At 37.0% G+C, this 72089-nt stretch overlaps 2 protein-coding genes and 1 long non-coding RNA gene across 4 annotated transcripts; 1 reads left to right on the top strand and 2 right to left on the bottom strand.

The window, feature by feature from the left end:
- The first annotated feature begins 31850 nt into the window (after positions 1-31850).
- Positions 31851-33177, top strand: LOC110917853. Its single transcript, XR_002580897.2, has 2 exons — positions 31851-32023; positions 32144-33177. It is a non-coding gene; the product is annotated as an uncharacterized LOC110917853 (long non-coding RNA).
- Positions 33178-41800: 8623 nt separating this feature from the next.
- On the bottom strand, positions 41801-44293 carry LOC110917854 (pyridoxal phosphate homeostasis protein). The gene is made up of 7 exons (XM_022162292.2): positions 43970-44293; positions 43811-43877; positions 42913-42959; positions 42744-42831; positions 42386-42519; positions 42208-42306; positions 41801-42021 (listed from the first exon to the last, which is right to left on the bottom strand). Exons 1-7 carry the CDS (start codon positions 44189-44191, stop codon positions 41938-41940), a joined length of 741 nt encoding a protein of 246 aa, XP_022017984.1. The 5' UTR covers positions 44192-44293; the 3' UTR covers positions 41801-41937.
- Positions 44294-50586: 6293 nt separating this feature from the next.
- LOC110917855 (jasmonoyl--L-amino acid synthetase JAR6) lies at positions 50587-54391 on the bottom strand. 2 transcript variants are annotated; one of them, XM_035984918.1, is made up of 4 exons: positions 54313-54391; positions 52789-53082; positions 52602-52703; positions 50587-52297 (listed from the first exon to the last, which is right to left on the bottom strand). In XM_035984918.1, exons 2-4 carry the CDS (start codon positions 53070-53072, stop codon positions 50962-50964), a joined length of 1722 nt encoding a protein of 573 aa, XP_035840811.1. In that variant the 5' UTR covers positions 53073-53082; positions 54313-54391; the 3' UTR covers positions 50587-50961. The 2 variants fall into 2 exon arrangements, with proteins under 2 accessions (XP_035840811.1, XP_022017985.1); XM_022162293.2 differs by lacking the exon at positions 54313-54391 and adding an exon at positions 54167-54272.
- Positions 54392-72089: the final 17698 nt, after the last annotated feature.

Here is a 72089-nt window from a genome sequence, read left to right on the forward strand (position 1 = left end):
TCTTTAACATTACATAAACAGTTTCATGATCTAACATACCAAACATACATAAACAGTTTCATGAACATAATGTACCAAAACATAAGTACCAAACAACCATTAACACTAAAAGTTAAGCAGTTTGACATGATCTAATGTACCAAAACAGTTTGTTGCAAACTGTAAACATCACAGTTTGAAACAAACTGCAAAAATGTCAACTGTAGTCCATCTAAGCTTGTGGCCCCCCTGACCTTGTGCCCCTTCCTGACCTTGTGCCCCTGGCTGTGCTTGTGCCCCTTTCGTTTTACAAGTTCTTTTGTTATGCCCGACACCCTTGCAGACTTTACATGTCACTGAGCCTCCCTTCCTTGGCAACTTACCAGTTGCAGGGATGATGTTGCTGACATTGACCACAGATTCTGCAACTTTAGCCTTCTTTTTTTCCTTTGAAGCTGCAACTTTAGCCTCTGCAATCTCCTGTGCAGACTTCTTTCATTTCTTTTTTGGTCTCCCAATTTGGACATGATACTTTGGAGGGATCAAAGTGGTTGGGCATGCAGATTTAGGCCACAAATCACTGCCATTAACTGGTTCTACATTATGCTTGTAAACCTCAACCCAAGACTCAACCCAATACACTGGATGTACCCATTTTTCAGGAACTCCATCACCTTTACTATGCAATCCCATGTTCCAGATACATGCCACTGCATGTCTACATGGGATGCCTGTTAGATCCCATCTCCTACAAGAGCATGTTCTTTCATCTAATACCACAACTCTCTAGTCTTGGTGGTCATTGAAGTGTGTGCTAACCTGAAACTTTGTTCCTCCAGTCCAGATTATAGTGTATTCTGCAGCCTCAGTCTTTGCAGTTTGAAGCACAGCAGTAGCAGCTTGTGTTAATGGGCCTTTGCACTTGCCAATCTTGTTATTCACCACAACAATCTTCTTCATAAAGTACTCTCTGATATACTCAAGGCAGGTTATTATAGGCTTGTCCCTACCTTGTATCAATTGCCTATTGAATACCTCACAGATGTTATTCAGCAAAATATCACACCTAGCCCTGCCTGTAATATTTTCAATTCAATTAATTAACATGATCAAAACAAGTCAACTGAAAACAATTCAAGTGGTAAATTACATACCTGTGAAGTAGGCTCTGGCCCAATGTTTGCTTGGAATTTCTTTTAGCCAATCATGTAGTCCTTTGTCCTTATCAAGAACTGCCTTCATAGCCTTTTCAAACTAAGGAACTGTTAATGCAGATGCACAATTCCACAACAGGTTTTTGTATTCATCACCACCCCATTTTGATTTCATATTTTCATGTATATGTCTCAGGCAATATCTGTGCTCTGAGCTTGGATCCTTAACACGTTTGCTAAGGGTGGTCTCTACACCTTTTGCTTTTTCACCCTCACCTGCACTACCTTCACAGGATCCTTCATAACTACCATCATCACTCTGCCATTCACTATCTTCATCCTGATCATTATCCTCACTGTCTTCATCCTGCCGATCACTACCTTCATAACTTCCCTCATCACTAAGGTCTACGTATTCAGGTTCCTTTTCAACATCCTTTTTTGAAAACCTGCTAACATGTTGAATATACACCTCTAGCACCTTGTTTTTTTCAACATAACTAATCAACCTCAATACATCCCTATCAGTGCCTAGAGGCCTTAAACCTAACATTAAATCTTCCCCTGGAACCCTAAAATGGTAAACCACAACATCCTCTTCTGAATAACCAAATGCTAACAACATATCATTCATCACTATGATTGAAAACATATCAGAATTCACATTATCAACGTAGTCTACCTTACCCCCGACGTATTGAAAATCATCCTCATCAGTGAAATCACCACCATGGTTCACTTTCAGGGTGAATAAATCAGGATGATTTGCTGTAGAATAAGAAAATAACTTTCAATCAGAAACAGGGGTTTTTAAATCCAGCTTATCAACTACAATACGTACCGTATTTTACTTCTGGATCAAAATGGACGCCTTCTTTTCGAACACAGCAGCTAAAATCATCCCCATCGTTGTCCATCAGAATCGCCTTGGCAAGAATGAAGATCGTCGGTTGAAGATGATGATGAATCGTCTTGGGAGAGGGGAAGATGATCTGAGATGAGAATAGGGTTTGAAGATGATGATGTAATGGGTGTGCGATTAATAAGGGGTATTTATATTATGTGGTTTTTTAATAAATAAATTGATTTAATGAACATTAAATGACCAAACTACCCTTGCAGATAAAGATAAAAAAGGGAGTTCAAACAGTCAAAAAATGAGGGATTTTGAGTTTTGGACTAAAATGGCAACAAAATGCAAACCACAGGGACCCAGATGTAATAAGTTTGAGATTTGGACTAAAATGGCAAAACTGGCCAAACCACAGGGACCAAAATGGCAGTTTACTCTTTTTTTAATTATTTAAAATCTGGTTTTGTTATTTGTTTAAATATATTAAATAAAGGCTCGTGAAAAGACTATAATACCCTCACATGCAAAGCATGTGAGGTCACTTAACTGTGTTTTTAGACGACATTAGTTGTAAAGGTTATAATCTGTAGCAAAACGTGAACATAAAGGTTGGGTTTAACCAATTTCATAGTGAAAGGAATGAAGTGCAGTTTAGGTCTAACATAAATGTTGATTTGTGTAATTTGATCAGACTTCCTGAAAACATTCTAATTCTTTAACTTTATATTTGTTGTCCTCATTTTATATACTGTAGATAATTTTGCTCTCACAATATGTGTCAAAACATATGCACATTATCAAATTAATCCAATCATGGTTCTAAGGCAATATCGCTAGTTGCAAATGCATTAAAGAGCCACCACAACTATCAAGTTTATCCATTATACACAATCAAGAAGCAATAGTTTAATTAACAGTTAGCTATGCTATAATGGTTATAACCTGGCTAAATAAATAAATAATAACTAGTATTCAATTCTAGATAACCATATAAATAAATAAACTTGGTGTTCAACTAGACAAAGCTATACCTAGCTAGCAAAATATACCTTCGTCACATATTAGCCTTATTGGTACATTAAGTATGCATTAAGTCTAAACAACGAATACTTCATAAAAGCTAGTTTTGACTCATACTATGTGTAGTAACCACTATGTACGTCTCATGTTAGTTTAGATCAATGATTAAAACATAATTTATACTACGGAATTTCACATTATAAGACCACTATATCTCTAACACCGATGTCTCTTTCTGTCACTAACGTCAAAATTAACTTTGGTTTTGCAAATTGCAACCATTCAAGACTAAAACTTCTAGAACAAATATATGATTCTTAGTCCATTGACTCATAATTAATAAAACAATAAACTTAGGCTTAATGTATTTTAACCTCATTATTTGACTTTCATGACTTTTACAATCTAAATTAATTACAAACTAGATTAAAATCACGTGTTGATAGATATAAAGTTATATAATTAGTTAATAACCATGTATATTGTACTAATAGAATAAAATATAATTTAATATGTTAACCTATGCAGTCGTTAAGATATGTATTTAAAAAATTGAACGTTGACATGACAATTATAAACTTCGTTAAGTTAGTTTTTAAAACATTAATTCTTTCAATTGGATATTAACTTTGATTTTTAATACCATGTATTTTTATTACTATTTAACATATATATTGTATTTTAATTTTTTACTATTCTTACCATCCAACTACATTAAATATTTAAAAAAATTAGAAATCACCCGTAAAAACAATCATCATCATTATTCTTTTTTTTTTAAATACTTTAACCAACATAATTTTAAACTTGGTAAAACTTTTAAGTAAAATATATAACTTTATTTAAAAAGTTAATAATGATTTTCATATTAAATTCATTTTCTTAATAATATAATAATTATATTTAATTAAAATAATAAATATCCATAATTAAATAGAAGAGAAACAAGAAAAAAATTGATAACTTCAATAAATTACACGATTTATTGACATGAAGAGAAACGAGAAAAAAATAGATAACTTCAATAAATTACATGTGTCCCTTATAGTTTTTTCTTTTATTATATAGTATATATTCAATAAATTATACGTGTCCCATATAGTTTTTTCTTTTATTATACAGTATATACTAGGTTAGAACCCTGTGTATTACACGGGTTGAATAAATGTAATTTTATATATTAAATAATAAAAAAGTTATATCTTTATGAACCTCGTATATTATACGGGTTAAATAAATGTAATTTTATATATCAAATAATAAAAAATAGTTATATCTTTAAAAAGAATGTGTATTACACAGATTAAATAAATGTAATTTTGTATACTAAATGCCAAAAACGTCTTATCTTTAAAAAACTCGTGTATAATCGGGTTGAATAAATCTACCAAATAACAAAAACATTAAATCCTTAAAAACCTCGTATGTTACACGTGTTGAAGAGATATAAAAAAGAGTTATATCTTTAAAAACCATGTGTATTACACATATTAAATAAATGTAATTTTGTATATTAAATACTAAAAACGTCGTATCTTTAAAAAACCCGTGTATAGTCGGGTTGAAAAATCTACCAAATAATAAAAAAAAATTGTATCCTTAAAAACCCTGTGTATTACACGTGTTGAATAAATCTAATTTTACATAGCAAATGATAAAAAGTTACATCTTTAAAAACTTCGTGTATTACACATGTTATATAAATGTAACTTTATATAGTAAATAATAAAAAAAGTTACATTTTTAAAAACCCCGTGTTTTACACGAGTTGAATAAATATAATTTTGTATACCAATTAATAAAAAAGTTAAATTTTTAATAAATTAGGATAACATTTAATATTAATTCAGTATTTATATATTTAATATAAGATAAGTAGTAAAGAGAGGTATTTGTTTTAAAAATATATTAAATTAACAATTTATATTTGAGTATAATATTTTATTAAAGCATGATAAGATTTAATATTAATTTATTATTTATGTATTTAGTTAATATAAAATAAGTATAATTTTGAGGATACCTTCTATGAATGACACTGGTTCAAAACTTGGTTTCTATATTACGGAAGATTAGGACATGTGGCAACACTTAAAATAAAGAAAAAGGGTATTTTAGTCAATCCAACTCTCTCTTCTTCCTTTTCAAAACCCAGTAACTTCAAAACCCACCATTTTCAAAACCCACCATATTCAACCATTTCTTCACTTTCTATCTCAATAATCACTACATTATAGTGCGATTTTCGTCACCAATCAATGATTCAAACACCCGATCAACGTGTTCTTCAGCTTTTTTTTTTTTGAAGAAAATCCAGTTTAATTTCATACAAAATCTCGTTTTTTTCCGGTGACTTTGAAGATAATCACTCGATCCGTTCGATTTGAGCGCTGATAAGTGTTTCAATCATTCAAAATTCGTCAATTGTTGAAGAAATCACTTCGATCCATGTAAGAAATTCTTTAATTTCATTTTTACGTTTGGGTTTTTGATTTGGTCATTGCGTTTTACAATCTTGGCGGGGGTCCGGGGGCAGCGCCCTTGGTAGCGGGGTCCCAGGGGCGGCAGCCCCTGGCGGGGTCCAAGGAGCAGAGCCCCTGGCTGGGGTTGTGCTCGGAATTTTTTTTTGATTAAATTGCTGTAATAAAAATGCATCAGAAAAATTAATTTTCTGTAAATCGCCTCTGGAAACTGCATTCGTAAACTGCATTGGTTCAGACAGTTCACAGCACAGACAATTCATAGCAGAGTTCTGCATTAGCCATTGCGTTTTAGAAAAACACATTCTTGAAGTGTTTTCGGCAATTCGGTGCATTGCGTTTTAGGTAAAACATTTTTTTAGGTGTTTTCAGTCCATTGCGTTTTACAGAGAACACTTTCTTTTGTTTTTTAGGCAATTGCGTTTTAGAATGAGTCATTTTTAAGTGTTTTCTGGCCATTGCGTTTTACAAATAAGACATTTCTTTGTGTTTTTTTTGCATTGCGTTTTAGGTAAAACACTTTTTTATGTGTTTTCAGTCCATTGCGTTTTACAGAGAACACTTTCTTTTGTTTTTTTGGCAATTGCGTTTTAGAATGAGTCATTTTTAAGTGTTTTCTGGCCATTGCGTTTTACAAATAAGACATTTCTTTGTGTTTTTTGTGCATTGCGTTTTAGGTAAAACACTTTTTTTATGTGTTTTCAGTCCATTGTGTTTTAGGAAACAAACATTTTAAGTGTTTTCTGGCAATTGCGTTTTAGAAATAAGACATTTCTTTGTGTTTTTGGTGCATTGCGTTTTAGGTAAAACACATTTTTATGTGTTTTTAGTCCATTGCGTTTTAGAAAGTACATTTTCTTTTGAGTTTTTAGGCTATTGCGTTTTAGAAATAAGACATTTCTTTGTGTTTTATGGCCATTGCGTTTTACAAATAAGACATTTCTTTGTGTTTTTGGTGCATTGCGTTTTAAAAAAATGTCATTTTTTAGGTTTTTTTTTTCATTGCGTTTTACGTAACTGGGGATTTTTCTATTGCGTTTTACGGAACTGAGTTTTTAAATTTTTTTTCGAAAATATAGCAATAGTATATACTCGTTTTAAAGATAAAAAACGCTTGTTTTTTTGGTGCAATTTTTATAAAAAATAATGTCGTATGAAAGAGTTATTAACGTTTAAAAAATGAGGGGGAATTGGAGGAGAGAGAAACTATTGCCTTGGATTGACTAGAATGCCCCTAAACAAACTCACACGCCTCTTTTCTTCCCTTCAATTTCCATCATTTAATCTTAGCCCTTGATTAACTAAATGGATGGTCAAGATCACTTCCTAGACTTCTTAGCCAAATAAACTTCTTATTATATCGCCACCCTTCTTTATTGTAGTAGATAGATACTGATGACGGGGGTAGCCCAAGACTAAATAAAGTGACTAGATATGCAAATGCTTAAAAGGTTGAAAGGTTCACCGGTTGAAAAGCTGTAAAGTGAGAAAAGCAAGGAACAGTAATCAATCACATCTGAGAACTCGTTTCACCAACTCACGCCCACAAAAGCAGAGCAGGTCTGCACGATACATGCTATTACCCAGGGGTCCAAAGCCTTCAACCCCAAAAGGGGAAACCCTCCATTGCAAACAGGTTCCACTAGTCTTGTACATACAATTTGAGGAGATGTCTTCCCCTATAAGAAGACAGCTCATTCACTCCAAAAAGACATTCCGAAACAGAGAGAGATTCCTTCATCTCTGGTCATTCATAGAGTACTTGCCCACTTCCAAGTTACTCCTCGTCACATCCACCACACACACATTCTATTTGCTCTCATTTCTGGATTCGAGCTCATCTCGGAGAAAGAACTTTAAAGCAAATAACAATTACATACTAGTGAACCTCCTTCCACGTTTTGCAAACGTGGGGGGACCCCGCGACCTGCGTTAGGCAAGGCTGAACCCTTCAGCCTTCTTGCCTAACCAACTCAGCTACCATCCTTGGTCTCGTGTTTGTTGCATCAACAAGTTGGCGCCTACCGTGGGGCTACGCCGCTATTTCTTCTCAAAAAAGACCTAGTAGTGTAGCTCTCTTCACTCAAAATCACCATGTCAGAAAGTGGATCTCCGGGAGAAGTGAACCAGATCCCTAACACTTCTGCCCCGGGTGGTGGCCAAGCTCATACGACTATAACAACACCGTTTTCGACTCCGGGGAGTACACCCGAGTTCCTTACCTTCAACACACCAACCCCATCCAGATCCGGGGCCCCATCTCCAAATGTCGGTGTATCTGACACCCCGGCGCGTGTTGAACTTACCCCTGAGGGGGTCGCTAATAATTTCCTCGAGTTAAGGTCACTCCTTAACCAACATGTGAGTAAAGAAAGGGAAAAGGGTATAAGGATTCGTTTAGACTATGACGAACCTGAGCCAACGCTGTCTCCCGGACCACCCCTACCACCTTTTGCCACAAGAGGTGAGGCTGGTCCCAGCAACCCTTCAAACCCTCATCCTTATCTATCCACTATGACAAACCCAACAGTACATCCTATCCTCTCTTCCCAACCGATTACTAGTGGGGCTCCTTTAGGACATGAGCTAATGCTTGACCAGCTCCTACAGTCCCCAGTAACAAGCTATCCAGCTTCTTTGACAACCACATGGGAGCAGGCACTGTCCGTACTCCCTTTACCATGAAGTGCTGTTACTAGCACCCCTCTTGCAATAAACTGCTCGGTTGGTCCGGGAAGCCTTCAAGGCTTCCAACTCATGCCCAATATGATGGCCCAGATGATGGCCAACTTCCCATGGCAACACTTCATTAATCAAGTGTTAGCCACTCAGGGGAATCATGGCAATAGTAACAATGTGGATACAAGGCCTGAAGAAGACTTGGCTAAACCCTACAAGCCAAGCAACCTTTCATGCTTCTCGAGGCAGATAGCCGATTATGATTTTCAATCAAAAATCAAGATGCCAACCCACATCAGAACGTATGATGGGACGGAAGATCCCGAGGACCACCTCCAGATCTTCACTGGTGCCGCTAGAATAGAAAAATGGTCGAATGCTGAATGTTGCCTAATGTTCATGCAGACTCTTGTTGGATCCGCCAGAATCTGGTTCAACGACCTACCTGCTCAAAGCATTCGAAGCTTCGACGATCTCAGCAGGGGTTTTCTGGCAAACTTCTCCCAACAAAGGCGATATGTCAAGGACGCAACAGTAATCTTCCAGATAAAACAACGTGATGATGAAAGTCTTCGAGCATTCATTGAACGGTACAAGAAAGAAGGATTGACCGATGTAGGGGCTGACGAGAAAATGAGAGTGGCCGGCTTTATGAATGCCATAACCTCTAAATACCTCACACGTGATTTCAACAAATCTCTGCCCAAAACCTTGGAAGAAGCCCTTGAAAGGGCCGAAGCTCACATTCGGGGAGAGGAAGCTGTAGATATCAAGGAACAAAGGAAAAGAGGGTCTGGCTGGCGAAGCAACAGCCCAGCCAGAAAGAGAGGGAACTTCAACTCCTACGACAGGCGCCCAAAGGGTTCAGACCCTCGAAGGGTTGAAGGTCGAAACCCTTCAGGCAGAGACAAAGGCATGAGTTTCACTCCCCTCACCAAAACCCCTCAAGAAATCCTGGTAACAGAAGAAGTCAAACAAAACTTTAGACCTCCCAGGCCTCTCCCCAAAAGCAGAAAAAATGAGAACTCCACGCAATTCTGTGAGTTCCATGAAGAAAAGGGACATCACACCAACGATTGCTTCCAACTAAAAAAGAGAATTGAAGAGGCTGTTAAGTCAGGAGAGCTCGCCCATTTGGTAAAAGGAGTTCGAGACAAGATGGCTGAAGGCAAGGGAAAGGAAGTAAACATGGTGTATTCTGATGAAAAGGTTCCTCACAAGAAGCAGCGGTTGGAAGCCTAGGAGCTTCAGTGTGTCTGCTTCCCCCCAACGAGGAAGGACCTACTTCCCAGTCCCCTTGTGGTAGAAGCCACCGTGGGAACACTACAAACATGTAAAGCATATATAGACACGGGAGCAGCCACTGAAATCATGTTCGAAAAATTCTTCAACCGCTTAAGCAATGAAGAACGTTCAAGGCTTCAGCCTTCCGGAACCTCCATAAAAGGTATCGCCGATATAACCCTGAAGCCTCTGGGGCAGCTAACCCTTGATGTTCGTTTCAGCGAGGGATCGAAAGAAAGAACCCGATCATTAACCTTTGTGGTTATCAACATCCCTTCAAGTTATGACGTAATCATAGGGAGGCCCGGACAATGTGCATTTTACATGGCAATGTTTGTCGGCCATGGCATGGTCAAATTCCCTACTGAGAGAGGGATAGCAACCCTTCAACCCTCTCAGGAAGCTTACATGATTGAGGGTGAAAGTTCAAACAGTGAAAAAGACAAGCAAGGGTTGGTCATAAACTCTAAATACCCTGAGCAACGAATAAGGGTCAACCCCAACCTTTCCCAGGAGACTCTTTCATACCTTGAAAAGCTGCTGAAACATCACAGTGATGTGTTCGCTTGGTGTCCTGAAGATATGACTGGGATCCCCCGAAACATTGCTGAGCACGAGTTAAGAATACCACCGGATGTCAAACCGGTGGTCCAAAAGAAAAGAAGCCTGGCACCTGAGAGAAGCCTGGCAGCTTGCCAAGAGGTTGAAAAGCTTGTGTCGGCCGGCATTCTCCGAGAAGTCAAGTACCAATCATGGGTTGCAAACCCTGTTATGGTCAAAAAACCCGACAACTCTTGGAGAATGTGCATAGATTTTAAAGATCTTAACAAGGCTTGTCCCAAAGATTGTTACCCACTGCCGAAAATTGATCTCAAGGTCGATTCCCTCACAGGATATTCGTTTAAATGCTTTCTTGATGCATACAAAGGTTATCACCAAATCCTCATGAAGAAGGAGGATGAAGAAAAGACAGCTTTTCACACGGACAAAGGTATTTTTTGTTATCAAAAGATGCCTTTTGGCCTCAAAAATGCAGGTGCCACCTATCAGCGACTCGTCGATAAGGCCTTCGAAAACCAAATTGGCAAAAACATGGAGGCATACGTTGATGACTTGGTGATTAAGAGCAAGACGGAACACCAAATGCTTGATGATATCCAAGAAACTTTCAAGAACCTCAGAAAGGTCAACATGAAGCTCAATCCGGAGAAATGCTCGTTCGGATTCGAGGAAGGAAAATTCTTGGGTCACATCGTCGGAAAGAAAAGTATCAAGGCCAACCCTAACAAAGTAAAAGCTGTCCTCGAAGCTAAACCACCAAGAACCAAGAAGGAGGTTGAAAGCTTAAACGGGAAGCTTGCAGCCTTGAAGCGTTTTACCTCAAAATTAGCCGAAAGGTCTCTACCCTTCTACAAAACGCTCAAGAAGTGCTCAGATAAAAAGGATTTCAAATGGACCGATGAAGCTGAAGAAGCTTTCAATCAAATGAAGCAGCACTTAGCTTCCCTACCAGATATTGCAGCACCAAAAACTGGGGAGGTAATATCGGTGTACCTTTCAATTGCCGACGAAGCCATCAGTGCAGTTCTCACCATTGAAAGAGACAAGGCTCAGGTACCCGTTTATTTTTTCAGCAAAACTCTAAAACTAGCTGAAACCAAATACCCTCCCCTCGAAAAACTTGCCCTAGCCCTGGTTCAAACAGCCAGAAGGCTTAGGAGATATTTCCAAGCACACCCTATACAGGTGGTCACTGATCAACCTGTCAAGAATGTGCTTGAAAAACCTGAGAACTCGGGGAGGCTAGCAAAATGGGCAGTGGAACTAGGTGAACATAACATCACCTATGTCCCACGAAAAGCCATTAAAGCTCAGGTCCTGGCTGACTTCCTGGTTGAAGTCCCAAACCAAACTATTGACGAAGTAAACACCACAACCACTGAACCTTTCAACCCTGAAGCCTAAAAATTATTCACTGATGGGGCTTCAAGCGTTGAAGGGTCAGGAGCTGGTTTAGTTCTAATCAACCCTGAAGGGCTAGAATTCACATATGCTCTCCGTTTTAATTTTCAGACCACCAATAACGAGGCTGAATACGAGGCATTGATCGCTGGTCTAAGACTGGCCAAAGAAATGAAAGTCTAGAAGCTTGAAGTGTTCACAGACTCATTACTAGTATCAAGCCAAGTTAACGACAGCTATGTCGCCAAAGAGCCCAACATGAGAAGATACAAAGAAAAGTCCAAGGAGTTAATGAACACCTTCCAAACATGCAGCATTAAACAAATTCCAAGGTCCCAAAACAAAAAGGCCGATGCCTTGAGCAAATTGGCATCCCTCACGTTCGCCCACCTCACGAAAAAGGTGTTGGTTGAAGTGTTGAAGGCCCCATCGATTGATGAACTGTAAGTGCAAGATGTGGTCACCGAGGAAGACCCAAATTGGATGACTCCCACCAAAAAATTCCTCCAAAACAATGAACTACCCAATGATCAAATAGAAGCCGAAAGGGTTAAAATCAAAGCAAGACAATATGTGTTGCAAGGAGAAACCCTCTACAAAAAAGGTTACCTTGCACCCTTGCTAAGATGTGTGGGTCCTGAACAAAGCAAGTATTTGATTAAGGAAGTGCATGAAGGAATATGTGGAGCTCATTTTGGAGCTAGGTCGGTGGTTGCAAAGCTCATGAACCTTGGATACTTCTGGCCGTCGATGCATCATGACACCGTTGAACAATTGAAGAAATGTGATGCCTGTCAAATTCATGCCCCAATCCCAAGAAGTCCCAAACATGACCTGGTTCCAATAACCTCGGCATGGCCATTCCATAAATGGGGAATGGACATTGTTGGGCCATTCCCTCCAAGCAAAGGGGGAGTAAAATTCCTATTGGTAGCAATCGACTACTTCAGCAAGTGGCCGGAGGTTAAACCCCTTGCCAAGATCACAGGAAAACAAGTCATAGACTTCGTTTGGGAAAATATCATCTGCCGCTATGGGTTGCCGGGGGTAATTGTTACCGATAATGGAAAGCAATTTGCCGAGAAACCTTTCAGCCTTTGGTGCAAGGAATACAGGATCAACCAGAACTTTAGCTCAGTGGCTTACCCGCAGTCAAACGGCCAGGTCGAAAGGACCAACAGAAGCATTGTGGAAGGCATCAAAACAAGATTGGGGAGATATGAAAGCAATTGGCTCGAAGAATTGCCTAGCGTTTTATGGGCAATTAGAACAACCGAAAAAGCAAGTCACAAGAAAACACCTTACAGCTTGGTATTTGGATCCGAGGCCGTAATCCCTGCTGAAATAGGAGATGTAACCCAATGAATTGTCAACATGGATCCCGAAGTAAATCAACAAGAGACCATGTTGAATTTACAACTCCTAGAGGAAGCCCGAGATCAAGCGGCAATACAAGAAGCCAAATATAAACAAAAGATGGAAGCCTACTACAACAAGAAGGTTAAGAACGAACGATTCAAGCCAGGGGATCTAGTCCTCAGAAACAACGAAGCTAGCAAAAAAGAAAATCAAGGGAAGCTGGGCCCAAAATGGGAAGGTCCATATACCATCCTCGAAGCACACAAGGGCGGATCCTATAAGCTAGCAGACTTAGAAGGCAAAAGGCTTCTAAGACATTGGAATGGAAAAACCCTGAGAAAGTTCTATGTTTAGACAAAAAAGCTTGGTTTGTATCAAAATGAAAACCTTTTGTAAAAATCAGATACTGCTTGAATGAATGAAGTTGATTTATCAAACTTGTCTTTCTATCCTAATATCAGGTTGAGAACCTAGCAAAAAACTCCATGGCAAGGGCCATGTAAGGGGATGAGCTCCCAGGCCATATCGCTCAATAGGTTCAAGGGTTGAATGAACCTATATAAGGGGTGAGTTCCTAAATCAATACAACTCCATGAGATTTATTAAGCAAAAACAATAATGTCTCATAGACAGGTTTGAACAGCCTACACCAATCGTTCCTTAAGTCTTAGAAATATAATCAACAAATAGGCTTACGAAATCAAGTAAATTACAAAGAAATAATGAAAAGGATAGATACTACGTCTTATTGTTAATAAACACTAAGGTAAAGTGTCTGCAACACTGAACCCTTTAAAGTGTAAAAAACATAAAGACAAAGTAAACTCAACAAAGACAAGGCCAAAGAAAAATGACAATTGACAAATAAGCAGACCCATCAATAAAACACGCAAACCAAACCAGAAGGTACCAAGGCTTCAAGCCACCAAGATAATATGCTCGAAACGTTGAAGGCTGCAACCCAAAAAACAGTTAACCAAAAGGCTTGAAGGGTTGATGGCCCACCAAACAAACCAAGCAAAACAAGTAAACAAATATATCACAAGTAACATAATAACCATCATATCATAACTAGGAAGGCCACGAAAGACCTTCAGATAAGAGTTAAAGCAAGTTCTAGTAACTTGCAAGAGAAACTATTGTTCAAGTGGCCATATAGGCCAAACAAACCACCAACAGGAACCTTAAGGGTTCCTGGAAACCTAATATTGTTTAAAATATTACAGACATAAAGTGTTTGCTAAGAAAGCTACGAATAAACATCAGGTGGCAGAAGGCTTGGAACCTTCAGTTTTGGACTTCTTGGCTTTCTTAGACTTCTTGGCCTTAGCACCATCATCACCACCAACCGCGGAGGCCTCCAAACCAACATCTTTTGAAGCATCAGGCAGACTCGAGAGGGTATCATCACTATCCCCGGAGTAAGATCTCTTCTTTGAAAGGGAGCCCAAAACCTCAGCACACACCTTTTCATTCAGTCCCTCAGGTTTCAAATCCTGTAAAACAGATAAAGGCTTACCAAAGCAAGAAGAAACCTCCTGAACATAGGGATAGGTTAGCCTCTCCATCTGCTCAACGGAGCCTTTGAAAATATCAGAAGCCTCGGGACGAAACAAAGGTGATTTCTCCAAGGGATGTCCAGATTCATGAAGCTTGTAACCAGCAATAAGGCCTTGGTGTTTCCCCAGGTTCAGAAGCTTAGTATAAACATCACCAAGGGCAGAATTGAACTCCTTGGAATGTAAAAGGTAAGTGACAACCTGCTGGAAACCATGCTCAATTAACCACTGATTGTCAGCAGTAACACGGCCAATCGAAGCTTTCAGCCCTTCTTTTTCCTCACGAAAGGCCTGTTGCTGAACAGCCAAGGCCTCCCGGTCAGCTTTTAACTTCAGCAAGTTAGCTTCAAAACTCTTCTTCAAATCACCCATCTCAATATCATGCATCTTCTTCAAATCACTAACCTCCTTTCGCCACGCTGCTTCCTTCTCGGCAAAACTAGCTATCTCCTTTTTCATCGATGATAGGGAGGATTTCATCTTATCCTTCTTCTCGGAGAAGTCCTCATACTCTTGCATCCTTTGACGAAAACGAGTGATACCTTGAGGAAGCATGGCAGCAAGGTTGCAAGTGCTCAAAACCATCCGAGACAACATTAAGTCATCATCCATCTCAGCAATGGTCTTGTGCACAGAAGGAGGAGCGAGATGACTAAGAGCATCCTCACTAGGGATGAGATTTTTTACCGAAATACCGGTACCGTACCGGTACTGTACCGAATAATCATAAACGGTACCGGTATCGGTGTTAGAATTTTCAAAATTCGGTATCGGTAAATAACGGTATAGGTACCGGTAATTTTTCGGTAAAATGCGGTATTAATACCGAATTTTACTAAGGGTATTTTTAGCAAATATAAATTAATTTATCATAATCTTGTACTAATATAAAACATAGCTAAACCTAAAATATCTTATTATCAATTCCAAACTAATCTACGTACTGTGATTAGTCAAACATTCAAAGCCATCTTCTTCAAAGTATTCAAACTTCAAACTTCAAGGTAATTATCATTGTTCTTTATATTTGCTATTAAAAAATCATTGTTCTCCTTTATATTTGTATTCGTAAACTAAACATATAATTATTTGAATGCTTGAAATTGAATAGTTTATGAAACAAGTTATGCATAGTGTTTGATTAGAGATCTCAATTGAATAGTATCGCTATCAGTATTTTAGAATCAAAGGAAAGAAACTAATAAAAAAAACATTAAATAATCTTTAAGAGTGTATTCATTATGCATTTGTATAGTTTTCAATAACTGTTACAGCATCTGCAATTTCGTTCAATGACCAAAATTTGATTGACAGTTTTATTCATGGACGTTGTTCAAGAAAATTTAATAATGGGTAGTTCTATCATTGCGTTTATTAGCTGAATGTTATGAAACATATATTTTGTTTGAACTGAAGTCTTTATAGTATAGTCGTAGTCACCGCTTTGTATACAATGAACCCATCGTTCGATATCATTAACACCTTATTTTGTTTATTTACTAAGAAAAGAAAATTAATAATGTAAGCCATAATCCAAAATAAGGATGACAGGTCACATAATCCAAAGCAAATACAAAAATCAACTAAGGATTAAAAAAATTAAAACATAGCTGAATTTGGAGCTTAACACGAGATGACAGACCGAAAGAGTGGAAGACTAGATTTGTAGGGAAAACTTACACCTCAATAAACAAACATATATACAGATAATTGAAGATTTTGTTGAAAAAAAAACGGTGTCATTTCGTAATTATTAGTAATTATCAAAATTATTCTTTCATTATTAATTTTTCTTTATTTTATACTTTTGCATTTAGATTTGAATTCCACTAAAGTAATTCTTCTAAGTTGTTTATGGCATCTTCATCATCAGTAAAAAGCATGGAATCCATTCAAGTAAGTTTATTTTTAAAAGCTTTGATTATAAATTATAAATTTATCTTTTCTTATTTTTAGATTCATAATGTCTTTGTGTTTGTTTCTGTAGGGAGACGATACTATTATTGAAGAAACCCCTTATGTCCAACTTGATACTGACTTGGATTTGGGTAATGTGGAACCAAATTCCAAGAGAAAGAAAGCATCAAATGGGAAAGGAATCCAAAGGAAAGCTCAAAAAGTTGGTAGAGAGAGGGCACCCTATTGGAAATACTTTGACGTGGTTTACCTAGAAGAAGAAGACGGGGTTCAACGAAAGTATGGAAGGTGTAAGTCTTGCAAATCTCATATAAAAGCCGATCCAAATAGAAACGGTACGTCTGGCGTTCGCCAACACTCTACTACGTGTGAAAAGATTCCCGATGTAATTTCTAAGAAAAAACAAAATAATTTAGTGTTTAAAAAGGAAGCTAATGGGGAAGGTAGCGTTAGTGTTTGGAAACATGACGAGGTTAGAATAAAAAAAGCTACGCTAGACTTGTTTATTGTTGGGGAACTACCATTTAAGCTTGTAGAAAATCCAGTTTTTGTTGAGTACACTAACGCGTTAAATGGAAAGTACAAATTGCCCTCACGACATAAATTATCTAAGGATATTGGGAAATATTATGTAGATGAAAGAAATAAGTTGATGGCTTATTTAAGTAAGCCAACTAACACTATTCACTTGACCACCGATACTTGGACATCATCATGTCAAAGGGTTAACTATATGGTTGTAACAGGTCATTTCATAGATGATGATTGGGTAATGCATAAACGCATTATTAACTTTAGACCCATTCATAGTCATAAGGGGGATGACATGGCTCGTGAATTGTTAGATTGTATTCACAGTTGGGGAATAAAGAATGTTATGACTATGACCGTTGATAATGCCTCTAGTAATGATAAGATGATTGATCTTTTGGTGAAAAAGTTGCATAATTTGTATGATGGTGGAAAACATTTTCATGTTAGGTGTATGGCACATATTTTAAACCTTATTGTGAAGGATGGATTATTGGAACTTAACCATCATGTTGAATGTTTGCGAAAGGCCATTAGGTATGTTAGACATTCCACACAAAGAATAACTAATTTCAAAAAGTGCATGGAAGATTTGAATGTTGATCCAAATAAGTTTTTATGTGCTGATATGCCTACGCGGTGGAATTCCACTTATGAGATGTTGAAAGTTGCCGTAGATCTTAAAGAGGTGTTTTTTGCTTATGAATTTAAAGACAACAGCTATCATCATGATTTAGACAAAATACCTGAAGATTCCGACTTTAAGGTGTGCAAAGCATTGGTTGAGTTTCTAGAAAAATTCAAGATCAAAACGGAAATTGTGTCGGCATCTTCAAAGCCCTTAGCTCACATTTTTTTTAGAGAAATCTTAGATGTAAACAAACATCTACGTGAGTGGGCGGTCCACTTGGAGTTGGATTTTTATGTAATGGCGGGCACAATGCGCGAGAAATATAATAAGTATTGGGGAAAATATGATAGGCTTAATGACTTTATGTATTTTGCTATTATCTTAGATCCTACTATGAAGTTATTTTTCCTTGAACATTGTTTTACAAAGTTGATTAGGTATGACATAACAAAAGAAAATCCTATGTCTAAAGAAGCAATTGAAAAAAAAGGTGTCAGGTATGGTGCAAGAGATTGAGAACAGACTACATGGTTTATTTAAAACATACAAAGAACGGTTCGATAAGGTTGTTAATAACTCGGCGTCTCAAGAAACGCGTAATGAAGATGTTGTGGAATGTGATGGTGAGAATGATTTTTTTGCGGAGTTTCTAAATGTGGATGGAAGTAACTCGGTTGCAATAGAAACCGAGTTAAAGAGGTACTTACAAGAACCGAGAGTTGATTTTAGTAAACGGTTTGACATACTTACATGGTGGAAACATAATGCTATTCGATTCCTAGTCGTGTCTCGGATGGCTAGAGGTAAAATGTTTTTATCTTTTTCAAGCCTCTTTACATTTTTTTGTTACATTAATTATGCTTATTAACAATGTCTATTAAATTATTAGATATTTTGGCAATTCAAATTTCCACCGTTGCATCCAAGTCGGCGTTTAGTACGAGCGGTCGTGTCCTAGACGCATATAGAACAAGATTGTCAAGTAATATTGTGGAAGCTTTGGTTTGCACTCAAGATTGGGTGAGAAAATCGAGAAAGCCAATTATTGATGACATAGATGATATTTTAAAGGACGACGATATTGCCATAGGTAAAGTAGTTCATATTTTTTCAATGGTTTGGTTGTCAAATAATTTGTAGTAACTTTCTTTCTTGGTTTTCTACAGAGATTGAGGATGCGATAAACAAACAAAACGAAAAAGGAAAAGGGAAAATGCAAAGCGATTAGCGATATAAACTTTCTTTTGTTTGGTTCTTTTTAATCAGTTATGAATTATGATGCTTTTTTTAGACATGTTGGAATTTGGATGTTAAAATTCGAACCCATGTATGGTTTCCTTTTGATTTTTAGTTTTTACTACATACATTTGTCTAGTTTTCCCACTATATATTACGCTAATTCAGTTAATAACGGATGGATGGATTTACATGATTTTTTTAGGTAAACCAATGGAAAACACAAAAGCGGTACCAATGCGGTAAAATACCGAAATACCGGTACCGTACCGTTACCGAATTGAGAAATTCGGTACGGTATTCGGTATCCACTTTTCCTCAATTACGGTAACGGTATTTTCGGTATCGGTACCGGTACGGTACCGGTATGATACCGATCTCATCCCTAATCCTCACAAACAGCAGCATCTTTGAAGGTGTCGTTATTTTTCACCAACCAAGCAGGCACATAAGTCCCTTCAGGATTCAACCCTTCAACGTCCCTGCTTGAAGACTCCTGAACAGGGGTAGAAACAACCTTCTTGCTTTGAACCTTTTTACCACGAACAACCAACTCCTTGTCCTTCTCAACACCTGCTTCAACTTGATCTTCCGAAACTTCAATATCATCACTCAAATCCACTGGTTCAGTAGAAGTGGATTGAGGACCAGCTTTCAACAAACGACGAGAAGATCGGCGAGTTGAAGACTTGGGAGCATTAGACTTAGAAAAGCCCTTGACGTTGGCAACACTAGCATAACCCGTGCCCTCAAACCTTTGCTCGGCAGTCCTAACCACAACATTCTCACCCGGAACAGACGGGGCATCCTCAAACACAACATCAGAAGTGTCGTCACTCTTGATAAAATCCAAAGCAGACATGACTGACAAAAACAAACAAAAGCAAATAAGCCATAAGCAAAGCGAAATGAGTAAAAGGCAAAAGGGGAAAATGCATACCAACGCCATTTCTCATTAGCACCGGATCCCGATCGGCTTTCCCCCAAATATTACTAACCCCTAAAAGCACTAACAAATGTTCGGAGAAGGGACGAACCCTCGAAGGGCACCCCCGAATGGCTGTAAGAAAGGCATCGTTCAACTTAGATTCAGAAGGCTCCGGATCATTAAGAACAACATCCGGATGCCTCCACACCATTTTGAAAGGAACAATAGACTCGGAAACCCAGAAAAAGCGATCCTTCCAGGACCCAAGTGTTGTAACCATGGATGAAATAAGGCAAGTATCAACCTTTGATGTCTCAAAGGTGAACCAGTCACCATTCTTGGCCAAACGAAAAAATCGCCGGAAAAGCAACAAAGAAGGATCATATCCAAGAGCACGACACAAAACTTCAAAATGCAAAACCCTAGCCATCCCCTTCGGATGAACTTGCCCAAAAGAAACCCGATAATACTCAAGCAAGTTCAAAACGAAAAAAGAAAAGGGATAACGAAGATTCGACCATTGAAAATGACGACAGTACAGAGCAATCGAACCAGGGTTTGGTTTATCAACGGAAACATCGCAAGCAGGGGCAGTTGGGTTAAATTTTTTATCAATGCCATATTCCAAACAAAATAAATCTACCTCCTCTTGTGTCATTCGAGAAAATGACTTTGCTAAGTCCTTAAGAGCACCCATTTTTGAAGAAACAAAAAACGAAGAGTGAAAGATATAGAGAAAACTAACCTCAGAGAAGGAAGAAACTTGGAGAAGTTATGAGTAAAATGGAAAAGATTCACAAAGTATAAAATAAATATGAACCTAGGACAGGGGTAATAAAGGTAAATAATAACTCCTGCAAAACCGCCGCCCTATCAACTGACACACATCAATCAAATCAACTGTCAATCATTTAAAATTCAAATTCAAAAATTAACTGCCTTCAGCCTTTCAAACCTTCAAGCAACGAACCCTTGAAACATTCAAGTGACAAAACATATGCATAAAAGTCAGAAGTCTTTGAGAATACTACCCCAAAAACCTCTGACTTGGGGGGCTGATGACGGGGGTAGCCCAAGACTAAATAAAGTGACTAGATATGCAAATGCTTAAAAGGTTGAAAGGTTCACCGGTTGAAAAGCTGTAAAGTGAGAAAAGCAAGGAACAGTAATCAATCACATCTGAGAACTCGTTTCACCAACTCACGCCCACAAAAGCAGAGCAGGTCTGCACGATACATGCTATTACCCAGGGGTCCAAAGCCTTCAACCCCAAAAGGGGAAACCCTCCATTGCAAACAGGTTCCACTAGTCTTGTACATACCATTTGAGGAGATGTCTTCCCCTATAAGAAGACAGCTCATTCACTCCAAAAAGACATTCCGAAACAGAGAGAGATTCCTTCATCTCTGGTCATTCATAGAGTACTTGCTCACTTCCAAGTTACTCCTCGTGGAGGGCGCCACCCCTGCCACCTCACCTCTGGTAGCGCCACCCCTCCGCCACTATCCATACCATTAACTTTAAAGGGGGGCGCCATGGTTCCAGCGCCACCATGGTAACGAGGAGGAAGAAGGGTTCAGGTGGGGGCCACATGCATTTCATCCAATACAATATATATTTTTTTTTAATTTTGTTTATAAGGGGGCTTTATCAAACAGCATGCAAGTTAAGGGAAGGCGTTATAAAGCCCCCTGGCTGACGTGAATCCTATATGTCGCTGATGTGTCTTGATAAAGCCTCTAGGAGCTCCATCCCACGTCCTCCAGCGTTAGAAGTATGGTTATGCCCTATGACCCCCCTCTCCAAAATTATGAAAATAAATCATGGGTCCCACTTGTTGGTGATACCTAAAGGTGGTCATGTATGGTGTTAATGATAGAGGGTGTAGGATAAAGTCTTTAGGGGCTTTATCACGTTATGTCACGTCCACGTTAGACAGGGGGCTTTAAGGCCTCTCCCCTCAACTTGCAGGGTGTAGGATAACGCCTCCTATTAAACAAAATTAAAAAAATGGATGAAATTGTTGTAAATTCAGAAAAGAATCAAGAACAAAATTCAAGTTCCAACGATTATTGAATATTATTGATGATTGTAAGAAACGAATAACAGAGAAAATGAATACAAGAGAATACTCTCAAACTGAACCCTAACTCTCCTTTTATCCCCAAATCTAAACTAACAGTCATTAACAGAACATTAACAAACTGACTATCTTTCTAACCCTTAGACTACCATTATTTGCACTATTAACCCCTATACTTTTAGAACTAACTAAAAACGTATTAAAATGAACTTTGACTTTAATGCTGACTACAGTTGACTTCTATTCCATCTTCTAACAATCTCCACCTTGGAATACCAAGTCAACTAATTCCCAGCAGATCCAAACACTTCAAAAACTTTCCAACTGATAGAACCTTTGTTAACATATCAGCTCCATTATCTTCAGTTTCAATTTGTTCAACACAAATTTCCCTTGAATTTACCACTTCTCTGATAAAATGAAGTCTGACATTTATGTGTTTTGACCTTTCATGAAACACATTATTCTTCGAAAGTTGTACAGCTCCTTGATTATCACAAAAGACCACTGCTTTTTCAACTTTAACTCCAAGCTCAGTGACAAACCCTTTTAACCACAAAATCTCTTTGACACTTTCAGTCAATGCAATGTACTCTGCCTCTGTACTGGACAAAGCTACTACACGCTGTAAAGCAGCTTTCCAGCTCACAACACTGCCTAATACTTTAAAAACATATCCTGAAATTGATCTTCCCTTATCCTTATCTTTTGCAAAATCCGAGTCTGCATAACCAACTATCATGTTATGTTCATCCTTATTGATTCCGAACACCAATCCAACTTCAACAGTTCCACTCAAATATCTCAGCAACCACTTAGCTGCTTCCCAATGTAACTTTCCTGGATTTGCCAAGTATCTACTAACCATGCTCACACCATACCCTATGTCTGGCCTAGTACACACCATCAAATACATTAAACTACCAACTGTACTAGCATACGGTACCTTGTTCATATAAGCCTTTTCTGCGTCTGTCTTTGGAGAATCTTGGTTAGATAACTTGAAATGTTTGCAATAGGTGTAGACGTAGCTTTACATCCTTCCATACTGAAGTTTCTGAGAATCTTCTGTATATAAGATTTCTGAGACAACTTGATTTGTTTTAACCCCCTTCTCTGATGATTTCCATCCCTAGGATCTTCTTAGCCTCACCCAGTTCCTTCATTTCGGATTCTTCTTTGAGTAATGCTTTAGTTGCCATGATCTGGTGCCTATCTTTACAGGCTATAAGCATATCATCTACATATAGTAGAAGATATACAAACCGACCTTCTTCATATTCTTTGTAATACACACAAGGATCATAGCAACTTCTTGAAAATCCACCACTGGATAGCATGTAATCATCAAATCTTTTATACCATTGCCTGGGCGCTTGTTTGAGCCCATACAATGATTTTTGCAACAAGCATACCATATTCTCCTTTCCCTTTTCTTCATAACCCAATGGTTGTTGCATATAGATCTTCTCATCTAAGTTGCCATGCAAAAATGCTGTTTTTACATCCAACTGTTCCAGTTCCATATCCATATAGGCAGTAAATGACAATAATACCCTTATGGATGTGTGTTTAACATCTGGAGAGAAAATTTCAGTATAATCCAGACCTTCTCTTTGAGTGAACCCCTTAGCCACTAACCTGGCTTTAAATCTTGGTTTCTCAACACCTTCAATCCCTTCTTTCAACTTGTATATCCATTTGCAAGGTATAACTTTTTGACCCTTAGGTTTTTCTACCAAAACCCAAGTCTTGTTTTGTTGCAGAGATCTCATTTCATCATCCATTGCCTCTTTCCATCTTTCTTTATTACTTGACATCACAGCTTCATGAAACGTTATTGGTTCAGTTGTACTTTCAAGTTCAGCAGCCATGAAAACAACTGCTGACACATCTTCTTGATCTCTGAATCTATTTGGTTTCTGAATTTCTCTTCTAGTTCTATCTCTAGCCAACTGATAGTCGGTAAGATCGGTATGGCTTGAACTAGCCTCTTCAGTATGATTCACATTCTTAGGCATAGCAGACCCCTGCTCCACCTCAATCTGAACACTCGGATCTACCATTGTGACTTTAGATCCCATAACATCTTTATACATGACATCTTCTCTGAAGGCAACTACATCTCTGCTAACAAATACCCTTGACCTCTCTTCATCAACCTTCCACAGCCTATATCCCTTGACTCCCTCAGAATATCCCAATATCACACATCTTAAAGCTCTAGGCTCCAATTTACCCTGATTAATGTGAGCATAACATAATGACCCAAAGACCCTCAAGTCTTCATACTCTGGTTTCATACCTGACCACATTTCCATAGGAGTCTTCATATCTATTGCTGAAGATGGTGATCTGTTGATTAGATATGCTGCAGTTGATACAGCTTCTGCCCAAAATCTCTTTGGCATGCCTGCACTAATCAACATACTTCTAACTCTATTCAAGAGAGTTTTATTCATTCGCTCCGCCAATCCATTCTGTTGAGGGGTTCCAGGCACTGTAAGATGCCTAGCTATTCCATTCTGTTTACAAAACTGATTAAACTCCCCATTACAGAACTCAAGACCATTATCAGTTCTGAGTTTCTTAACCTTTCTCTCAGTCTGATTCTCTATCAATGATCTCCATTCCTTAAACTTCCCAAAAGCTTCATGTTTATATTTCAGTATATACACCCATACCCTTCTGGAATAGTCATCTATAATGGTCATGAAATAACTAGCCCCTCCCATTGACAGATTCTTGGTGGGCCCCCATAGATCTGAGTGCACATAATCTAGTATACCCTTGGTCACATGTTTACCCTTGGTGAAAGATACCCTATGTGACTTTCCCAGTATACAATGTTCATAAAATCCTGCACCCCTTTCTACAAAATCACCTATGACTTGTTGCTTCTTTAACTCTTGCAACCCTTGATCACTGATGTGACCAAGCCTTTTGTGCCACAGACCTGCATCTATAGTCTTTCTATCTTGAACTACAGCATTGACCTCTTGAACAACCCTACCATCTAGCAAATAGGTGTTGTTCTCACATCTTGTACCCGAAAGAAATACCATGGACCCCTTTACAACTTTTGCTTTCCCATTTCTTAGACTTATAGAATACCCATTCTTTTCAAAAGTTCCAAGTGACAAAAGACTTTTAGATAATTCTGGAATATACATCACATTATCAACCTGAATCTCACACCCATTGTCTAATTTGAACACTATTGAACCCTTTCCATGTATCCTACAGGGTCTATCATCTCCTAACTGAACAGTTCCCAAATCTTGAAACTCAAGAGTTCTGAAAAATTCTTTACAAGGAGTCATATGAAAAGAACAGCCGAAGTCCATTATCCAGTTACCTTTCGACTTGACTGATGAGACAACCAGTGCATCTGCGCTCTCATATCCATCTTGAGACAACTCAGGTGAAAGATTTCCCTGATTCTTTGAAGTACCAGCATCAAACTTCTTCTTCTTGAACCTCTCAGGACATTCTCTCTTCAGATGTTTTTCTGAATTGCAAATATAGCACTTTCTTTTAAATCTTGACTTAGATCTTGAAACATTCTTGCCTTTGAAATTTCTTTGTTCCGATCTGCCTCTCACAATCAATCCATCCCCACTTTCTTCTTTCACATCATTCCTCTTCTTTAACTCCTTGGAATTCAAGGCTGCAAGAACCTCCTCCATAGTTAAAGTGTCTCTTCCGTACATCAGAGTATCAACAAAATGCTCAAACGTCTGAGGAAGGGAAGTTAAGAACAGAATGGCTTGATCTTCATCTTCAATAGAAACATCAATATTCTCCAGATCTAAGATGAGCTTGTTAAACTCATCTGTGTGATCTTCCAATGATCTGTTTGAAGACATATGAAACGTATATAGACGTTTCTTGAGATATAATCGGTTAGCCAGAGACTTCGTCATGTACAAGGACTCCAATTTTGACCAAACTCCGGCAGCAGACGTTTCTTTCGACACTTCTCTTAGTACACGATCACCGAGGCTCAGAATTATGGCACTATGTGCCTTTTCAAGAATATCTTTCTTCTCTTTCTCTGTCATATCATTCGGTAACTTCGCTTCTCCGGCCAGAGCAGCAACCACACCATTGTGAACTAAGAGCGCTCTCATCTTCAATCGCCATAATCCAAAATCGTTCTTCCCGTCGAACTTCTCAAGTTCGAACTTCGTCGACACCATTGTTCACCTTCAATTCCCGTCTTGATTTACCTCTTAATCTGAATCGAATCGAGCCACAACCTTGGCTCTGATACCAATTGTTGTAAATTCAGAAAAGAATCAAGAACAAAATTCAAGTTCCAACGATTATTGAATATTATTGATGATTGTAAGAAACGAATAACAGAGAAAATGAATACAAGAGAATACTCTCAAACTGAACCCTAACTCTCCTTTTATCCCCAAATCTAAACTAACAGTCATTAACAGAACATTAACAAACTGACTATCTTTCTAACCCTTAGACTACCATTATTTGCACTATTAACCCCTGTACTTTTAGAACTAACTAAAAACGTATTAAAATGACTTTGACTTTAATGCTGACTACAGTTGACTTCTATTCCATCTTCTAACAGAAATGATGTGGGCACCACCTGCACATAACTTTCTTCCTCGTTATCACGATGGCGATGGAACCATGGTGTCCCCTGTTAAATCGTTGGGTATGGGTGGTGGCGTCCCTCCGACGCTATCGGTGGTGAGGTGACAGGGGTGGTGCCCTCCACACCTTTTTGCCTAATGGTGTGAGGTAGAGAAAGCTCGCAAGAGGGGTCTGGACTCATGGTAGGGGTGAGCAAGAAAACCGAAATAACCGAACCGTAACCGAATAACCGAAAAACCTGAACCGAAACAAAAACCGACGGTTCGGTTTTTGGATTTTTAATAACCGAAAATTTCGGTTCGGTTTTCGGATAAACTTTTTCAATAACCGGAAAAAACCGAATCGAACCGATAAGTTACAATCCATATATTTTTATGTTTAAGTTTAAATTGTTTAAGTGTTTAACCCAATGCTAGTAGAAAATGTTAATTTATTCTTGGATGTTAAGTGTTTATAATTAAAACATTATAACTGAAATGATTTATTATTACCTATAAGATATAACAAAATTTAATATAAAAATTAAATTTAATAAAAACTTTGAAGAAACATAAAAATATATTAGAAGGTAAGGTGTATTTAAACAACATTAACTAAAGAGGTTAACTATAATAACTTAAATGTAAACATATAAAAAGATTGTTATAATATAAATTATACTTTTTATTTTTTGAATCTTACATAATTTTGTTCTAAAAACCGAAATAACCGAAAAACCGAACCGAACCGACGTAAAAACCGAAACCGAAAAAAACCGAAACCGAACGGTTTTTAAAACCCGAAAACCGACATTTCGGTTTCGGTTTTGATTTTATCAAAAAACCGAACCGAACCGAACCGTGCACACCCCTAACTCATGGTGGCTATATATTTTATTTATATTTGTAATCACTATTACATCATTTTAACTTTGAAAAGAAAATGAATAAATTAAAAGGTAAAAAACATGTTCGTTTTTCATCGACGAGAAGTGAAACCAGATAACGAAATATGTGATTATATTCAACTTATAAACGTTTTATTTAATTTACTATTTGTTTTAAATGAATAAAGTGCTTTCAGAAAATATAAACAAAAGGAAATATTATTTAAACTATTTATTTTATGTGGATTTTTTTAGTTGAGTCCACTATTTACACGTTCATCACTACATACATCAACCACATAAAATTGGCCCCTACAGAATAGAACTACATATTTAAATATAGTTTTTTTTCATTCTTGACCAACTATTTAAGTATTTATTTATTGGTGAGATCTCATTGTAAGTATTACGTATTACGTAATATTATAATTTAAGATAATACAAAGAAACCTCCGAAATTTGACAACATCGCTTTATAAACGAAAATGACAGACAATATGACACCACTAAGGGAAAAATACAAAATGAGTAGAAAGTTAACCGTGTTTACTTATATCGTTTTCTAAGGGTGTAAGGGGCACTCCCCTAAGAGGGGAGTCCCCTCTCTTACGCATAACCAATCCTCGTGTGTCACGTCAACTCCCCTCTTAAACTCCCCTCACACCCCAATTTGATGACACCACTCCCCTATTAGGTGACTTGACTTTTTATTAAAAAAAAAGGAATAATTTGATTGGTTTGAGAAGAGGTTGGCCCACCATCACCCCCTCTCCTTCATCGGTGAATATGCCCCGAGTCCACACCCCGATCACCCTCCACCCGCCTTCGGCGGCACCCTCACCGATCGGTGAATCCGGTCCCCGCATGGGGTCACCGAGGGTGCCCCGGACACCCTAGGAATTCATATGGAATGCGTTTCTTATGCGTTATGGACTTTAAAAGAAGTGAACCGTCCTTATTTGTCATGTTATGGTTACCAAATCTAGTAGCAAACAAATATGTAGCGAAGTCTATGATGTGTTGGTGTGCGACCGCCGACCAATAATGTGTAGGTAAGACCATTTATGTGTCATACACACGATAATTTAAGGGACAAAGAACCCCTTTGCCTACTAATATTGCCGTTAATACTAAGGGTGAAAGAATCCCTTTGCCTACTAATATCGCCGTTAATACTATCACGTATGTTCATAGCTTAACAACGTAAAGGAGGTTGCTCTGGTGATCAAATACTTATTCAATATACATTTTATACACTCTTGAAACTTGGATAATGTGATATTTACTTATTTTTTATTAATATATTCACTCAAAACACTTTAACAATTTCATACTTACTTTATTAATTAAATACAATCAATAACATCACTATCATATCTGTCGCTTCTCCTTACATTACTCTCAGACCATCCGTAGTGGGGTGTGTTTTTTAAAAAAATTAAAAAAAAAAACGCCGGATAACGGCCCCCCATGCCATTACACCCGGCGTTTCCGGGCGTTTTTTTCGAAAAAAAAATCAAAATGGCGTTTTATTTAAAACGCTTTGCTCGATTTGACCGGCCAATCAAATGTCTTCCAACGGCTAGATATAACGGCTACTTCTTTTATTATTATTTTTTTAACCTTTTACCTATATATATATATATATATATATATATATATATATAAACTCATTCATTTTCAACAAAAACAATCTCAAAAACTCTCTAAAAAACCCAACCATTTTATAAAAAACTTGATGGATTCTCCTAGTTCTTCATCCATGGTAAATTTTTACTACAACGAGTATTTTGCGGATGGCGATGGTTCCACCGATGAGGAGCTTGAGCAAGAGGCGGTTACGAATGCTTGTCAACTAGCGGTGAGATATGTCAAGCATTGTCGTCGCCCCCAAGCAGAAAAAAATAAAAGAGGTTATATTGAACGAGACCGACGCGCGGCACACGATCGTTTGATGAAAGATTATTTTGATGAGGCGCCGACATTTTCGAACGAATTTTTTAGGCGTCGTTTCCGAATGAGTAAGCGGTTGTTTCTATGCATAGTCGACGACTTGGAAGCCAACTACGATTATTTTAAACAAAAAGCGGATGCGAGAGGGGCACTTGGATTTACCGGTATCCAAAAGTGTACGTCGGCGTTACGAATCCTTGCTTATGGTAACACTACCGACATCAACGACGAGTATCTAAAAATGGCGGAGAAAACAACACGAGACAGCTTGGAGCATTTTTGTCGCAGTACAATTCCTATACTTTACTTTTTTTTAAACGACGAGTATGTTTACAATTTTTTTTGAAGCTTATGTTTGTCTATATTTTTTTATAAAAGTATAATTGATGTGTACGGTGCGCGTTATCTTAGAACGCCCACATGGGACAATCTTCAAAAGATCTACGAGATAGATAATGCTGAACATGGTTTGCATGGAGCAAGCAAAAAATGAGAGATGCTATGTACGCTTGTATAATCATGCACAACATGATTTTGGAAGACGAAGGAAAGACGATATGCCATAATTATGTACCAGAAGCCGTTCAAGAGGAGCATCCACAGGCGTCAATGGAAGAAAGAGTGAATAATGCGCGAGAGTTGCGTTACGAACCGTACCATTCCCAGTTAATGGTTGATTTGGTACACCACGCATGGTCGATTCGGTATGTACCACCTGAGGGAGAGGAAGAAACGGAGGACGAGGAAGACGAAGTTGGCGAGGGTGAAGAAAGCGAAGACGAAAACTAGTGTTTTTTTTTAATTTAATCGGATATTTTTATTTTATTTCTAGTATTGTATTTTTTTTTTAATTTAATGAAGTGTTTAAAGTTTAAAAAAAAAATAATTGTGAAATGATTGCATGGGGGTTATTGGAATAATGCCCCACTACACCACTTTACGCTATAATGCCCTATGCTGACTGGGATGACACGTGTCGAATAATGTCCGATAATGAGAGCATTATTTTGATTTACCACTTCTCATAACCTAATCCATGTTATAAGGGAAATGTATAAATGCTATAAATTTAAAGATAAGTATAATATAATGCCAACTTTTAAAAGTATATACTAAACCTTTTATTATATATGTCACTATCATGTCTCCTAAGCATTGAATGGATCTAGTTATAAAATCTGAAAGCATTGTTTTTAAAAACTTTGCATGACTTTTGACCCTATAGTAGAGGTGTTTAATTCCCAATTGTTTTTTTTTCTCTCTTTTCGGAAGTTATTAACAATTTCATAGATTAGATTTAGTAAATAACACCAATAATCAATTCATAATTTCTTCTTGTATTATTAATAATGTCTATGTAGATCTCTTTTTTTTTTTACGACAAAACATGATCTTACGCTATACACCATTTATTTAAATAACACACATTGCCCAAGTTTGAACATGTGACCTCCTTTCTAAGATGTATGTGTCTCTATCAAGTGAGTTAGCCCCACATTGGCATGTTTAGGTTGAAGAGTATGGTTTGGAGGTGTTAGGGGCTCCATTGCGCCACGTATGTGTCACCTCAACCAAGGGGCTCTATTGCCTATACTCAATAACACCTATGGAATCGGATGGAACCCCTTATTCCTATTCTCCATCAATAGTGCCCCCTTTGTTTAAGACCTCACACACACAACATCTCGTTATTGCTCGTTATTGGGATGACTAGCATTCAATAGAGCCCATCCAATAGCTAGTTTCCCTCTAATAAAAACATACATCACTTTTACATCTTCTAGCTAATGTTGGTAGAGATCGCACTCGTATTTACATATAAGTCGATAGATGTATGTTTTAATTTATCTCATAAATAACTTCTTCTTTTGCTAAAAATATAAGATGTCATTTCAATATGGAAATTTGAAATGTTATGTTTTCAAGAGGTTGGTTCAAGTGTGAAAGAAATGGTTGCTTGGATAATTCAATCATACACCATGCTTGTCGTGTCTGAATTTTATTTATCATATTTTTAATATTAGAGTTGTTTCACCTTTGTCCAAACCACACCTAAAACATCTTCCACATTTTTGAAGAAATAATTTTAAACATCCAAGTAAGATGGGCTTGGCTCCTATGGACAATGTGGAGTATTTTAGTCATTGGTGAAAGATTTGATACTAGAATTAAAAAAAAAAAACAATTTTAATCATTGGTGGAAGATTGGATACTAAGATTGTATGTTGATGATTAACTCAAATAGGATATGCTTTCAACAGTTGATTTTTTTTTTCTTCAATACATAAACAAATTCATATTTTACAATTCTTGATTTATTTATAAAGTTTGGCTTACTTTATATAATATTTTTTAACAATTATTTTAAGAGACCAAACTCTGAATTTAGATATATATTATTCTCCTTAAATTTAATGTATCTTGAGTCCGAAAATATGTATGTTAGTTATTGATTTGCAGTTCTTTATTTACTTTTTTGTACCTGGCACCATCCACAAACGGACTGTGCATAGACTGTCATCCATATGTAGGGGTGTTCAAAATCATCCGAATCCGAATCTGAATCCGATTTATCCGATTATCCGAATCCGAATTATCCGAAAATTCGGATATCCGAATTTTCGGATATCCGAAATTCGGATAATCCGAATTTTCGGATTCGGATTCGGATAGTGATTTCGGAAATTTTCGGATATTTCGGATATCCGATATCCGATTTTTTTAAACATGCGTGTATATAAATACCATTATAAAAAACCTAACCCTAATCTTTTTTTCTCTCAGCCGCTCTCATTCACTCATACCCTCACCCCACAAACTCAAATTCAATATCCAGATCTGTGAGCATCGAAGAATCAAGATCTAAACAAGTTACAGATAATCAAAACACGAACACGTCAAGAACTGAAAATCGAAGATCCAAGGTTTGTTTCCACTTTCCAATATTGAATCTGATTTGTTATCTTTTTCGATTTGTTATATGCGATTTGTTTCATACGAAAATCCAAGTTTCTGATTTATTTATCTTGTTCGATTTGTTACAGAATACGATTTGTTTCATACGAAGATCCAAGTTTCTGATTCATACGATTCAGTTCCATGACGGGTTACAAATATGAACAATTAATAATTATTTTAGTTAATAATCTAATTAATGTTTCTTTTAAGTTAATGAATGTTTCATGTAGTTTTAAATCATAATGGAGAATGTTTTCATAGCAATGGTATCAACCTAAGACGTTACTTAGAAGTATTATTTAGGTTAATTTTGTTATTTGACTAGTTTACTTGGGTACTGTATTTTCTGAATAGTATTGCTATGTATTTCATTTTGTTTGCTAATAAATTTGTTTGCTAATTATTAAGTTATATATACCATAAAAGTTGTTGTGTAAATAGATTCTAACTTACATTTGTGAGAGGGTGATTGTGTGTGCAGAATTGGATGTTTATAGTGGTGTCAAGTGTGGACTCCTGGGGACTATTGTTCTGCTGCAGATATGGACATATGGTAGCTCTATATATAGTTGTTTTTATTGGTTTTAGTTAACCTAGGATAATTGTTTAATTAGTATGGTTTCACTGATTTTGGTTGAATTTGGGGTTATCTCTAGTAAGTTAATTGAGTCTATTTATTACAATCATATTGTTCATCTTCCTGTTTTTGATCTCTTTAAATACAACAACATGCTTCTGATGTGTCCTTTTTGCATCATTTGAAGAAGTGAAGATGGATCTGCTGGTTTGTTTTTTTAAGCCATTTATATTAATTACTCCATCATCTTTTGTTGACTTGTTTTGTATTATGTTCTTGCGCAGCAGGTTTCATATGGTGCCTTGAAAAGTTGGAAGGATGGATTGGAATCGGATGCTTGGATTTGGAAGTTTATGTTTTTATTTCAACTTTTAAAACAATGTTTTGGGTTATTTTGGACATGTTATGTGATATTTTGGAACAAGGGATTGTGTTGGATTGTTGGTTTGTTTTTTTGTTAACATCAGGTTATGTGTTATTTTAGAACAAGGTAATGTATTATTTTAGAACAATGGATTGTGTTAGTTTGTTTTTTTTTTTGAACATCAGATCTTTTATTTGCAATTTGGCATGTTGAAAAAGGTGAAACTTTTATTTTGAAATTTATTTTTTTAGAATTTCGGATATCCGTTTCATTATCCGAATCCGTATCCGAAATTTCGGATATCCGAAAGTCGGATATCCGAAATTTCGGATACGGATTCGGATAGTGAAATCTACTATCCGAAATGTTCGGATATCCGATTTTCGGATATCCGAAATTTCGGATATCCGGTTTTGAACACCCCTATCCATATGTCCGCTAATTCTTTTCCTTCAATTGTTTGTTCTTTTAAACATTTATCAGTGATGTTTGTAGATTAGGATATGAACATATGAGTATTTAGACCAGTGGGTCAACACCCCCGTTATTGGGATGGTGAGCCGATGGATGCCCCCAACGGCCCAACGTCATCCATACCTCGTTAAAGAGAGACACCATCCATCAGCTCACCAACCCAATAACAGGCGTTAAAGGGTTTGATTTGGCGGGGCCCGTTTTTATACAACCGGACGAATTTCTTTTCTTTTTCATGATTTTTTTTAATTAATAACTAGGAGCTTTATTTCATATTGTCAATGTTAAAGGGGGATGACACTGTTACCCTAAAACCTTCGTGGCATATGTTGATGTTGATATGCCCTTTAGCCTTATATAGTATGTAGCATTTGTATCACATTTTAATTTAATGCTTACATCAAGAAGTCAAGAATGAACCAAATTCATGTTAGGTCAGCTCTATTTTGATAATCTGCAAGAGGTTAGATGGAATAAGGAGCACGAATGACAATCTAAAACTAGTTAAGTACAACTCTTATTCCATCTTTGAGATCCAAAACTTTGTTTTTAGTAGGATCGATTTTGTTTTTTAAAAGAAGATTGCGAGGTAGCTTGTTAACCGTTCACTTTATAGGGAAAAGATCAAATAGGAAGTTTAGTTTGGATAAGAAGGGTATAAAGCAATAAGAGGAAGACATTTGACAAATGACAAAGTTGAAAAAACATAAGGATGTGCATTATGGTCAAATCCACAATTTTCAAAACTATAAACTACCACATCACAACCAACACCACCACCTCCACCACCACCTACGATCGCCATCATCTTGCTAGAAACTAGATCTGAAACCACCACTACCTTCAACCATCTATTGGTTTTTCAGATCTGAAACCACCATTCCAACATCCACCGCCACCGCAACAAGTTTCCCAACGGTGTGTCGAAGTTCTTTCTCCGCCCACCGTCGTTAATCAGAGTTCTTTTGTAAGTTGTGTTATTTTTTATTTTCATTGCGTTTTAGGTTATCAAACCTCATTTGCATTTTTCACCACATTATATTTTAGTTAAGTTCTTTTCATTTTTGTTCTTCTGGATGTTAAAGCAGAGGCATGACCATGCTAAAATAGAAGCATGATCATGTATGAACAAAGGCATGACCACGTTAAAACCCATTGTGTTTTAGAACCTGTAGTGCAAAGAATATGATCATGCTAAGAGAGAAGCATGATCATGTTGGAATTAAGACATACCCATGTTAAAACTACATTGCTTTTTAGAACCTATGTTAAAACTCCATTGCTTTTTAGAACCTGCAGTGCAAAATATTGATTTTGGGTTTCACTGCGTCTTACAATCTGGAGTGCAAAGAAGATGATCATGCTAAAATAGAAGCATGGTCATGTTGGAAGAAAAGCATGACCGTGTTAAAACATAAACATGGCCATGTTAAAACTCCATTGCTTTTTAGAACCTATAGTACAAAATATTGATTTTGGGTTTCATTGCGTTTTACAAGCAAAGAACATGATCGTGTTAAAATAGAAGCATGGTAATGTTGGAACAAAAGCACGACCATGTTAAAACATAAACATGACCATGTTAAAACTCCATTGCTTTTTAGAACCTACAGTGCAAAATATTGATTTCGGGTTTCGTTGCGTTTTACAAGTAAAGAACATGATCATGCTAAAATAGAAACATGGTCATGTTGGAACAAAAGCATGACCATGCTAAAACATAAACATGGTCTTGTTAAAACTCCATTGCTTTTTAGAATATGTAGTGCAAAATCTTGATTTTGGGTTTCATTGCGTTTTAGAACTAGAGTGTAGAAGAACATCATGGAAGCAAGATCATGTTGGGAACAAAGACATGACCATGTTAAAACCCTATTGCGTTTTAGAACCTAAAGTGAAATAACAGATCATGCTAAAACATAAGCATGATCATGTTGGAATAGAGACATGACCATGTTAAAACAAAGGCATGACCATGTTCAAACAGAAACATGACCATGTTAAAACAAAGGCATGGCCATGTTAAAAGAGAAACATGACCATGTGAACCCATTGAGTTTTAGACCTGGAGTGTACGTTTTTAAAATTTGAGTGCAAAGAACATGATCATCCTAAAAAATAAACATGATCATGTTAGAATAGGGGCATGACCATGTTAAAACATAAACACGACCATATGAAACCCGATTGCGTTTTAGAACATGGGTTATAGTGTGTTGTTCTATCCCGTGCGTTTTACGCATCTGGGTTTTGAAAAAGATTGTCAAAAGTATAACAATACTGTGCTCGTTTTATAGATAAAAAACGCTCGTTTTTAGGGTGCAATTTTTATAAAAAAGTATTGTCGTATCAAAAAGTTATTAACGTTTTAAAAACGATGAGGAATTGGAGGAGAGATAAACTATTGACTTGGATGAACTAAAATACCCTCAAACTAACTCACACGCCTCTCTTTTTTTGTTCAATCTCACTCATTTAATCTTAGCCATTGATTACTTCATAGATGGTCAAGATTACTTCCTAAGCTTCCTACCCAAATAAACTTCGTAGTATTTTATGTCCCTCATTCCCTGAATTTTAAATCCAAACGTACACTTTCTTTCTGTTTTTCCTTTTGTTAATTCGCCTCATAGTGAAAATTAGAGTTTTTTGAAACTACTGAAACGTGAGGGATAGTTTATGTAGTGTGATAAAACAAGAGGGGTGGTTAATCTAAGGTTTTGAAAGTTTGTAATAAATATGAGAAAAAAATTGTAAGACGTCGCTGTTAAGGTTCACCGTCCGTAAGTTGACTGCTTATTTAAATTACTTCTCGAAAGTCAGACTTTGAACATCTTAACTAATTAACTTTCGTTCTTTTGGATCATTAATTTGTTGGTATGGTATTCATAGTCATAAGAGAAACCTATGAAGTTTGGAATTTTAATATTTTGACAAAAAACATGTATTTGCAAAATTCGTATTTCAGGCGACGATAATATAATGAAGAAATCTTTTAAAGTTAAAAAAATTTAGAACATCTTTAGTGCAACAATGTCCACCACCAAATCAGCTCAAAAAGACGTGGAACACTCCTCCTTGTGTGTGTGGGGGGTGTTCGACTTTCGGGGTGTGATGAGCTGGTGGATGGGATGGGCGTAGTGGTGGACCCATAAATTTTTTTTTGGGGGTGCGAAATATTTTTAAATATTTTAATCCCCTAGCTATATAAAAAAATTCGGTTTATACTTTATAGCAAGTCGGGTCGAGTCATTTAAAATAAAAGAACATCAAACTAAAATTTAAATATTTATCAAAAACACGTCAAAGTGTTAAATGTCATTACAAACATATTTAAAATTGGGCCCTACGGTTTTCATTTTTTTAAATCTATCCAAAATATCATCTAGAGCGACTTTCCTCAGCAAGTCTTTCATATACAACTATCACTTAAATTCTCAATCCCTTTCATCTTGAGAAATCGTTCCATAAGATATCTACTCATGGTTCCTTTCACATATAAATCGCTCCATAAGTCCATGAAACAACGCTAAACACTTAAACAATCATCAACCATAGTCTATAATTTTCAATTTTAAGTTTCAAATATTCAAGCCCTAGTTTTAAATGTTGATTACTTGTTGCTAATCATTTAAACAAACAAAACTTTAAATGAAACAACAAAAGCCTAGAACAAAAAAAATTAATCAAGAGACAAAACTAGAAAATTTTAATCAAGGACTCCTAATATACATTTTTTACATTTGTATCAATCATTTACCTTAGTGACATTTAATTTGAGTTTTTTAGGATCATTTCAAATAGAAATGATATAGAATACATATATAATTTATATCGAGAGATATGGATCTTTAACCAAACTAATAATTTAATAAGATAAAAAAAGTAAAAAATAATGAGTATGTAAAATAATGAGGGAAAGGATCACGTGCCATCCTGCAACAAGAATTTTGAGTACGTAGAATTACAAAGTTGCCCTTATTCTAAATAAGGTCTTCTTCTCTAACATTTTGCCCCACCTGCAACTAATCCGGTGAACACCATTTTTACTCTGTTTTCTTTTAGTTCAAACACATTTTACTTCCACTATTCTTTCATTATCAATTTCATGGGATGCGGAGTCAAATTTTCATGGGGTGCGGAGTCAAAATTGAATCGTATATATACTTATAAAACCAAAAGTTTATGGGGTGCGCCCGCCCACCCACGGATCCAAGTAAGTCCGCCCTTGATGGGGCGAGCAATGAGTGTGAGGCGGGGGTGAAAAGTGAAGGCATTTTTGACCAATCACATTCACACACTTCACACTAATTTTTTATATAGAGATTTAATTTTTATCTGAAACCATTAAACATATTTATAGAGTCTAACCACCCTGCAGTGATGTGATCAGTTTTATCATACCTATTACACACAACCTTATAGCCATTTACGGGGGATTGTAGGAGGTTCTTAAAGAGTTTTACAATGGAATCCAAAATGTGGTACAAACGAAGGATTTGAGTTTGGTACCAACTGGTATCGAAAATCTTCAAAAATGGGTACTGATATCGGTACCAAAAACGCTAAAAGTCAATACCGCAAATGTTTCAGTTTAAAAAATTCGATACCGATACCTAATACCATTTGCTCATCCCAGTTACAACCCCATCAAAGGTCATCCATCGAACAACATTAAGTGACAATCACCTATGATGAGGATTAGTCCACGCCTGACGTACATGGAGTGAAAAACGTTGCATGGTAGGTGCTCTATTTTATATGTGTGTGATAAACAACAATTTATGTTTAAAAAAAATAAAAGCTATTTTAATTTTCTAAAATTATGTCAACTCGTTATTTTTATTTATAAAATGTAAATATACGTCATATTGTAATTTTTTAAATGATGTAATACCTTATTTTTTAATGTTTTATTATGTAATGAAAACAACTTCTCCAGAGGATTTAGAATAAATCATTTGTAGCGTTTATTTGTTCAGTTAAATCGATATATTATTTAAGAAATCAATATTTTTTTAATAGTATTCAAACATGTGATTAAAAAATAGGCAACACTCAACAGATCAATCGATTACTTTATTACTATTTGGTGAATTAAGACAGCTTACAATATCTGTCTAAACTTTTAGTTCGTATGTAGTCTAAAATTTTCTTAAATACTTTCTCTAATTTTCTAATATAATATTTAATTAGGTTATAACCCCGTGTATTACACGGGTTGAATAAATAAATTTTATATACTAAATAATAAAACAATATATCTTTAAAAACCTTCTTTATTGCACGAGTTGAATAAATATAATTTTATATATTAAATAATAAAAGTTATATTTATAAGAACAATATTGTACAGGTTGAGTAAATGTAATTTTATATACCAAATAAAAAAGTTATATTTTTAAAACCACGTGTATTACACGAGTTGAATAAATATAATATTGTTTACCAAATAATAAAATAATACATCTTTAAAAAACCTTATTTATTACACGGGTTGAATAAATGTAATTTTATATACTAAATAATAAAAAAATTACATTTTTAAAAATATGCGTATTACACGGTTTGAATAAATGTAATTTTCTGTACTAAATAATAAAAAATATATATATCCTTAAAAAACCTCGTCTATTGTATGAATTGAATAAATCTAATTTTATACATCAAATAATAAAATTACGATTTTGGCTCCCGTGGTTATATCACTTTTACCCGTTTAGCCCAAAAAAGATTTTTTTTTAATATTTAAACCCCCAACGTCTTTTTTCTAACATTTGTGGCCCCTAACGTCTTTTTTTAACCCTTTTGGCCCCTAACATTTGATGAATGAGGTTAGTGTTAGGGGCCAAAAGGGTTAGAAAAGAAGACGTTGAGGGATTAGATGTTAAAAAAAATCATTTTTGGGCTAAAAGTGTTAGGGGCCAAAAGGGTTAGAAAAGAAGACGTTGAGTGCTTAGATGTTAAAAAAATCATTTTTGGGCTAAAAGGGTAAAAGTGATAAAAATACGTCTTTTTTAACCCTTTTGGCCCATAACATTTAATGGATGGGGTTAGTGTTAGGGGTCAAAAGAATTAGAAAAAAAAGTTGGGGGCTCAGATATTAAAAAAATCTTTTTTTGGGTTAAAAGGGTAAAAATGATATAACCACAGGGGCCAAAATCGTATTTTGTCTCTAAATAATATTATAAAGGAGAAAAAGATTAAACTAAATAATAATTATCCATAAGATATTAATTTAAATAATATTTAATAAAAGGGTTATCTATAATTAATTAGAAAATATTAAATTAAAATAATAATTATCTATAAGAGATGCTCTAATATGATGACAAGTGTCTTCAAAGTGGTTTCTTTTATTATATAGTATAGATTTCAGAAACTAAAAACATCAAATTTAACTATTTATTGTTTAATAGTAAATAAAGTAACATTAGTTTTTAATAACATAACAAATTAAAACAGAGAAGTAACACACTAACACATTAAGATAATTAATAGTAATCATGTTGACCATTAAAACTTCAGTATATAAAAATGGCGTTATACAAGGATTAATTTGATCCATTCAACCAAACTACACAATTTCATAGTGGCATGGATCGCCTCACATGACGATTTCTTTTAATAGTTTAATAAGATAACCACATCAAAAACATATTCTAATATGTTCATCTTTTCTAGTTGTACTAAACATTGAAAACTTGATATCAAGTTTGAAATATAGAGTTATTATTTTTTAGAATTTTACTTTCCAAACAACTTTTTTTGTGTTCACTTAATTTTTTAAAGCATAAACAATAAATAAAAAAAATAGACGTACTTAGGTGTTAAAAAACCGGTTTGGCCGTTTGGGCCCTGACCCAAACCGGTGGTTTGACGTAGGTTCGGGAATATAAAAAATTGGTTTTAATTCTCCACAACGGTTTGAGGTCGATCCAAATCGTTTTGAGTGGGTTGGGTTTTTCAACCCCAAAATTGGTGTATAAAATGAACGGCTGACCCAAACAGGTTACCTCATTTTAACAAAAAAACCGGTTCGATTTGGCCCCAAACCAGACTCTAGTCACATAGTTTATGACTTTACGGGGGTGTAAAAAGGATTTTTTTTTTGTCAAAATGACTTATTGACTTATGACCTATTTAAAAGAAGTTTTTTAAAAAGTGTTTGGATTGACTTATATGGTGGGGAAAGTCAATAAGTCAATAAAATGTTTTTTAAAAAGTATTTGACTTAGCTTATTCTGTAAAATGATCAAAAAGTCATAGAAAGTTGTGTGGGTGAGGAGTTTTTTTAGGCAAATGATGAGGGTATTTTTGTAATTATAACCTCAAAAGTTATAAGGAGTTTCTTAAAATAACTTATTTTCCTTGTATTAAAAAGTCATTTACCAAAGTTCTTTGAGTCATCCAAATATCATCTCTCTTTATTAACTTTTTAGAAAAGTCAATAAGTTAACCGTAATAATTCAAGTAGTCACTCAGGTATTATTTACATTTCCTTTCCCTTTCTTGGTCCCCACTAGGGTTGCAAAGGAGCTAAACGTTCAGCGAACAGTTCGTGAACCGTTCGGCGGGAAGTGCGTTTGTGTTCATTCGTTTATTAAACAAACGAACACAAACAAGAAATTTCGTTCGTTTAGTTAAATGAATGAACATGAACAGAGGGCGTGTTCGTTCATTTATGTTCGTGAACGTTCGATAACATTTTCGATTGTGTTCAATAGTTCATCAGTGTCTTTAGTTTTTATTTTTATTTAAATACTTCAAAATTCCGACAAATAAAATATTTAATAAGTGTCGATGTGCTATATATTCCGTTCATGAACGCTTGTTTGTGTTCGCGTGTTTTCATTTGTGTTCATCGACATTCGTTGCTTAGAATTATCAAACGAACACGAATATAAAATCTCGTTCGGTAAGTGTTCATGAACAATTGGTGAACACATATATTTCTTAACAAACAAACACGAACAAGGTCTTATTCGTGTTCGTTCGATTCGTTTGCAGCTCTAATCCCCACACATTTTATAAAAATTGAAATTATTGCTCCGGCAATATTGTCATTCATGTTATTACTCGATAATGTCTATTACCGGAGGGGAAAAGACCAGATATAATGGCGCAGCTTGAGAAGCTAGTTAGCTTATGGCCTGTTGAAGTTATAAAAAGGCGAAGCATACGGGTGCTAGAGGAGATTAAAGGCGAAGCATACGGGTGCTGGTGGTGATCAAAGGCGAAGTGTTGGAGTCTAGTTTTGAGTCTGAATCAAGAGACTGAAGCAACTTGATGTCGGTCGAGATTCTATGGACGAGGATAAGTGACAGATTTAAAAAATATAACTATGTGTATCTTTGTGATACATTCTTAACTTCAATGTGTATATTACAAACAAGATTGTATACATCAACCAGGCCAATTATAACCTATTTTTGTAACATTATCAAACAGTGGAAGCAACACCCTTATTGTTGCTGTTGTTTCTTTGAATAATCCCTAGGACCGAAAATGGTTGACCCGATTCTTACGTTTGTGCTGCCCATTTCAATCTGCGGATACACGGATATCTTATTAATCAAGTTACACTAAACCCAAGCTCTACTTTTTTGATGAAAAAGACTTGAATTTGCAACTCAAGTTTTGTGGAGTTGGAGACGTTAGTCCGTTTACTTATGAAAAAAAAAATCATATAAGGTTATGTTTTATATCTAACGGGTCAAAAAAAATAAACTTACCGCTAGCTCAAAGTCACCAGACATGCCCATTGATAGTTCACACTGGTTTTCTGGCATCCCAAGTTCCCTGCAGATCTCAACTCTGCATCTAGACAGAGTCTGTAAATCCAAATCCAAAATTAAAAAAAAAAAAGTAAATAAATTAATTAACTATATCAAAGCTGTACCTAAGATTTACCTTAAAGTTCTCTGGAGTGGATGTGTAATCTGGCATTCCAATAGTCATTAAGCCAGAAAACACGAGGTTTGGACAACCAAATTTAACATGCTTCACGAGCTCTATACAATGCGATGGTTCAATACCGGATTTCGCTGTAATAGTGTCACAATGAACAGTTGTAATCAACCCATTTAAGCACTAAAGTCTACAATTGGAAGGTAAGGTTTTTTGAGCAAGGGGTCTCAGTCAGAAGGAGCAACCGAGTTTCTGTTCAAGCTCCGCCACTGATCCTACCCACCCCAGACCTTAACAATAGCTTGCTATGAGTGCAATTGTATGAGTATTTTTAAGACCATAAACTATGGTTTTCACTTACATATCTCTCCACTGGTATTGACTTGGACCATAACTGGCAAAGGCCTCCTGCCGATGCTTGAAACTGCACGATCAAGGTGATTTGCAATCTGTGAACCCAAAAGCAAGATTGTTGTAATTGCGTGTCATTTACGTCCTTAAAACAGTAAACTAGACTAGAAGAAAACTACCTTCTCGTTATCTACGCCTTGGACCATTGACAGATTTGGAACAGCCGCTGGATGCAAGAAAACAAATCCACTTCTTTAGAGGCATACATACAAACTCATTTTCATTATAACTATTCACATAACTTCGTTTGAGATTTTAAAACCACCACCGAATTGTGACGTAGTTAAACACCTTCGGTATGTCGTTTCAATATTAAAATCCAATAGAGTTGTAAACGAACCGAACGAAAACGAACAAGGCCTTGTTCGTGTTCGTTTGTTAAGGATATAATGTGTTCACAAACAGTTCATGAATGCTTACCGAACAGGATTTTATGTTTGTGTTCATTCATTAAGGAAAGGAACGTGTTCACGAATGGTTCACGACCACAAATAAAATCAGCGAAGACGACGGTGGCTAGAGGTGGATGGTGAGAGGGAACGGCACTAGACCTTGAAGCCTTAATCGTTGAACGAAAGTTGATGGTATTTTTTGATATGAATAATGAGAAGGAAATACATAAACAAGGTGGAGAAGGGGTTCCTATTTTTTTTTTTTGGACAATGAGATAAATAAGAACTAAAGCATATAAAAAGTTTAGATAAAATAAATACATGCTAACAAATCTTTAACAAACAACATAAACAAACTAACATGAACAACGAATGTTCACCAACACATTACCGAACGTTCATGAACGTAATTGAACAAATGAGACATTTATTCGTGTTCGTTCATTTAACTAACGGAACGGAGTTTCTTGTTCATGTTCGTTCATTAATTAAACGAACGAACTTCCGGTTCACTAACTGTTGGTTGAACGTTCGGTTAGTTTATAGCCCTAAAATCCAATATTCCTAGTTTCTTTAACCATGGACCAATTTCAAGATTCAACTAGCAAAGGTAATTTTGAATTACCAATAAGGGATTTTGCTTTATTGCTCTGTAAATGCCCAATAAAGTGCCAGTCAATGTCTTGAGGAAGCTGCAAAAGATTACATGGATGCAAAAATGCTATTATTATTATTAGATCCAGTCCAGGTCCAGCTTACAAGATTCTAAAAAAGACAACCTGACCTGAGGAGCCTTTTCGATGAATTCTTGAACATAGTTTTCCCCGAAACAGCGGTGTCCGGCATCGTAGACTTGTCGAATGAGAGATACAGGTTTGGTCTTGCTGACTGCCACCACACGCACGTCATCGGCCACCCGACCGGATCTCTCTGCCGCCTGACGAACACGCTGGAATACTGTTCGCAGAGCCGTCACTGCTGCGCCCTCCACAGCCTGAGCGGCCATTGTCTTGTGGTTCTACAGTTTCTGGACCAAAGTAGTTGTTGTCTTGTTGGTTATTCACTTTATATGAGGTTGTTATTCACTTATTCTGTAAATACAAAACATAGTATGAGGTGGTTATCGAGACATGTTGTTAACAACTAGATTTTAATTCGTATGCATCATCTACTTTATATTTTGGGAAAATTACCAAAATGGTCAAAGATTAAAATGACTTGCGAAAATAGCCAGCTCATCATGCCCTTCTGGAACGGGGCATTATGTGTGGGATGAGTCTTTTAAGCATGAGATGCGTCTTTTGAGCATGTGATGAGTCTTTCAGGCATAAGATGAGTCTTTTAAGCATGAGATGACTCTTTCAAGCACGGGATGCGTCTTTGGAGCGAGGCATCATGCACGGGATGCGTCCGGAAAATTTTTGAAGCGTCTGACGAGTTGCAGGTTTCCGGCGAGTTTCTGAAATGTGGTCCGGCAAGTTACACCTTGTGTTTCTTTATCGTTACGTGTAAGCTAGGATTTCCTTTTCTTTCTCGTCACAAAATTGTACAAAATCAAGATTAAAAGATAATCCTTACATACAACAAAAAAAATCAAACTAAAGATCAGAATCACCATTAATGGCATTGACAACTCCACTGCTTACCGCCAAATTCTTTCCAAAACTCCACCATCAACACCTAAAACTCACATAGTCTCATCTCAACATTCGCCAGCTACGAGTTTTACACACAAAAACTGTCATCACAACCACCCACGACAAACAGAGAAAACATGCACCGCGAATAGTGAATGCTACAGCGGAAACTCGCCAGACAACGTTTCAGAAACTCGCCAGAAAATCTGCAACTCGCCGGACGCTTCAGAAATTCTCCGAACGCATCCTGTGCATGATGCCTCGCTCCAAAGACCCATCCCATTGCCATGTGTCCGTTTTTTATTGGGTTTCGCTCCAAAGACTCATCCCATGCTTGAAACACTCATTCCACGCATGATGGCCCATTCCAAGGAGACATGAGCTGACTATTTTCACAAGTCATTTTGGTCTTTGGTTGGTAATTTTCCCTATTATTTTTCTTATTTACTTTTTCTAATTTTCTAATTACCTTATCAGGGGCGGACTTAGAGTGTTAATAGGGGTAGCACAGACTACCCCTCAACCTCGTCTCCGTAGTGTAAAAATACCCCTTAACTTATTTTCGTAGTGTAAAAATGTCACTCAACTCCGTTTCTGTTATATAAAGGATACCCCTGATCCTAAAAAAAATAGGATACCCCTAACTTTTTAGGCTAGTTCCGTCACTATACCATACATCTAGCACTCGCACACGCTCACCCCCATGGTAAGTAGCCAACTTTTTTTTTTGTTTTTAATTTTCACCCAATGGTTTGGCACAGGTTTGGAACTTTGGTGTTAAGAACCAGTTCTACCCGAATAGATTTGGGCACGAAAAAAAACCCGGTATTAATGCTCCACACCAGTTTGAAGCCGATCCAAATCATTTTGAGTGGATTGGGTTTTTCAACAGTAAAATCGGTTTATAACCCGAACAGCTGGCCCAAACCGGTGGGCCCATTTTAACCGAAAACCGGTTCGGTTTGGGCCCAAACCAGACTCTAGTCACGTAGTTTTTAACAAAATATTTGGGCCATAGTTAGCCTTATAGGCCCATGGCTGTCCAAATGTCTGAATAATCTGAAGTCGGAACAAAAGACAGTTGCAGAATCCAAGTTAAAAAGGGGCAACATTTGATCAAGATTTCTGTGGGGGGTTTATAAACCAAATGGGTTTTAGACGCCTTCTTGTAGAGGTTTGTTCACTCTTCATAGATCTTTAAATAATAAATTCCTGCATTTTGCTACCAGATTCATGTTCATTTGGTTTGAATGATTTGTTAAGTTATGATGAACACTAGGACAGTATTACAGAATTGAATCTATTAAATGTGGAAAATCTATGTTGTGTAATGTTTGTTACCTGATATTTGTGCATTCAGTTGACTAATTTTATAACATAATCTATCATTCTGTTTATATAATTAAATTGGTGTTTGTTACATTTTGTTTTAGGTGTCAAGGCAGCACTCGCGGTTGAGGCCGATTAAACGCCTGCTTTCATGTTCTTATCATACTTCGTTAAAGTTTCGAGGTGATGCAGGTTTGTATGAAACTATTACTATATTAACTGATTAAATTTCATGTTTATTTCTTGTTCAAACTATCTCTAGATGGAATTTTGATTCTAGACTTGGTTGTGAGGATCTATTTTTATTTCTAACACATTGTTCCATCTTATACTGGCTCGGTTATGCTTCTAAATTTGAAATACAAGAAATAGTAACACATTGTTAGGGCATGTTTGTTTACTAAACCGAACAAGGTTGTTTGACTTTCGGTGCACAAGTCTACAATATATACCTATGTTGTCAAAGGTGCAATACGCACTCAAGGCGCTTAAAAAGTCGGAGATTTTTTAAGCGGAGGGACATAGTATAAAAATACCATTTTTAGGGAATTTTAGACATGTTTCAGGCCTATGCAGTTAATGCGGTAAAATATCAGATATCGCTCAAGGAACGATATTTGAGATATAGGTTATCTCGCTGAGATATCGGTGGGATATCGGTAATTTTAATATCATGCAGAATTTATATATCTATAGCAATAATAATTCAGTGATATATCGGTGATATATCGGTTATATCGGTACCGATATTTGACACTGATATTTTTCTAGGGGACCGATATATCACCGATATTAACCGCATAGTTTCAGGCTTGTTTAGGTTGTTTTAGCCTTTAGGTTAATTCCAGGCATGGTTTTAAAAAACGCTTGAGGCGCGCGCCTCGAGGTGAAACGGCCAAAAAACGAGTATGAGGCGCGCCTCATGGGTTTTTTACTGCATATGTGCCTCAGAGGGGCTGAGGCGCTAAGAAAGGCTGCGCCTCAGGTGCGCCTCATGGGATTTTCATAGTTGTTTTTGACTTTTTGTGTCAATTTCAAGCATTTCATGTCTTTTTATGTATGTTTTTGATGATTTTGATGAATCTTATGATGAAATTAGTTAGTATTATCATTTTTATAATATATATAATTTTTATATTTATTTATTAATACCGCCTCGAGGCTTATGCCTCGTGAGGCGAAGGGAAAACACCTCGAAACTCGTGTCTGTTCTTTTAAACCTTGATTCCAGGCTTGTTTTTTTTAACATGTTCAAACAAGTTCAGACGTTTTCTGGCTGGAACTTGGTTGGAAAACGCGCCTCATTGCCAGAAACAGTGCCTACTGAGGCTAGCCGCTTTCCCTGTGCTTCCGCGCCTAGTGCGCTTTTGACGATACAGATAGATACATGCTGTTTGACTATCAGGATTCAGGAATAGGTGGTATTGAATTATTATTGTTATTCAACATGAATGTGGGAGAATATGCGACTTAATGTGGATACCAATCTAAGTGACTTAGCCAGTTAAGCCACAAATAAACACCACCTGTTATCCTGATTAAATGCAACGTTTGACTAGACATATAATTTATTGTAGTCAGTCCTTGACTATTATTCAGGTATATATGATAGCAAGTAATAGACTAATAATAACAAAATAGGAGAATCATCTGTATTAAAACCAATGTTATCAATTCTTTTTGATGGTTACTTATGGATGTTTTTAATTTGTTATTGTATCTTCATTATTTTGAGAAACCAAAAGTTCAAGATCCGACCCTTTAAACGTGCAGGAATCTTTAGTGAAAATCTCGTCCCACATGCTTTTAAAAATCAACAACACGAGATTCAACGTCCTGCATGCTCAATGATGCTATCAAAGGCACTACACTCTTCAGACGCTAATACAATACAAGTGGGCCCTACAGGTAGTTATCTTGACTGCATTATTAGGTTCATAATTTATTTTTCAAGAAAATCTTATCATCATTTTGTTATTTGTTTCACTGCAGAGGCCGCTAAGGAATTACATGATAAGTTACTCTAATCGGTGTTAGAACAAAGAACAGCACCTCCAAACAATTGGTTGTGGACTCTTATCGAAAAATGTGAAAATCGTGAAGACATCAAACTTCTTTGTTAGTTATATAGTCTTGATTTATTATAGCTAATGGAAATTCAAATCTTTATCTTATAATACAAGTAATTGAATTTGTTTTCAATTGCAGAGGCTATCAAATCTCCGAATTTTCGAGAATTTTAACGATAATCTTTGCCGGGAAGTATCCAAGGCTTGTGTACGAGCAGAGGCTATCGAGTTTGGTATGGTGTAATACGTCAATGACTCGATATACAAAACGACGTTTTTGTTTAGTGGGCTCGGCATTTATGACGTGAGGAGCATGATTAAGTGATCGTGGATCCCATTTTTGTGATACAATTAATTGTGAAAAGAGACCCTGAAAATGACGATTTAAAGAAAGTGATATCGTCAGTTATCTTCATGTCAAATAAACGATACTCAAAATCATATCTATATTTTTTGACTCATGAGGCCCGTTAAGTGAAAATGTTTAGTTGCATACGAATAGGACCTTAATCATTTTACATGCCTACATTAGGAAAGAAGACGTTACGGAAGCACAATGTGTATGGACTGACTCCTAGTGTTGCATTTGCTAACAGCATACTGGTATTTTATTTCTTGTAATCCCGTTTAATTTTTTACTTTAAGTTGATATCTCGACGGATTTAATGTCATGTTACCGCAGCTGTATGCTAAACGACACGATGATGTTAATCTCATGCTGGATGTAATTAAACTCTTGAAAGCAAATGATGTTACCGCAGTTTATCGCTCTGGGCAATATTGTCATTTTACACGTTTGATAGACATTACCAGAGGGGAAACGGCAGGATATAATGGCGGAACTTGAGAAGCTGGTTAGCGAATGGCCTCTGGAAGTTATAAAAAGTCGTAAAGACGAGGGCAAAATGGTAATTTTAACAACTTATTTATATTGAGAAAGTGATTGTTTTGGCTAATTATGTATTTGTATTTATTGCAACTCTTTAATGTTGTAGGTCTTAGCTGCTGGTTTGCAAGAAGATATTCCTGCAATCATAGACAATCTTTCAGGTTTAGGAGTTGAGACAAACATAAAAATGGATGATCTGACCAAAATACCCTTTTGAGATTTTTAGAAGAGTAAACTGTCATTTTGGTCCTTGTGGTTTGGTCACTTTTGCCACTTTAGTCCAAAACTCAAACTTTTTGCATCTGGGTCCCTGTGGTTTCAGTTTTATTGCCATTTAGGTCCAAAAATGAAATCATGTCATATTTGTCTTATAAAATCCTGTAAATTTTGTCATTTTTTCGCAAGGGCAAAATGTTTCTTTTTATAAATAAATACCAAATTTTATAAGACAAATATGACCTGATTTGCCTCTGAGGAAAATGACAAAATTGCAGGATTTTATAAGACAAATATGACATGATTTCATTTTTGGACCAAAATGGCAATAAAACTGAAACCACAGGGACCCAGATGCAAAAAGTTTGAGTTTTGGATTAAAGTGACAAAAGTGACCAAACCACGAGGACCAAAATGGCAGTTTACTCTTTTTAGAATCTTTGGTAATAAGGGTTTGTTTTGACTTTTGGTCTAGATAGATATAGATTTGTCATTCCATAATTTCATTTGGAAATTAAAAAGAAAAAACCAAATTTACCAACCACAATTTTTTTGTTCTAGATTCAGCTTTGACCACTGAGATACTTGCCTACCATTTTTATGTTGAACATTTAATTATAATTTATTTAATTATATATATATTATGATATATTGTGGGTGGCCACTGGCCAAGTGGATGTGTAGGTGGGTGATATTGTGATATTATGGAAGCACAACTCACAAAGCATAAATGGACAGTTCCACTAAGGGACTAAAGCCTTTTATCATGTATATTATATCGATTAAACATATGGTTATGGTTAAAACTATATATCTATTAAGATGTATTTTTGTACATTAATAAAAAAATAATCGAGTCATTTTCAGTAGCGTCATTTATACGTGGATCCATTCAAGCTAATTTCAATTAATAAATCTAATTACACGTTAGGTTAAATAAAGCATTAGCAAATTTTTTAATTTATAAATGATAATAATTGAACAAATATTTACTTAAAAAATGTAACAAATTTTTTAACATAACATAAAACATGCTATTTATAAGAGAATAGTAAATACAAATAAAAAAAAAATTATTAGTTCGGTAATTCGATTAACTATACACATAACCATATATATAAACTTTAAAAACAAGTTATCAAAAAGTTATAACTGAAATATTGGTTTTTCAACTGATTCAATTATTTCGGTTTGATTATTCAGTTCATCCAGAAAGGTCTAGCCTAAAAATTTAAAGTTCTGATATAAAAATAACAAAACATGTAGAAGAGATGTTTTATTTCAAATATACACAATTCAAATATATTATATCAAGCCATCTATGAGAATCACTTGAATCCCTGTGTTTTAATGGTTTTGACCACTTGAATCCAAAATAAAAAAGTTTAACGCCTTGAGTCCCTAGTCATTTATTTTATAACGTTTTGAGTCCAATTTTGTTCATCTTATAACGGTTTGAGTCCAATTTTGTTAAACAAATTGGACTCAAAAGGACTCATATGGTTATAAAAAAACATCTAGGGATGCAGGGCGTTAAACATTTTGATTTTGGACTCCAATGGTTAAAACCATTAAAACACGAAGACTCAAAAAGTAATTTACTCTAAAATAAAATTACAAAACACAACAAACTACCTTAACAAAAGCTACTGCTAACATAACTCTTGACAACATTGTTGCAAAGAATTTGCAACACTTTCGGGTTAGTCGGGCCCACACAACGCGGTGTTTTGAACTGGTTCAACGCGGACCCTAACCCGACATAGTGATCCAGAATCTTCTGAAAGGTTCCCCTACGTAAAACCCGGAGCTCAAGAGGCCCGATCGCGTTGACTTTTCTCGAGCTCACATATCCCGCATCGACAAACGACTTGTCCAAACAATTACAACATTCATTCAAAATCTCATCACTTGCATCCCCACTCACTTCCCAAAAGATCACATAGTGGCCCGGATCGGTGGTCAGGTCAACATGGCTTGTAAAGTCAAGGACTTCGAGTTTTTCGGCTGCCAGAAGTTTTGCAGCTGCTTCGACCGATAATTGTAAATCTTTTTCGGTGTTCTTATCGATGTTTATGGTGAGCATTAGGTTTCTTCTACAAACAAACTGGAGTTTGGGGGTCGAGTTATGGAACCCGATAACCTTAACCACGTCTCCTAGCCTGTATCGATACAAACCCGCGAAGTTGGTGACTACAACCTCGTATTCTTCACCAAGTTGGACATCGGTTAAGCCGATTGGTTTGGGCTCGATTGAATCTAACTCATCGATGCTTGTCAATGGTAGGAATTCGAAATACCCGATATTAGGTAAAACCGCGAAAGATGTCATCTCAGGAGGTAAATCGGGGTTTACATTAGCTCCGATCCACCCTTCGGATGACCCGTAATCCGCACTCAACAACCGTACTCCACCAGCATAAACCCGTAGTTTTTTCAAATACGGCTCCATTGACCCGGTCATGATGGCATAAATGTACTTACAATTGGGAAACAGTTCCGGGATCAATCCGTTCCAATCGGTTAAACCTAAACACTTGTTGTAAATCTTGTCAGCGAGTTCGGTGTTCGGTTTCAATACCTTCGCCATGGCGGTTCTTATCGAATCAACCGTGATTCTGGCCGACAAAACACCAGTTCGGATGTCGGAACAAAGTTCTTCCCATACTAGCTCGAAGGTCCTAAACGAATGGACGATGCTATGTGCGAACGTCGACGATATGATCTGAATTTCTTCGTGAAAAATAAGTCCACAAAGTAAATGACAATATAAAGATTGATGAAAATCCGGAGCGAAAATCACTTCATCCGGGCTGCAACAAGGGGTTTGCATCGCCTTCATCGTTTTCTTGAACTGTGCGCTACGGTATACGTTTGTAGTCGCGGTTCCGGCGAGTAAACCACCTTTGGTTGTGAATTGCTTGCTTCCAAATATGAAACTCAAAGCTTTTCCATTTCCAATTGGAAAGGCCCTACAAGTAATTACAATAACAGTCTTAATGAGTTTACACACACACATATATATTGGGACTCTAACATATGTTACACACGACTGTTACATATGTTACACAAAAACTTGTTTAGTTTTTTTTAAATTTGGTTGGCGCTTTTTTGTTTTGTTTTGTTTTTTGCTCAAAACCCTTAAAAATATGTATATTATTTGTGTAATTTTTTTCAAAAAAAAATGTTGGGAGTTAGAGTTTCTAGGGTTTTCTCAATAACTAAGGGTTTCATATATAACCTTCCTCTATATATGTACATATATAATCAAAATACCTGTTTCGGAAAGCGAAAGAAGTCCGGTAAATCTGCATTGTGTTTTCGGTCAATTCGTCATTGTAAGGTACAAACTTTGGCTTTCCTTGAGTAGTTCCAGAGCTACAAACACAAGCAAACAATTCATTATTAGAACCAAAACACGCGAAAACGGATTACAATCTCCAGTGACCAGAATAATATTCACCTTAATGTAATGGTGGTTATTGGTTTTCCAGTAAGCACAGGATAGGATGCACCATCAGCAATCTTTTGAATATAAGGCTCAAGATCTTTGTGTGTAACAACAGGAACACAAGAAGTGTAAGTTTGGGGATCAAATCTGCCATCAAGATTCCATTTTTTCAAGTATTCTGCTTCATAATTTTCTTGCAAGATTTTCTTTAAAGTTTCAATTTGAACCCTTTTTGCATCTTTGGTTAAAGATTCAAATTCTTCAATCACTTTTTCGGAATCGAATTTGTTCTCCATTTTCTTGATTCTACAATCAATTGGCAACAGATGTTTAAAAGGAAATTGTCTTAAGAATGGAAATGAAAATGAGATTTTATTAATAATGCAGTTTTGAGTGTTACAGTTAAGTAAACAAAAAGTTGTAGGGACAATGATATATACATATATGAAGATATATGCATGTAGATATACACACCACATATATGTCAAGAACACTATATTAATTACAAATTAATATTGCATGTCACATAAAATACATGGTTTAAAATAGATTGTATACAAATGAGCCACACTTCCAAAAATGGTTAAGAAACAGAATGAGTTAAATATCAAGATTTTCCATGAATATCATCAAACAATTAAAAAGACAGCTGGAGAATTAACCCATGATTTAGGAGGCGTGAACATATTTTGTCTTTTAGTATTAACATTAAAACAAGAAAAGAAAATTACTATATTATATTTGTCTTTTAGTTTTAACATTAAAACAAGAAAAGAAAATTACTATATTATAAAAAATAATTTTCATTTATGAATGATGCATACCAGTGTATCATTTTAATGGTGCAAGTGTAACTAACTTTAGTACAAAACAAAAGTAGAAAAAACAAAAAATAATAATAACAATAGTGTACCATGAATGATTACTTTGAACATTCAGTGAATCTTAGAATAGTGAGATGAAAACAATAAATTGCTTATATTATTGATTAAAATAAATATGATAATCACAGCTAATTATATAAAATAAAATTGTTTGCAGACTGTAAATATAAGTTTTAAGATCAAGACTTATTGATTAAAATAAGATGATAATTACAGCTAATTATATAAAATCAAGTTGTTGCAGACTATAAGACTGTAAATATAAATATTAAGATCAAGACTTGGACTTTCTTATTTTATTATTTAAATTCATAAAACTAAAGACAGATTTCAGCAGCTGCTAAGTTATACATATGATGTTAGATTCATCATATATCTCTTCAATTCAAATGGAACACACACCAAAATCATCAATAACACATAGAACATAATATGAATATATAGCAACCAATTGGTCAAGAAACACAAAACCATACAGCAGATTTCAGTGAAGTATTGATAAGTACCATTTAAATAATAGTCAATCAAACAAAGTACAAACACATAGTGGGAGATATGAACAAAGTTGTGTGAGAGAGAAACAAAGAGATTTATGGAGAGAGAGCCGCGTGTTTTAGGGAGAGAGAGAGAGAGAGAGATATGGTGGCATTACCTTTGTGTTTGTTGAGGAGAAAATGAGGGAGCACAGGAGCAATGGAAGATTCTTTGGGAGGAGTGACATATATAGACTTTGTGTAAATGTGAACATAACAAAATTTAATGCACCAACATCATTTACTTTAATATTTCCTTTCTTTTACACTATCTTCCAGAGTTTACTAACGGAAGGAAATGAAAGGAAACAGAAAGAAAGTAAAAATATTTTGTGTTCCAGAGTTTCATTTAAGGAAGGAAAAGAAAGGAAAATAAAACATGTCGTGTTCCCGAGTTTCATTTAAGGAAGGAAAAGAAAGAAAATGACAGGAAAACTAGGCTAAATTCTTTAATTTTTCTTTCCTTCCGATTTGGGAGGAAGCGGTGGGAAAGTCATCTTTTTTTTCCTTTCTCATCCTTTCCTTTCTCACTTTTGCTTTCTTTTCTTATCCCTCGTTAAGTTAACTCGGGAACAGAGTACAGAGCGGGGTTTGTAAATGTGGCGTTATGCGATATGTAGATAACACGTTAGAAAGTGGCGTGGTATAAAAATGAGAGGAGTGGAAAGAAGTGTGAAAGAGTGACGTGGTACGCGTGGCACATAACTTTTATTAATCTATACAACCTAATAAAAGCATTAATTAGGGGACACATGTCCCCCTCCTAGGGCCTCAAAATCTGATTTTCCTGCCAAAATGTTAATTCTCCTCATTTTCCTTGAATGACCCGACACGGGATCCAGCAACTCATTTGGGTCCTCATTTTCGGTCCATATTAAACCCTAATCATTCTTCTCTCATACTCTTCGAACATCGTTCTTGTTCAGCAGCTCTAGGGTTTCTTCATCTTCAATCTTACATCTCCCTCTCATCCATCTCAAAATTGAATCCCTTCACCAAGGTACAATTCTCTTTTTTGTCAGTCAATTCTTGATTATATGTCTTCTTATTTTCTTACAAACTTTCTAATTAAACCCTAATCATTCTTTTACAAATTCCACTCTGATTGAATCATAACTTGGTCTTAAAGGTTGGAGTCCATATCAACGCTTCAAATCAAGGTCAGATCACAAATACTTTCAACTAAACATGATTTTATCAATATTTAACATTCAAGCTTCGTTCTGATTGTTCATTCGTTATAACCTAGGGTTTGTTGATCTTCGATTTGTTTTCTTTTCTTCTCTGACAAACAAATGTCGTCTCCACAAAGGTATAATTTCAATATTGATATATTATTCAGGTTTGGGCAGAGCATTGTTGACGGTAACTTTATTAAAAGATTTATTTATGGGTTTTTGGTTAATTCTATATGTGAAGCATTTGTTATCCTGGATGGGAATTTTTATGGATTTTGTAAATTTTGTTTTGTTTTTTGATTACCAATATGAGAACATGTTTTTCATTGTTGATTGTTACCAACGGACTTTCGACATAAGTAACCGATGTAGGTGAAAGCTATCAGTTTTGTAGAGATTTGAAAACACGATCTGTTTTTAAAATTAATCAAACAATGGCTTGCTTGGATGCATAAAATGAATGATGTTGGTTACAAGTGTATATCATGGACCCAGGTTAATAATCACATGGTCGGCTGCAGAAAATTATAATCACACATTTTTTCCTAAATAAGTTGTAGCTAGCTAGCTAGGTATTCACCATTCAAATACCACACCCTCTCAAGACTATATTGATGTGAACATCTACTATGTATATACTGAAAACGACACAGATCTCATTTGATTTTCATTCTCCATCCAGCAGCAGATCCAGGTATTTATAGTGCGCGACAGGAAGGATTTCTTGGTTCACTCAAAAGGCTCCTCATTGAAGGTGATTCATAGTTTATTTTAAGTTTTTCGCATGTATGTGTTTTGTTACGAAGGTAAAAAGGGTTTTGTTGTGATTAGTCTTGAAATAAGTAAACTGAGCAATTTATGTGTTTTTTTTTTAAAATCTATTATCCAGTTTCAATATCAATCTGAGGAATTTCTAGACAAAAACAAAGATTATGTTGTTATCGGACATCAAGATATGTTGACTAATTCTCATTGTGTTTCTTTTTTTTTCTAGCTGGTATACTTTCCCTCCATTGCCTGATGCGGCAACTAAAACTTCAAATAAATCTTTTAGTTTATCAAAGAAAAAAAGATTTGATTTGTTATGTTTATCAACTTGGGGTTATATTGGCATGAGTCATGGTGAAGTATCTCGATCACATCAGATAGGGGGTGGGTGCATGTGGTTTGGCCTTTTTTGGGTTATATTATGTGTTTTTATTTTAATGGCATATAGAGCGAGTGGGTGCGATAGAAATACGTCGTTTTTTGATTCTTCCTTTTCATGTTGTGTGAGTTTTTTTTGTCTAAATGGTTAAACATATTTTTATAGATGTGATTGCACGCTCCCAGCCTTCCCAGGCGGATATCTAATCCCAACCTTCTCAAGTTCCCTGTTAGTGGTTCTTTGGCCTCTATCCATCAGAACTCCAATAGACACCACTTTTCTTCCATCTTCCCATTTTGAAAAGAGAGAGATGTGCGTATCCACCGCTCCACCGCTGTACCGGCGGCACCTTCAGCCACTACTGCAACGCGTCATGTCGAGAGCGTGTCGCATGTATAATGATGTGTAATTATCCCTTCTTATAAGCCATTTGTTCATCGAAATAAGTTAACATGTGTGTTTCTTTTCTGGTCCGTATTCCTTTGAGCTGGAATTCTTAATTTGATTTCTTTTGTAATGTTTGATTTTTTATCTTAAGTTTTGGTTTTTCTATTAGGTTTGCTGGTGCTTTTCTTCATTAGTGGTTGCTTAATTAATGTTCTTCTTAACCTGGATTATGCTTGGTATGTTTGGATTTTTATAATGTTATTATCTGTGTATCTTATGTTTTTGTTTGTTAAAACAGGTTTGTTGTTTTGGTGACATGGCGACAATTGTGACGGTGGTTATGGTGGTTCGCGTTGGTACGAATCTGTTATTGATGTTGAACCCTTTCAACCATCGCCACTCTTGATCCTCACGGGTATGCGTTTTCACAGAATATTAATAGGTTTGTTTTTTTGGTGATCTTCGATGGCTTTTCTTTTCTGATAGTTAAATGTTGTCGACGCCAAGGTACGAATCAGTTATTGATGTTGAACTCTTTCAACCATCGCCACTCTTGATCCTCACGGGTATGCGTTTTCACAGAATATTAATAGGTTTGTTTTTTTGGTGATCTTCGATGGCTTTTCTTTTCTGATAGTTAAATGTTCTCGACGCCAAGGTACGAATCTGTTATTGATGTTGAACCCTTTCAACCATCGCCACTCTTGATCCTCACGGGTATGCGTTTTTCACAGAATATTAATAGGTTTGTTTTTTTGGTGATCTTCGATGGCTTTTCTTTTCTGATAGTTAAATGTTGTCGACGCCAAGGTACGAATCTGTTATTGATGTTGAACCCTTTCAACCATCGCCACTCTTGATCCTCAGATTTTGATGTTGAACCCTTTCAACCATCGCCACTCTTGATGTGTTCTGCAGAAAAACGTGATGTTTTCTCATGGTCGTCGCTGTTTGATCTCACTAAAGGTACACCACAACTTTGCCCTAAATTTTTACTGACTACAAGTAATATTTATGTAGTTAAGTATATTAATTGGACGGGTGTTGCTATTATTTGGAATAAAATAAGAGACTGTGTGAATGTTTGTAGGCGATACTAAATTCAAGGACTTGCACTTGAAAAAGGAATTGACTTTCTAAAGTGTTGATAGTCAAATTCATTACAATTGAGTTTCTAAAGTGTGCGTTTGTATTATTTTCATGACAGATCTGTGTAATTAGCACCACTCTCATATCCCCAGTTTCATTAATTACCTCGCTTCGTGTTAGCTCTTTCCCCTTCCTATTTACACTAATTTCTAATTTCTATACATATAGTATGTCTCTGTATTCTGTCCAGGGCCTTTATAAACTACATTGGTGAAAATGGAAATTGGCTCTGGTAAAGATGATTGTTATACAAACCGGAAAAGGTATGGTGCATCATGCTACAAGAGGGGAAAGAAAAGTGAAGGTTGGTTGCAAATATATTTAAATTTTTATTTTTGAGAACGTTGCACTATACCCTGCTAACCAGTGGGACTTAGTAAGACACCGCTTGTGCTTGTGCTGAGCAGGTACCTTTTCAGTTGGTTTGCATTTTGAACATTTATTAAGATACTGTTAGAATTACATATTAATCACTTAATATTGTTTACTCTACAGACATAGTTAAAATTGCATATAAGTTTGACTAGTTATATAGACAAAAGTGCATATTCCTCTTAATTAGGATGATCCTTTTCTATTTGAGACCTAGAAAAGTCCTTAGTTAATGGTACTGGCACAAATATATTTCAAAGGTCAAACACATACCCACTGATTATCCTTGATTCAAGGTAAATCTGTGTTTCTAATTTGTATTTGATTGCCCTTTAAACCTGTGCGACCATATTGCTTTTTTCTTTCTTTCAAGAACTAGGGTTTCTAGGTGACGGGGTGATGGCAGGGATATGAGGGTTGGGTAGCGGTGACATCGATGATGATGGTGGTGTTATATAGTTTTGATAAAGGTTTGTAAGCAACCGAGCATTCTTTTTTCGCTAATTATGATTCTAATTTTCACTTATTTTGATTCTAATCTGTGGTGGTAGATTGATGAGTTAATTTGATAAAATATCATCAGATACCTTGACTTTGATCTTTGATGTAGACTTAGCTTTGGCAAGGTAACTAGAATGTAGTGAGTATTCTTCAGCAGCTGAAAGTGGGGGCCCACCGACATCACCAAAGCCTAGAAGTTTAGCGAAATTAAACCCATTTTGTGCTTGAGAAGTTTTCTTTAAACGTTCCTTATGTCGCTGATCTGGATCCTTGATTAGAGACACGAAAGCTGGATCAAGATATGAATCCAAAAATGAAGAGTTCCTTCTCAATTTGCACATATTTCACAATCTTGAACATAATTCAGCTAAAATTATGTCAACTAAAGTGAGTTTTTCAGGTAACCAACAGTCTAACCAATCTACGATCATTGGCAGGAACATCTACTGAGGCTCGCAGAGATTTTGAAATGGTCTTTTTCATGTTGGGTAATGGTTTTATTCTTATTTTTCTTTCATCTATAATCGTTTCGCCATTTTTATCACCACCATCAGCAAGAATCTTTGTAATCGCAATTTCAAAGATACGGTTTGAATTTTGAACATTGATTAAGATACGGTTAGAATTGCATGTTAATCACTTAATATTGTTTACTCTACAGACATAGTTGAAATTGCATATAACTTTGACCAGTTATATAGACAAAAGTGCATATTCCTCTTAATTAGGATGATCCTTTTCTATTTGAGACCTAGAAAAGTCCTTGGTTAATGGCACTGGATATTAAAAATATTGTTTAAAAGGATATTAAAACAATATTGTTTAAAAGGATATTAAAAAAGGTTCACTTTCAGAGGCGGACCTACCTTAGGGGAAGGGGTAGCCTCCGCTACCGCTTGGCGCTCCGGCGGTAGTGTAAATTTTAGAAAAATTTGACCTTTTTTGATGTTTTTTCGATTTCGTTACCGCTTTTTTTGACCTTTTTTTGATCCTTGATTAGAGACATGAAAGCTGGATCAAGATATGAATCCAAAAATGAAGAGTTCCTGCTCAATTTGCACATATTTCACAATCTTGAATATAATTCAGCTAAAATTATGTCAACTAAAGTGAGTTTTTCAGGCAACCAACAGTCTAACCAATCTACGATCATTGGCAGGAACATCTACTGAGTTATTTATTAATTTTATTTATACGCGGAGTATTGATGGTCAAACAAGGTTTGTGAATGCATTACTCATGTTATTTATTAATTTTATTTTTCCTTATTTTTAAACATATTTCCATTTTTTTTTATTTTCCTCATATATTTTTCTTACAATAGGTATGTTGTTGTTGGATGGCATAATATCATTGAAGCCGAACATATATCGTTAGGTGATCATTGTTTTTTCAATTGGGCAAGAACGACATCTAAGTTATTGGTTACGAAGCTCCAACAAGCAGAAATGTTAGTGTAATAGGCTTTTTAATTTATGTCACTCCAAAAAAACATATTTTCTTTGTTTACTTATCGTTTTATTAATTTCGATCTATCGTATGACGCTTTCATTGTTTTTTAAAGTTCAATTCAGATTTGTATAATATGTCCATGCATACAATTTCTTTTATGATCAGTTTAAACTAACTTTTTTTTTCTAAAAAAAGAGACATATCATTTATCAACACCGCGAAATTCGCGGGTATTAGCACTAGTATCTTATATATAGAAATTATATAAAATCTATTTAATTTTAAATAAACTAAAAAAGTTACATAATTAAAATAAAACATTACATGAACATATAATTAAATAAAAATTCTAATTATCTGATACGCCGACACGTGTTTGAAGTCATGGTTGTAGACGTGCTTGTAGCAGATGAGGGCGACTTCTATGATGTCGTCTTCTACAAGGTCCCCACCCTCATTTTCCACAGCGTTGTGCGTCGTCTCAATTCTTTCACTATCCAAACGGATATTTCTAAAACGAGAAGAAACTGCAACCACGGTTTGGGTGGTGTCACCCTATGGATGCAAAATTGTTAGTGTTTGTAAAACATGGAATAACGGGGTTGTTTATATAGGGGAAGTAATTTATTTTTAAAAAGTAATATTTTTTTAACTTACCGTTGACACACAACGCCTACTACCCACGTCCGCCCACGTTGTGCCACATCGCCCTACATGTGTTCTCCACGCCGGTGGAAATCCTACTGATCAAGCCCCACGTGGCCCTTCACGTCGTTGGCTGCCTGGTGTGCACAAGTGGAGAGGCAACCACGTCGGGTTTTCACGCCCACATCATATGGTCTAAAGATTATACGGAGTGGGATGTCATGAAAAGGGGGCGTGAAGCGCCATGTAGCAGTCGCGTCAACAGGGAACGTGGTAAAAAACACTGAGTGAGAGGAGCATGAAAGTGGCGTTTTAAAAATTAAAAAAATTAAAAAGAAAAATAAACATCAAGTAATCAAAACAAACCAAAACTACACCCACCAATCAAAGCCTCTACATCACCCAACCCAAGCGCCCCACACCAGTGAAGAATCCCCTGCACTCACAACCATACCGCCCTCCATGCCATGTCAGGGGTGATGTTCCCTGATATGAAGGGGCTTTCACGTCGTTACCACACCAACCACTCAGTGTGGTGTAAAGTAATATAAAACTAATATTTTGAATTTATTACACCCAAACGAGATAATCTTTTATGATGTTATAACTGTACTTGATGGGTTATAATTATTATATTTGGATTACAATAATTTAATTTCTTCTCATAGGATATACCTTTTAACGTGACTAATTAAGGGATGGGCTAAATGTCTTATAGAAATTGAATAACTTTAATTTCTTTTCATAGGATACTTCTTGTTAGGAGGATCCTTATTAGGCTAGAGGGTGTGGTATAAAACCCTTCATGCCACCTCAGCATCACGTCAACGCCACGTCACACAGGGGGTTTTAAAACCCCTTTCTTTAACTTGTAGAATTTGTTTTAAAGCATCCCTTTAAGCTATAGCGCCCCCCTCTAACCAATCCTTCATCGATCAACTCAATTTCATCTCGTTAACGTGCTAGCGAACAAACGATGGCGCCCACTTTCAATCCGACGGTGTGGCCGATGGCGCCCGAGGGCGCTATGGATGCTTAGTTGGCGGAGTGGCGTTAAGCCACACCCACCACCGGCCTTAGTCGATGGCTTTATAGCCTAGTGTCATCTTAGGGGTGTGATAAGACTTTAGGGCCAATAGGTCCAGAGTTTGATTCCCACAATGGAATTTCTTTTCCTATATTTATTGGGTTTCCTTCTGAATTGGTGTATAGACATTATGCCTAATGGAGATGGATATGCTCGGGTGGTTCTACTGGTGGCACGATGATACTCCAATAGTCCGTCAGTGATCCAAAAGTGTCATTCAAAAAAATCCTTATTAATTCGGTCACATCATTTTTTCATTTTGTCTTATAAGGAGTGAGTTAAGCATTTGGAGATATATTTAGTCTTATCTTCATGGTTGGCTCTATAGTCTTAGACCACATGATGTGGAGAGGTTTGAAGACGGGGGATTATGTAACACTTGGACCAAACCTTATAACATCGCGTGGTGTTTAAACCGACGGTGTGGCACGCAACGTTGGTGCTTGACGTTTTCCGATATGTGACACAACCTTTGTACTTATTTTATAATTCAAATTATATAAAATCTATTAAAATTTTCTATAAACATTACTAGAAATTAAACTACTAACATTAATATATAAACGTTACATGACATTAAAATTAAAAAAAAAACATTATATAAAATTAAAACTAAAAAACACACAAAATAAACATTAAAATTAAAAAAAAAACATTACATAAAATTAAAACTAAAAAACACACAAAATAAACATTACATAATATAAAAATAAAAAAAAAACACATAATTTATATAAAAAACCTAATGATTTGCTTCTCCGAAACGTGTTTGAATTCACGTCCAACCTCGTGCCGATAGTTGATGAGAGCGACTTGCCCGAGGCCACCCCCTTGATGCTCCACCGCGGTGTGGAGTTGCTCAAATCTTTCAAAATCCATATGGATTGTCCTAAATTTACTTGAAGTTTATAAATAAGTATAAAAACTTATTAATAGCTCGTTCTTCACATTTTTAACTCAATACGAAAATATGTATAAATATTTTGGACAATAAACTTGGTAAGGATAGGGAATTTTTAGCCAAAATAATTGGTGGAGGCAGACATATATAATTTTAATTTTTCGGACAAAAAAACCTGAAATATTACACTTTTAACCGAAATATTCGGGGAACGGGTGCACCCCCTGTCCCTTAAAAGCTACGTCCATGCTGAGATCCCCGTGTTTGAACGTAGATCCGCCCCAAGACTATAAGCACTTTGGTCCATTTAGAAGTTCTTGGAATAAAAATCCGGAACAACATGAAGCTTTAGAAAAGAATCGCATATATAAAATTGAAGTAAAAGTTGATACTTCCTTTACCTCTAACCACCTCCAATAATGTATAAAAGCTTTCATTTGCTTTTATTTTCACAAAAATATCGAACTCTAATGGGTTCAAAAAGGGTTCAAAAAGAACAACGGACTCTTCACTATTCTCCCCACGTTCCCCTCTTTTCTATCTATTTTGACCAAAATCAAATATTTTTCTTACAACTCGCTTTTTCCAACAACCCTAATACTTTGGAATACACTCTAAACAAGGACAAGAAGTATAATGAGTGTCTCCGATCTCGTGCCATACAATAGTCGATCGACATTTTCTACCATATAATGCCTCAAAGGGTGCCATTTGAATACTAGCGTGATAACTGTTGTTGTACGAGAATTCGACTAAAGGTAAATGCGTATCCCAATTACCACCAAAATCTATAACGCACGCACGAAGCATGTCTTCAAGGGTGCAAATCGTGCGTTCAGTCTGACTGTCGGTCTAGGGATGAAAAGCGGTACTGAGATTAAGAGTAGTACCGAGAGCGAATTGAAAAGTCTCCCAAAGGCGCGAGGTGAATCGACCATCGCGGTCAGAGATGATGTCACGAGGTGTCCCGTGTCGACAAATGATCTCGTCGGTATAGATTCGTGCTAATTGTTCAACCTTATAGTATTCTCGTATCGGTAAAAAGTGTGCGGATTTCGTAAGACGATCAACGATAACCCAAATGCTATCGTGACCTGATGGTGTGCGAGGGAGTTTCGTAAGGAAGTCCATAGTTATACTCTCTCATTTCCACATCGGGATCTCGGGTTGTTCGAGTAAGCCAGAGGGTCGTTGGTGTTCGGCCTTAACTTTCGAGCAAGTTAGGCATTTCGAAACATAGAGAGCGATATCCTTCTTCATTCTTTGCCACCAATACCTGGCAGGAGGTCCTTGTACATCTTGTCGGCACCGGGATGAATGGAATATCGAGATTTGTGGGCTTTAGTCAGCAAAATCTCTCGGAGATTATTGCGACTAGGAATCCAAATTTGGTCGAGATAGTGAAAGATACCATTAGGTTTATTCACTAATTAGTTTTCGGTTCCAAGAATTCTTTCTTCCTTTAGGGTGCTTTCGAGAAAACAAGCCTGTTGAGCGTCGCGAACGAGGGCTTCGAGGTCTTGTTGGGCTTGAACGTTACGAACACTATGTAAATAACTTCGTCGGCTAAGAGCGTCGACAACGACAATTGCTTTGCCTGGGTGGTAGCGTATCTCACAGTCGTAGTCGTTGAGAAGTTTAACCCATTTACGTTGGCGCATGTTAAGTTCTTTCTGGTTCAAAATGTGTTGTAGGATCTTATGGTCGGTGAAGACCGTACACTTAGTACCATACAGGTAGTGTCGGCAAATCTTCAACGCAAAACAGCTACACCGAGTTCGAGATCGTGGGCTGTGTAGTTCTTCTCGTGGACTTTGAGTTGACGAGACGCGTACGCGATTACCTTGTCTCGTTGCATAAGAACACAACCAAGACGTAGGTTAGAGGCATCGTAATAAACAATAAAGTCATTGTTTCCATCGGGTAGCGCGAGTACGGGAGCGTTGCAAAGCATACGCTTGAGAGTTTGAAAGGCATCCTCTTGTTCGGTTCCCCAAACAAAAGTCTTGTCTTTATGCGTAAGAGAGGTGAGAGGAAAGGCGATTTTGGAGAAATCAGCGATAAATCGATGGTAGTAACCCGCCAATCCGAGAAAAGAACGAACTTCGGACGGGGTTTTCGGTGTAATCTAACTCTTAACTACTTCAATCTTCGCAGGATCGACGTGAATACCTTGACTGTTGACGATGTGACCCAAGAATTGAACCTCCTCGAGACAAAATTCACACTTGGAGAACTTGGCATAGAGGCAATTCCCTTGGAGAAGCTCGAGAACTAAACGAAGATGTTGCGCGTGTTCGGCTTTCGACTTTGAGTAGATAAGGATATCTTCGATAAACACGATAACGAAGCGATCAAGGAAAGGTTTACACACACGGTTCATTAAATCCATGAAGACCGCGGGTGCGTTTGTGAGACCAAAAGGCATGACCATGAATTCGTAATGGCCATAACGGGTGCGAAAAGCGGTTTTGGGAATATCTTCTTCCTGGATTCGTAGTTGATGGTAACCAGAATGTAGATCGATCTCAGAGAAACATGTAGCGCCTTGCAATTGATCAAACAAATCGTCGATTCGGGGTAGAGGATAGCGATTCTTGATAGTTAGCTTATTGAGTTCCCTATAATCGATGCATATTCGGAACGATCCATCCTTCTTTTTCACGAAAAGGACAGGTGCACCCCATGGAGATGTGCTAGGGCGTATGAAGCCTTTATCAAGTAATTCCTGGAGTTGGCTAGAAAGTTCACGCATTTCAAACAGTGCGAGGCGATAAGGAGCTTTAGCGACAGGGTTAGCTCCAGGAACAAGGTCGATACGAAAGTCGATATCGCGAGTCGGGGGCAAACCGTGTAAATCGTCAGGAAAGACATTAGGAAAATCATGAACCACAAGTACCTTTTCCATTGGCTTCTTTTCCTTCCCCGCTACTACGATGTAAGCTAAGAAAGCCAAGTATTCCTTGCGGAGATACTTGCTTTCTTGAGTGCACGACATAAGTTTCAGTTCTTTCGAGGATACTTCGCCATAAACACAGAGTTGGTCACCGTTTGAAAGAGAGAAACGAATCATCTTTTCGAAAAAAAACGACTTCAGCACGATTTTCACGAAGAAAATCCATGCCTACTATGACATCGAAACTACCAAGTTGCATCGGAATGAGATCGATCGGAAAGACGTGATTGTTGAGCTCGAGAGTACAATCATGGAGAACAGAACTGACGGTGACGGTTCTTCCGGTGGTAATTTCTACGTCGAACGTCGTTGGGAGGTTAGCGCGTTTACGTTTTAGGAGCTTTTCGAATTCAAACAACATAAAACAGTTATCGGCTCCAGTGTCAAATAAATACAAAGCATAAATACCGTTAGCAAGGAACGTAGCATTGACAACATTGTTGTCACTTTGAGCCTGGCGGACATTGATATTGAAATTCCTTTCGCGGGCAGCTTGTTGTGGTTGTTGCTGCTGCTGTTGCTGCGGTGGTTGTTGCTGCGGTTCTTGTTTCACAACGCAGTTCGGGCAGATGTTAGCAAATTGATTCGGGTCACCACAAGAGTAGCAAGCCTGTGCATGAACAGCGGGTGCAGGAGCTGCTTGGTTACCCTGAAAAGCGATGGGTTGAGCTGGTGGTGCTGGGGAAGCTTAAGCGGCTTGCTGACGTTGGCCTGAATGGCAGTGAGCAGCAAAATGTCCATAGATGTTGCAGTTGGCGCAGAAACGACAATTCACCCTTGCAAGGTGATGGTAGGTGCAAGTTGGGCAGGGAGGATGAACACCTGTATACGCACACTTAGCAGGTGGTGCGTTGGTAACAGGAGCTTGGCGGTTCTTGTTGTTGGGTTGTATGGGAATAGCGTTGAGAAGAGCGACAGTAGTAGCATAGTTCTTGTTGTTGTTACCCTTGCGCTTGCTATTCGGGCGTGAAGACTTTGAAACTTGAGATGCTGTGGATTTGGTAGTGGGAGTAGCAGTGACCTGGTTGAGATTCTTGGTTGAGGTTTTGGAATACCCAGCCAAGACTCGCTTATCGTTGATCTCAGCTGCGAGTTGGTAGGTTTCCTCAATTGTAGCAGGTTTAGCTGCTTGAACAAAATCAGCTGCACAGTCAGGCAGAGCGCGGATGTATTTCTTGATTGTCATATCAGGCGTTGCCACCTGACTAAGACAGATGATACTGAGCTACTTGAAGCGAGTGGTGAGACCAGCGTTGTCACCTCCATCTTTTTTGATATGCCAGAATTCATTCTCCAACTTTTGAACTTCATGCGGAGGACAGAACTCCTTCATCATAAGCTCCCCGAGTTCCTCCCAAGAAAGGCCATAAGCTGAATCATTGTTACACCTGTTGCGCTCTGCAGTCCACCAGTCCAGAGCCCTGGACTGAAAAACCCCAGTAGCATTAATAGTACGCAAATTTCTTGGGCATCCGCTTTGCCTGAAGGTGACTTCGTTAGAGTCAAACCACTGGAACATAGCACTGGGTCCATCTTCACCAGTGAATTTTGCAGGACCACATGCCTTGAATTGTTTAAAGCTGAAGGGAGTTCGCGGTGCATCGCTTTTCGATTCGTCAAAGAACTTGTTGCTGACCTCGTTGATCTCACTGACGATCTGGTATGACTTTGGCCATTTCCTTGGCTACCAGTGAAGCGATGCGCTTGTCAGCATGGTTACGTCGAGCAGCGCGTTGCGTATGCGAACCAAATGACGACATTGTCTACAGCAGACATCGTCATATGATTTAGATGAGATTAGATTATATCGGGTTTTCGAAAAGTTTAGCATTCGTAAAATATCCTTTATTTTCATTATTACCATTACTTAAAGCACAGGAACACGTCGGCACATAAGCTCGTAGTCACGTAGGCACATAACCCACATAGGCACGTATCCACATAAGCACGTAGGCACATAGGAGCACATAATCCACGTAAGCACATATTTTGCACGTATTCACCTATATTTTACACGTATTCACCTACATATTTTGCACGTATTCACCTATCTTTCAAGTGCGCATTTCGCGGACTTTAGGTGCGAGGAATAGCGAGTTCAAGAGTTGCAAGCGATAGCGAGTGGCGTAACGAGTAGTATAGCGAGAGTTGCATATGAGAGCGAGTAGCGTACGAGAGTTCATAGTTTGTTCGCGATTAGTTAGCGTTTGAGATTACGAAAACGGTGTGAGTTGTGCACGTATTGCAGAGCGAGAAGCGTTAAATCGAAACCATCAGCGTAGAGCACTGCTTCCGTAATTTAAAACACAAAACATAATAAACATATAAAAACATAAAATCAATAATGCGTAAAATCAGCGATTACGGGCTCAGAATCGAAACAGAATGCCTTGGGTGTTAGACATCGACTACCCAAAGTGATTCAACTATCCCCAACGACCTCGAGTACATGCTTTGGCCTAATAGACTGTGCTCTCGCTAAAACACAGCGAACGACACTCATCCTTCCGGTTACTACATGAATCGAGTCATCAGAACAACCGAGACTTTGGTGAGAGTTGTGTAAAATCGAAGTAGAGAGTGGAAAAGGTCATTAAGATGCGGGTTTCACCCCTAACTTAACAACTTTGTTCCCTAAAGTTTGGTAAAACCACGAGATAGAGGTAGAGAATTTTGTCGATATGTGGATGTCGCTCCTAACTCAACAGAAGAATCTCGTGCTGACAGTAAAAATACGCGTAGAGTGAGTGATTTTATCTAGAGTTCTTGGTTTTCACTCCTAATCTCGACACCATCACCCGTTTGTGTTATGCGAGCGTTTTCAAAAATGTGTGTATTGTGTTAGCCTTAGGAAAGGCAAAAGTGCGTTTTCAGCCTTAGGAAAGGCTTCCTTCGTGCGAAGCTGTAGTATGCGGTGTTCGCCCCAAGATGTAGTTTCCACGAGTTCGTGCGAGAGTATCAAAAGTAGGCTCGTGCAAGACCCCTACTGGGTTCGCACCGAGCTGGTCTGTTGGTACTTAGACTATAGACTAGGTCAATCCTAAGACGCGACTTAATACCCTATAGTTATGGCTCTGATATCAATCTGTCACACCCCAACCGATGGCGGAATCATCGGGCGTGACACTGAGCAAAACAATTTTTTCAAGAGAATCCATAACAACTATTAAATGGCAATATATTTAACGTTAATATCCCATACTACTAACATATAAAGCAATAACAGTCATTACAGATAGCGAGTCTCATAAACAAATACTATTCCGACAGCTCAGATTTTATTTAGCGGGTTTCTAGACTTCCTAGCTTGTTTCATCACAGCATAGCATCCTATCAACCTGTCACATACGTTAAAAAAAAGTCAATACATAAAATGTAAAGGTAAGTACAAAATTTTGACTAGCATATAGTATAAAAAGCATTTACACATAACCAGCATGTATCACGTAACGGGCGAAGCAAGTAACTATCACACAATGATTATAACTTAACCACGAGACTGCGTTGTAGAGTATGCACGACACATGTTCAGCGAACACGTGAAGTAAAGTGATGTGATCCCTAGCAACCCCTGTCCACGACAGGTGCTGAGTCCAAACTATAGTACTATCATTGCTAGAGGCGGTAGAGTGTAATACTGTATAAGCATAGTACAAGCATTCATAGATCACCTATAGCATGCGGGAGCGGTTAACGTTATAAAGTGTTTGTGTTGTGCGTTGTGTTTTGGTGTAGAATGTATGTAACACCCAAAAGTGCGTTAAAAGAAAACGGGTTCGAGTATACTCACAGTAGGTGTTTAGCTAGTAAACACAAACTTGATTGGATTGAAGGGAGCGCGTTGCGTTAGCCTGTGAACCGTAGCATAAGTCATTGAACAATGTGTAAACATAATGTTGAATGTTTGAGTGTTCGAGAGTTGATCTGAACGGATGGGTCTCCATTCGAGCGGATGGTCATCCGGACGGATGGTCATCTGAGCGGATGACCGTTCAAACGGATGGCCATTCGAACGAGTGTGTGATGTTTGTAAATCGTTAAAGTTCGAAGTTTAATCAAATGGTTTAAAACGTTGGAAATTATAAAGGGACAGGTCACTTGGTCGGATGGTCACTCGATTGGATGGTCATCCGATCGGATGATCATTCGAGTGAGTGATCTGTTATTTGAAAATTCGTAAAATTTTCTAAGTAAAAGTTTGAAGTTTAACGGAGACGGCGTGTCGACGTGTCAAACAACGGAAACACACCAAGTCCAGCTCTTCCGATCGAATGGTCTCAGCCCATTCGATCAGACTCACTGTTCTTGATGGAGTTTCATGCTCAACCCGTTAATCGGTCATCTCTCCGGTGGAAATCCATTTTCAACCCGGCTCTAGACTAAGGAACGAGTCTAAAGTCAGATGAAGTCCAGATCCCATCGGTTTTGAGTAGAAAAGTTGAAAACAGATGAAAAGTGTTGAAATCTTGTTGAGATTAAGTTAAGAAGTGTGGAATTCCTTTAGATCTAGAACCATTTTTTATCAAATGGTGTTCCTTAACCGTTTGCCGGAGCAAAACGGGTGGAAACCACCTTCAAGAGGTCAAAATCAGTGAATTCAGAGAAAAAGTAAGTGTTTTTGTGTGATTTTGATGAAGGAGATGATGTAGAAGTGATTAGTGATGAAGGTTGTACAAGATTTGAGGAGAAATGCTTACGAAATAGCCTTGAATCTTGATTAAAAGTGACTGAGAGCGACTTGAGTGCGTGTGGTCGGATGGAGGTGTCAAATCAGAGAAAGGAGGTGTACGGGTAGTATTTATAGGGTGAGAGAGAGTGTTAAGTCGGTGGAGAGTGGCGTTCGGTTGGATGGCTTGCCCGGTCGAATGGCCATTCGGTCGGATGGCCATCCGAGCGGATGGTCATCCGGACGGAAGTCCATTCAATCGGTTGCTCATTCGTTCAGCCGAGTTGCGTTTTGTTAGTTTTCCAACTTTCATTTCGTGTGTTAAGCGTTGTGTTGCGTTTAATCGAGTTGCGAGTAAGCGTTTGAGTGTGTAAGCATTGCGTTGATAATCCAAATCACATTAAACAAATAATCACCAAATTAACACACATAACAACTAAAATGCATAAAAGTAAATCCGCGTTTCGAGTTTGCGTTGCGTTTGCATTGAGATTGCGTTGAGATAGTGTTAAGTCTAGACAAGCGTTGTAACATACGATAAAATGCGTTTAGATTGTAAGCGTTATAAATAACGTTAAATGCGATAACTGCGTTTTGAATAAGCGTTGCAATCATGCGTTGTAATAAGCGTTTAAAAATGTGTTTGAAAAATATAGTTTAACCCATTGCGATAATCGAAATCTCAGGAGTATAAGCATTTACGAGAAGAAAGTCAACGAATGGTAACGATCTGAAAAGTCGGGTTGTTACACTTAACCCATCCGGACATGGCCATCCGGACATGGCCATCCGAACGAATCAACACATCAACATCACCTATAAATAGCGATCTTGAGCCTTCATTTTCACCTTTCACCTCTGCTCATCCGTTCTCAAGCTCTAGACGGCGATTCAAGGCTTTTGTAAGGATTTCTCCCTCAATCCTTCCATTTTCCACCTTGATTCCACTTCTACTCCATTCTTCTTTCATCAAAATCACATACACACACACACACACACGCACACTTCAACTTTCTCAAAAACCACTAATTGTGGACATCTCGAAGATGGGTTCCACTCATTTTGCTTAGGAAAACTGTTGTGGGGCATCAATCAACTGAGATTGATCCAAAATCTAAAGGATTTCCACATTTTTATGCAAGATCTAATGGATTTTCATGTTTTGCAACTTATTTCTGAACTCCTTTTCAGTTTTACACAATATGGGAGGAATCAGGACTCTAACGGACTCTCGACTCTTTCCATAGTCGAAGGCCGACTCGAAAACTGATTTCCCCAAAGAGATGGACCGATTAATGGGTCGAGCATGAATTTTCATCAAGAACAGAACATCCGATCGAATGGGCAAGGCCCATCCGCCGAATGAACTGGGCTTGGTGTCTTCTGTTGTTCGAGTCTGTCAACATGTCCGTCTCCGTCAACCAAAACTGTTGTTTGAGAAAAGTTTAAAAAAAA

The sequence above is a fragment of the Helianthus annuus genome, chromosome 16 (assembly GCF_002127325.2).
Source record: "Helianthus annuus cultivar XRQ/B chromosome 16, HanXRQr2.0-SUNRISE, whole genome shotgun sequence".
Taxonomy (NCBI): Eukaryota; Viridiplantae; Streptophyta; class Magnoliopsida; order Asterales; family Asteraceae; genus Helianthus; species Helianthus annuus.

Bases quoted from the DNA above. Each gene is read 5' to 3' on its own strand.
- LOC110917855 (XM_035984918.1), bottom strand. From the start codon at position 53,072: ATGGAGAACAAATTCGATTCCGAAAAAGTGATTGAAGAATTTGAATCT. The intron at 52,704-52,788 runs GTGAATATTATT...TTGTGTTTGTAG, and splicing joins ATAACCACCATTACATTAAG to CTCTGGAACTACTCAAGGAA. The intron at 52,298-52,601 runs GTATTTTGATTA...AATTACTTGTAG, and splicing joins TCTTTCGCTTTCCGAAACAG to GGCCTTTCCAATTGGAAATG.
- LOC110917854 (XM_022162292.2), bottom strand. From the start codon at position 44,191: ATGGCCGCTCAGGCTGTGGAGGGCGCAGCAGTGACGGCTCTGCGAACA. The intron at 42,960-43,810 runs GTAATTCAAAAT...TCTTGCATCCAG, and splicing joins TAAAGCAAAATCCCTTATTG to CGGCTGTTCCAAATCTGTCA. The intron at 42,022-42,207 runs GTAAGTTTATTT...GTGTATCCGCAG, and splicing joins CTGGTGACTTTGAGCTAGCG to ATTGAAATGGGCAGCACAAA.